Source organism: Pristiophorus japonicus, chromosome 1 (genome assembly GCF_044704955.1).
Source record: "Pristiophorus japonicus isolate sPriJap1 chromosome 1, sPriJap1.hap1, whole genome shotgun sequence".
NCBI lineage: Eukaryota > Metazoa > Chordata > Chondrichthyes > Pristiophoridae > Pristiophorus > Pristiophorus japonicus.
In genome coordinates, this window is record NC_091977.1 from 377,883,147 (window position 1) to 377,955,235 (window position 72,089).

General features: G+C 44.8%; 1 protein-coding gene across 2 annotated transcripts; it reads right to left on the minus strand.

Annotated features, from left to right (window-relative positions):
• Window positions 1–17,421: 17,421 nt before the first annotated feature.
• Window positions 17,422–37,032, minus strand: pkia (cAMP-dependent protein kinase inhibitor alpha). Of its 2 annotated transcripts, XM_070875144.1 has the most exons (4): window positions 26,375–26,495; window positions 26,003–26,217; window positions 21,681–21,858; window positions 17,422–19,992 (listed from the first exon to the last, which is right to left on the minus strand). In XM_070875144.1, the coding sequence occupies exons 2-4, from the start codon at window positions 26,084–26,086 to the stop codon at window positions 19,910–19,912; spliced, it is 345 nt and encodes a 114-aa protein (XP_070731245.1). In that variant the 5' UTR covers window positions 26,087–26,217; window positions 26,375–26,495; the 3' UTR covers window positions 17,422–19,909. The 2 variants fall into 2 exon arrangements, with proteins under 2 accessions (XP_070731245.1, XP_070731238.1); XM_070875137.1 differs by lacking the exons at window positions 26,003–26,217; window positions 26,375–26,495 and adding an exon at window positions 36,965–37,032.
• Window positions 37,033–72,089: the final 35,057 nt, after the last annotated feature.

Consider the following 72,089-nt stretch of genomic DNA (forward strand, 5'->3'; position numbering starts at 1 on the left):
AGGGCATTCTGGGGGAAGAGGGTAAATAGCTAAAGGTCGTGGTCCATATCGGGACCAATGACATAGGTAAAATGAAGGATGAGATCCTACAGGAAGAATTCAGAGAGCTAGGAAGAAAATTAAAGGGTAGGACCTCAAAGGTAGTAATCTCCGGGTTATTACCGGTGCCATGTGCTAATGAGTACAGAATAGAAGGATAGAGAGGATGAACATGTGGCTGAAGAGTTGGTGTAGGAGGGAGGGCTTTAAATTCTTGAGGCATTGGGACCGTTTCTGGGGGGATGGGACCTGTACAGACCGGACAAGTTGCACCTCAACAGCGCCAGGACCAATATCCTCGTGGGGAGTTTTGCTAGTGCTGTTAGGGAGAGTTTAAACTAGTTTGGCAGGGGGATGGGAACCTGAGAACAATCTCAATAGGGAAGGAATTAAAGCAAAAATTGGACAGCAAGAATTTAGAAAGCGAATCTGTAAAACAGAGGAAACAAGGGTTAGTAAGTCGTAATCAAGATCTTCCTGTGCTAAATGGTATATACTTTAATGCAAGGAGTATAGCGAATAAGGTGGATGAGCTAAGAGTACAGGTAGACACTTGGGAGTATGACATTATAGCCGTTACAGAAACATGGCTGAAAGAGGGGCAGGTTTGGCAGATCAATATTCCTGGTTTACAGGATTTTTAGACAAGACAGAGAGGGGGGTAAAAGGCGGGGGGTCGAGGTACTGATTAAAGAAACTATTACAACGGTAAGGAGAGATGATATGTTAAATGGATCATCAAATGAGGCCATAGGGATCGAATTGAAAAATAAAAAAGGGGCGATCACACTGCTGGGCGTGTATTATAGACCCCCAAACAGTGGGAGGGAGATAGAGGAGCAAATATGTAGGCAAATTGCTGTGAAGTCCAAAAACCATAGGGTAGTAATAGAAGGGGATTTTAACTATCCAAATATTGATTGGGACAAATATAGCGTGAAGGGTATAGAGAGTGTGGAATTCTTGAAATGCATTCAAGAGAACTTTTTTAGTCAGTATATAGCAAGCCCAACACGAGAGGGGGTGGTTTTGGGGAATGAAGCTGGGCAGGTTGAAGGGGTATTAATGGGAGAGCATGTGTGTGCCTGTGATCATAATTCAGTCAGATTCAAGTTATTTATAGATAAGGACAAGGATAGGCCTGGAATAAAAGTCCCAAATTGGGGAAAAGCTAATTTTGCTAAGTTAAGGAGTGGTTTGGCCACAGTAGACTGGAAACATCTACTTATGGGTAAATCAGTGTCGTAACAGTGGGAGGTATTCAAGGAGGAGATCCGCAAGGCTCCGGCCAAACATGTGCCCTTAAAGAAAAAGGGTGGGAATAATAATTCTAGAGCCCCCTGGATGTCTAGGGACTTACAGGGGAGGATAAAGAAAAAAAGGGAAGCTTATGCATTATACCAATGGCTATATACTATAGAATCTTTAGAAAGTTAAGAGGCAAAATTAAAAAGGATATTAGGAATGCTAAGAGAGAGCACGAAAAAGTATTGGCTAGTAAAATCAAGGAAAACCCAAAGATGTTCCATAAATATATCACGAGCAAAAGGATAACTAAAGAAAGAGTAGGGCCTATTAGAGACCATGAGGGTAATCTTTGGTGGAGGCGGAAGATGTTGGTAAGGTTCTTAATGAATACTTTGCATCTGTTTTCACAGAGGAAAGGGGCAATGCAGATACTGCTATCGAGGAGGAGTGTGATATTCTGGATGAAATAAATATAGTGAGAGAGGAAGTATTAAGGGGTTTAGCAGCTTTGAAAGTAGATAAGTCGCCAGGCCCAGATGAAATGCATCCCAGGCTGTTGAGCAAAGTAAAAGAGGAAATAGCAGAGGCCTTGACTATCATTTTCCAGTCCTGTTTGGATTTGGGCGTGGTGCCGGAGGATTGGAGGACTACACCGACACCTGGGAGTCCCTGACCAAAGACCGCCCAAAGTGGAGGATGTGCATCCGGGAGGGCGCTGGGCGCCTCAAGTCTCATCGCTGAGTGCATGTAGAATACAAGTGCAGGCAGCGGCAAGAACGTGCGGCAAACCTGTCCCACCCTCCCTTACGCTCAACGACTGTCTGTCCCACCTGTGGCAGGGGCTGTGGCTCTCGTATTGGACTGTTCAGCCACCTGAAGACTCATTTTAAGAGTGGAAGCAAGTCTTCCTCGATTCTGATGGACTGCCTATGATGATGATGATGATGGACTGCTAATGTAGTACTCTTGTTCAAGAAGGGATAAAGGGATAGGCCGAGTAATTACAGACCTGTCAGCCTAATCTCAGTGGTGGGAAAATTATTGATAAAAATTCTGAAAGACAGGATAAATCTACATTTGGAAAGGCAAGAATTAATTAAGGACAGTTAGCATAGATTTGTTAAGGGAAGATCATGTTTGACGAACCTGATTGAATTTTTTGAGGAGGTAACCAAGATGAGGGTAGTGCGTACGTTGTAATGTATATGGACTTTAGCAAAGCTTTTGATAAGGTCCCACATGGTAGACTGGTCATGAAGGTTAAAGCCCAAGGGATCCAGGGCAAAGTGGCAAATTGGATACAAAATTGGGCTTAGAGGTAGGAAGCAAAGGGTAATAGTTGATGGTTGTTTTTGTGACTGGAAGGATGTTTCCAGTGGGGTTCCGCAGGGCTCAGTACTGGGTCCCTTGCTTTTTGTGGTATATATCAACGATTTAGATTTGAATATAGGGAATATGGTTAAGAAGTTTGCAGACAACACTAAAATTGGCTGTGTGGTTGATAATGAAGAAGAAAGTTATGGGCTGCAGGAGAATATCAATCTACTAGTCAGGTGGGCAGAGCAGTGGCAAATGCAAATTAATTCAGAGAAGTGTGATGTAATGCACCTTGGGAGGGCTAATAAGGAAAGGGTATACACATTAAGCAGTAAGCCACTTAATAATGTAGATTAGAAGAAGGGACTGAGTGTAACATAGCCAAGTTTGCTGACGATACAAAGATGGGAGGAAAAGCAATGTGTGAGGAGGACACACAAAATCTGCAAAAGGACATAGACAGGCTAAGTGAGTGGGCAAAAATTTGGCAGATGGAGTATAATGTTGGAAAGTGTGAGGTCATGCACTTTTGCAGGAAAAAAATCAAAGAGCAAGTTATTATTTAAATGGTGAAAGATTCCATGTGCCACAGTACAGCGGGACCTGGGGGCACTTGTGCATGAAACACAAAAGGATAGTGTGCAGGTACAGAAAATGATCAGGAAGGCGAATGGTATCTTGGCCTTTATTGCAAAGGGGATGGAGTATAAAAGCAGGGAAGTCTTACTACAGCTATATAAGGTATTGGTGAGGCCACACCTGGAATACTGCGTGCAGTTTTGGTTTCCATATTTACGAAAGGATATATTTGCTTTGGAGGCAGTTCAGAGAAGGTTTACTAGCTGGATTCTGGGGATGTGGGACTTGACTTATGAGGAAAGGTTGAGTAGGTTGGGCCTCTACTCATTGGAATTCAGAAGAATGAGAGATGATCTTATCGAAACGTATAAGATTATGAGGGGGCTTGACAAGGTGGATGCAGAGAGGATGTTTCCACTGATGGGGGAGACTAGAACTAGAGGGCACGATCTTAGAATAAGGGGCCGCCCATTTAAAACAGAGATGAGGAGAAATTTCTTCTCTCAAAGTGTTGCAAATCTGTGGAATTCGTTGCCTCAGAGAGCTGTGGATGCTGGGACATTGAATAAATTTAAGACAGAAATTGACAATTTCTTAAACGATAAAGGGATAAGTGGTTATGGGGAGCGGGCGGGGAAGTGAAGCTGTGTCCATGATCAGATCAGCCATGATCTTATTGAATGGCGGAGCAGGCTCGAGGTGCCGTATGGCCTACTCCTGCTCCTATTTCTTATGTTCTTATGAACAAAGGGTCCTTGGAGTGCTTCTCCACAGATCCCTGAAAGTAACAGGCCAGGTGGATAAGGTGGTTAAGAAGACATACGGAATGCTTGCCTTTATTGGCCAAGGCATAGAATATAAGAGCAGGGAGGTTATGCTTAAATTATATAATACTTTGGTTAGGCCACAGCTGGAGTACTGCGTGCATTTCTGGTCGCCGTATTATAGGAAGGATGTAATTGCACTAGAGAGGGTGCAGAGCAGATTTACTAGGATGCTGCCTGGAATGGAGAATCTTAGTTATGAGGACAGATTGGATAGGCAAGGTTTGTTTTCATTGGAACAGAGGAGGTTGAGAGGAGACTTCATTGAGCTGTACAAAATATTGAGTGGATAGTAAGAGCCTATTTCCATTGGTGGAGGGGTCTATTACAAGGGGGCATAGTTTTAAGGTGGTTGGTGAAAGGTTTAGATGGGATTTGAGGCAGGGCTTCTTTAAGCAGAGGGTTGTGGGGATCTGGAACTCACTGCCTGGAAGAGTGGTGGATGCAGAAACCCTCACCACTTTTAAGAGATGGTTGGATGGGCACTTAAAATTTCGTAACCTACAGGGTTACAGACCTAGAGCTGGTAATTAGGATTAGACTGGATAACCAACCTCTTGTTGGCCGGCGCAGATATGATGGTAAGTACTGCAGGGAATCGAATCTGGCCAGGGTGATCTCCTGGACTAGTTTCGATCGCCTCGATGGGTCGGAGAGGAATTGTCCAAGATTTTTTTCCCTAAATTGGCCTGGGTTTTTAATCTGGTTTTTGCCTCTCGCAGTAGATCACTTGGGGTGGAGTGTAGAATGTTTCAGTGTAAGGGGTGTCGCAGATGTGTGGGACGGACTGGTTAGGCTGGGCGTTCTTTACCTTTCCTCCATTGTTCAAAGGTTTATATATAACCTTCAGGGCTGCTGACCGAGGGCCGGTGCGGACATGATGGGCCGAAATGGCCTCCTTCTGCTCTGTAAATTTCTATGTTCTATGTTCTAAGGTGCTGCCGAACCGAGAGCCAATGTAGGTCAGTGAGCACAGGGATGATGGGTGGACAGGACTTGATGCGAGTTAGGATACAGGCAGCAGAGTTTTGGATGAGCTCAAATTTATGGAGGGTGATGTAATATATAGCTCCATCTAATGGACTGCTGCTCCAACTAGTGGTAATGCAATAAAGACATTCGGTGACAGGTCAACTGACAAGTTCCTGTATTACGAGCCAGTTTGTAGTCTGTGTGTTTGTGATGTCATAGAGAATATACCACAGATGGGAAGTTGGGAGGCCGGCCAGGAGAGAATTGGAATAGCCAAGTCTAGAGGTATCAAAGCCATCAACAATTAGAACATGAATTAGAAAAAAATCATTGCTGTATGGCCACCTTCAAATGGAATGAACGGATTAATAGAATAAGGTTCGTGCTCTAAAAACCCTGTGAATTCTGTAGTATGTTATCTCTTTGATACTGTACCTTGTGTTGTGTAAGCTCTGGTGTGCTGTCAGGTAGAAGCTCTAACAAAGGAATGGGGGTATGGTAGCATAGTTGTTATGATACTGGACTAGTAATCGAGAGGCCTGGATTAATGATTCAGTGACATGAGTTCAAATGCCAGCACCACAGCTGGGGAATTTAAGTTCAGCTAATTGAATAAATCTGGAGAAGCTATCGGATTGTTGTAAAATCCCTTCTGGTTCACTAATATTCTTTGGGGAAGGAAATATGCCGTCCTTACTTAGTTTGGTCTGTAAGTGACTCCAGATCCACAGCAATGTGTTTGATCCTTTTCTGTCCTCTGAAATGGCCTAGCAAGCTATTCAGTTGTACCAAACTGCTACAAACAAATATACTAAGAATAAAACCGGAAGGACCATATGGTATCGACCTCGGCATCAGAAATGAGAAAGGCACACCCACAGCGCAGTCGACACTGTAATGTCCTCCTCACTAACATCTGGGGACTTATGCCAAAATTGGGAGAGCTGTCCCACAGACTAGTCAAGCAACAGCCTAACATTGTCATACTCACAGAATCATACCTTCCAGCCAACGTCCCAGACTCCTCCATCACCATCCCTGGGTATGTCCTGTCCCACCAGCAGGACAGAACAAATAAGAGGTCATGGCACAGTGGTATACAGTCTGGAGGGAGTGGCCCTGGGAGTCCTCAACATTGACTCTGGACCACATCAAGTCTCAAGGCATCAGGTCAAACATGGGCAAGGAAACCTCCTACTGATTACCACCTACCGCCCTCCCTCAACAGATGAATCATGTTGAACACCACTTGGAAAAGGGCACAGAACATACTCTGGTGGGGAACTTCAATGTCTATCACCAAGAGTGGCTCAGTAGCACCACTATTGGCCGAGCCCTGAAGGACATAGCTGCCAGACTGGGCCTGCGGCAGGTGGTGAGAGAACCAACACGATGGAAAAACCTACTTTAACTCGTTCTCATCAACCTACCTGTCGCAGATGCATCTGTCCATGACAGTATTGGTAGGAGTGACCACCGCACAGTCCATTTCGAGATGAAGTCCTGTCTTCAAACTGAGGACACCCTCCATCATGCTGTCTGGCACTACCACCATGCTAAATGGGATAGATTCACAACAGATCTGGCAGCTTAAAACTGGGCATCCACGAGGCGCTGTGTACTCGACCACAATCTGTCACCTCATGGACCAGCATATCCCTCACTCTACCATGACCATCAAACCAGGAGACCAAACGCGGTTCAATGATGAGTGTAGAAGAGAATGTCAGGAGCAGCAACAGGCATACCTAAAAATTTAGTGCCAACCTGGTGAAGGTAAAACACAGGACTACATACATGCTAAACGGCAGAAGCAGCACGCTATAGACAGAGCTAAGCGATCCCACAGCCAGGACCACTCAGCTCCAAACCTCATTACAGCCTTGGTCCAAACATGGCCAAAAGAGCTGAATTTCAGAGGTGAGGTGAGAATAACTGTCCTTGACATCAAGGCAGCATTTGACCAAGTGTGGCATCAAGGAGCTGTTGTAAGATTGAAATCCTTCATCTGGGTCAAAATACTGGAACTCCCTTCCTAACAACACTTTGGTTCTCCCTCCCTAACAGTACTGTGGGAGTACCTTGACCTTATGGACAGCAGCGGTTCAAGAAGGCTGCTCAGCACCACGTTCTTAAGGGCAATTAAGGATGGGGAATAAATGTTGGCCTTGCCAATGAAGCCCATATCCCATGAACAAATTAAAAAAATGAAGTGCAACCATTTTCAATCAGAAGTGCCGAGTGGATGATCCATCTCGGTCTCCTCCTAAGGTCCCTGATACGTCCTTACTACAGAGTATAAATGCACACGAGGCCCATGCTTGAGAGGTCAGTCTGTGACCTGTCCTTTATTCCTTAGCCCTCAAGTGATGAAGGTGGGTGGAGCTTCCCCTTTTATACCTGAAGGTCCAGGTTAGGAGTGTCTCCCACCTAGTGGTCAGTGTTCTCACGGTGTACAACTTAGGTCAGTTTATACATGGGTAACAATGCTGGTTGAATACATGACATCACCTCCCCCCCCAAAGTCTTATTGGGATCACAGGTTGAGTCTCTCTGGTGGTTTACGCTCCCTTGTAGAGCGCCTGAGTTGGGGCTCCGGTTGTTGGGCGCTGGCCTGAATGTCTGCTGTTTGCAGTGCCTCAGGCCTGTCCGGACTGCCCACAGTGACTGGGCTCTCCTCCCTTTGGTTCCGGTGTTCGGTCACCTGTGGTGGAGTGAACTCTATATCGTGTTCTTCCTCTGCTTCTTCTATGGGGTTGCTGAACCTCCTTTTTGTTTGATCCACATGTTTGCGGCAGATAAGTCCATTGGTAAGTTTAACTACCAGAATCCTATTTCCCTCTTTGGCAACCACAGTGCCTGCGAGCCATTTGGGCCCTGCAGCGTAGTTGAGGACAAAAACAGGATAATTTACATCAATACATCGCGCCCTCGCATTCCTGTCATGGTAGTGATATTGTGACTGGCGCCTGCTCTTGACAATTTCTTTCATGGTGGGGTGTATGAGGGATAATCGGGTTTTGAGCGTCCTTTTCATTAGTAGCTCTGCGGGTGGAACCCCTGTGAGCGAGTGTGGTCGGGATCTATAGGCCAACAGGAGGCGTGATAAGCGGGTTTGTAGCGAACCCCCTTGGAATCTGAGCATCCCCTGTTTGATTATCTGCACTGCTCGTTCTGCCTGGCCGTTTGAGGCCGGCTTGAACGGTGCCGTTCTAACATGGTTAATTCCATTGCCTGCCATGAAGTCCTGGAATTCAGTGCTTGTGAAGCACGGGCCATTGTCGCTGACAAACATTGCCCGTAGACTTTCTACCGTGGCAGAGGATGTGCTTGAATTTAAAATGTCACACTCGATCCATTTGGAGTAGGCGTCTACTACAACCAAAAACATTTTCCCCATGAAAGGACCTGCGTAGTCCACATGGATGCGTAACCAAGGCTTGGCGGGCCATGGCCAGGGGCTAAGGGGGGGTTCCCTGGGCGCATGGCCCAGCTGGGCACATGTGTTGCACCTGCGAACACAAAGTTCCAGATCTGCGTCTATCCCTGGCCACCAAACGTGTGACCTGGCAATTGCCTTCATTGTGACAATGCCCGGGTGCCATTGTGGAGTTCTCTGATGAACACCTCTCTGCCCATCTGGGGCATGACTACGCGGTTTCCCCACAGTAGGCAATCGGCCTGAATCGAGAGTTCATCCTTGCCTGTGCAATGGTTTAAATTTCTCAGGGCATGCCCTGTACGTGGCTGCCCAGTCCCCATTCAGGACACATTTCTTGACTGGAGACAATAGCGGGTCTCTGTTTGTCCAGACTTTAATCTGGCGGGCTGTCACGGGTGAGCCTTCGCTTCTGAAAGCTTCAACAGCCATAACCATCTCAGCACCATGTTCGGTATCCCCCTCAGTGGTGGCTAGTGGGAGCCTGCTGAGTGCATCGGCGCAGTTTTCGGTGCCCGATCTGTGCCGAATTGTGTAGTCATAGGCAGCTAACGTGAGTGCCCACCTCTGTATGCGGGCCGATGCGTTTGCATTTATGGCCTTGTTGTCGGCCAAAAGGGACGTTAGGGATTTGTGATCCGTCTCCAGCTCAAATTTCCTGCCAAACAGGAACTGGTGCATTTTCTTTACCGAATATACACATGCGAGCGCCTCCTTTTCTACCACCCGTAGCCCCTTTCTGCCTGGGACAGACTCCTGGAGGCATAAGCTACCGGCTGTAACTGACCCTTGGCATTGACATGCTGCAACACACACCCGACACCATAGGACGACGCATCGCATGTTAACACAAGTTTCTTACATGGGTCATATAGCGTTAACAGATTGTTGGAACATAACAAATTGTGTGCTCTATTAAAAGCCCTTTCCTGGCTGTCCCCCCCAGACCCATTCGCGACCTTTGCATAGGAGCATGTGTAGCGGCTCTAGCAGCGTGCTCAATTTGGGAAGAAAGTTACCAAAATAGTTCAGGAGCCCCAGGAACGAACGCAGCTCCATCATGTTACGGGGTCTGGGTGCTCTCTGGATCGCTTCCGTCTTGGATGCAGTAGGGCTGATCCCGTCTGCTGCTACCCTCATCCCCAGGAATTCTACCTCTGGAGCTAGGAAGACGCACTTCGCCTTTTTCAGTCGCAGACCTACCCGGTCCAGTCTGCGTAGCACCTCCTCCAGGTTGTGGAGGTGTTTTTCAGTATCGTAACCCGTAATAAGGATGTCGTCCTGAAAAACCACCGTCCCTGAAATCGACTTGAGGAGGCTTTCCATATTTCGTTGGAAGATTGCGGCGGCCGAGCGAATCCCGAACGGACATCTGTTGTACTCAAACAACCCCTTGTGTGTCGTGATGGTGGTCAGCTTCTTCGACTCACTCGCCAGCTCCTGGGTCATGTAAGCTGAGGTCAGGTCCAATTTTGAAAAAAGTTTGCCACCGGATAGCGTCGCAAAGAGGTCCTCCGCTCTCGGTAGCGGGTACTGGTCTTGGAGTGACACCCGATTGATGGTGGCCTTGTAATCGCCACATATCCTGACTGACCCATCCGCCTTGAGCACCGGCACAATCGGGCTCGCCCAGTCACTGAATTCGACTGGCGAGATGATGCCTTCCCTCAACAGGCGGTCCAATTCGCCTTCTATCTTTTCCCGCATCACGTACAGCACCGCTCTGGCCTTGTGGTGTTCTGGTCTGGCGTTTGGGTTTATGTGAATCACTACCTTGGCCCCCATGAAAGTGCCAATGCCGGGTTGAAATAATGAGTCAAATTTGTCCAGTACCTGTGAGCATGATACTCGCTCCACAGAGGAAATTGCATTGACATCGCCCCATTTCCAGTTCATGACAGCAAGCCAACTCCTCCCCAGTAGTGCGGGACCGTCCCCTGGGACAATCCAGAGTGGCAACCTGTTCTCCGAATCTTTGTGGGTCACAACTACCGTGGCGCTGCCTAGCACCGGGATGATCTGCTTTGTGTAAATCCGTAGCTGTGCGTCAATCGGCGATAATTTTGGCCTCCTGGTCTTGGATGCCCACAACTTTTCGAACTGTTTGATACCCATCAGGGACTGGCTGGCACCCGTGTCTAACTCCATTGATACTGGGATGCCATTGAGGAGCACTTTCATCATTATCGGTGGCGTCCTGGTGTATGAACTGTATACGTGCTCCACATGAACTCGCTGAACTTCAGCTTCCAGCAATTTCCCCCAGTGTCCATTTCTGCAATTTCTGCAGGTATTTTGCTCATCTCTGCAAACTCCGGCTGAATGTATGCCTCCACGCCTCCAGCATGAGTTGCGGTTTGAAACAAAAGGTCCCTTGCCAGTCGATCATCCCTGACTGCCCCTGTTATTGTCCTTGAGTGCACCATTAACAGGTGTTGATGGCCCCATTACTGGCCGCATTGTCCCTTGCAATGGCGTGAATCGCTGTTCAGCTTGCCATTGTCTCTGTCGAACTCCCCCTCTGGGTTCGACTACATGTTGGGGCATGTCTGACTGCCCTTGTCTGCCTGGAGAACTGTGTGCTGCTTTAACAATGTTGAATCTCTGTCCCAACCATTCCTTAACACAGTACGCGTGGTTTAAATCCCAGTTTCTTGTCGCCATTGATACGTCCTTACTACACAGTATAAATGCACACGAGGCCCATGCTTGAGAGAAGGTCAGTCTGTGACCTGTCCTTTATTCCATAGCACTCAAGTGATGAAGGTGGGTGGAACTTCCCCTTTTATACCTGAAGGTCCAGGTTAGGAGTGTCTCCCACCTAGTGGTCAGTGTTCTCATGGTGTACAACTTAGGTCAGTTTATACATGGGTTACAATGCTGGTTGAATACATGACAGTCCCCACCATCACAGAAGCCAGACTTCAGCCAATTCGATTCACTTTACATGATAACAAGAAATGGCTGAGCGCACAAAGGCGAGAGACCCCGACAACATCCCAGCTGTCGTGCTGAAGATCTGTGCTCCAGAACTAGCTGTGCCTCTAGCCAAGCTGTTCCAGTACAGCTACAACACTGGCATCTACCCAACAATGTGAAAAACTGCCTAAGTAGGTCTTGGAGAGTCAGCTGTGGCTCAGTGGGTAGCACACTCGCCATTAAGTCAGAAGGCTGTGGGTTCAAGTCCCATTCCAGGGACTTAAGCACATACATCTAGGTTGACAAACCAGTATAGTGCTACACTGTTGGAGGTGCTGTCTTTTGGATGAAACATTAAACTGAGGCCCCGTCTGCTCTCTCAGGTAGATGTAAAAGATCCTATGGCACTATTTCGAAGAAGAACAGGGGAGCTATCTCCAGTATCCTGGCCAATATTTATTCCTCAATCAACATAGCAAAAACAGATTATCTGGTCATTCTAATGTCACTAATTCTGGCTGCACCACATCCAGCACTATAGGGCCTCACTCCTCTTTGCTCCAGGATGATCCTGGAGTAGAGGGCAGTTTTGGCAGTGAAAAGTTTTTTTCACTACCAACCAGATCCTTAACCTCTTTCTTCTGCTCTCTCCATCCTCACCTCCAACAAATACAAGGAGCCCATGAACTTCTTTGTCACTATGATTTATAGTGTCTGTTCAGCTTTCTCTGCTGTCTCCCCCCCTTTTACCTTGCAATTCAAGCTTTCCCCAGGCCTTAGCCCAGGTGTCTCTCTGATCTCCACCATGCCCTCTCCTAGCTCAACTCACCCATGAAACTCACCTCCTGCTCCCTTGACCCCCCTTCCATCCCACTACGTTGCTGATCATCCAACTTCCATTCCTGGTCATCATGCCAGCTGATATTGTAAATGATTCCCTCGCCTCAGGTACTGACCCCTCCCTTTCAAAACTACCATCATTATCCACTCCTCAAAATAATCATCCTCAACCTTTCTATCCTTGCAAATATTTGCCCCATTTCCAATCTTCCTTTCCTCTCCAAAGTCCTTGAATGTGTTGTCACCTCTCTCAACTCCTCCACTGCCTCAGTGTTGTCAGAATGCTGGTCCGACATCCGATCTTAGATGAGCCGCAGTCTCCTCCTGTTATATGTTGGAAAGATAAAAGCTATCATCTTGGCTCCTGCCACAAATTCCATACACTTGTCAACTATTCAACCTCTTTCCTCACTCACAGTCTAAGGCCGAACTAGACTGACTGTAACCTTAATGTCCTATTCAACCCAAACTGAGCTTCTGTCATCATGCCCTCTCCATCATAAGGGCCGCCTACATTCACCTGCATAATATCACCTACTTCTGCCCCTACTCAGTTCATCTGCCACTGAAACCCTCCTCCATGCCTTTGTCACCTCCAGCCTCGACTATTCCAATGCTCTTCTGGCTGACCTCCCATCCTCCACCCTCGGTTTATTTGAGATGATCTAAAATGTATCCTATCCTGCACCATCCTTATTGTTTCTAAAAGCTTCCCCACGACCAACATTAAACTGATTGGCCTGTAATTGGCAGGTTTATCCTTCAACCCTTTTTGGAACAAGGGTGTAACATTTTCAATCCTCCAATACTCTGGCACCACCCTGTATCTAAGGAGGATTGGAAGATTGTAGTCAGCACCTCTGCAATTTCTACCCTTACTTCCCTCAGCAATCTAGGATGCATCATATCTGGACCGGGTGACTTATCCACTTTAAGTACAGCCAGCCTCTTCATCTATTTTCATCTCAGCTAGTATCCCGACAACCTCCTTGTTTACCATAGCTTTGGAAAAGTCATTTTCCTTGATAAACGATCTGTGGAATACCACCTTCAGTTCTCTCCATTGTGCTCTGTGCTCTCTTCTCCTGCAACAAGAGAAAGAACAGATCTATGAATGAGTGTAATGGCATGTGTTCATCCAATGGATGGAGAGCATTTGGTGAGGGTAACTATAAGGGAAATTGCATAAGGATGAGGGTGAGTGGGAGTGGTGGATGGATAGATGGGGATGTGAGGAAGAGAACGATGGGTGGGGGTGCAAAGTAAGTGGGTGTGAGGAGTAATTTGATGGAATAGACTTGAGAAGGCAGAGTGATGAGTTGGGGAGATGCGCACAGCAGGATGTAAGTGAATGTGCAACTGTACTCACTTTTCCTGACCTGCTTAGGTCATTAAAGCACTTTCTGCACTGAATCCAGGAGCGTGACACAATAATGTTCCTGCTGCTGACCTCCTGGGCCACATTCAGCCATGCCTTCTTGGTGTCAGCAACATGTTTCTTCCTCCTGTTGCTGGGAAATATTATCCCTCTCCGACTCCTCACTGGCTCCAGCAGCACATCAAGCGAGGAGTCGTTGAACCAGGGCAAAGCCTTTGAACGTCTCGAATCCATTGTTGAAGTTGCTCCTCTCTTCTTCCTAATTCCGACTCCACCAAAGTCCATCTTTGGATTGACCTTTTAAATGCTGGAGTTGAGATTGCATTATGTGGATTGCCATGAATTGGACGGCAAATCCAGAGGTAAAATGATAAAGTGACTGAGTTAAAATGCCACAGACAGACACGCTGAACTTGCTACCAGGTTTCCCATGCGATATTAGAATTCCCCACCCCCCCACTCCCAATGCATCTTTGAGTAAATACCCAGGCCATTGGCTCAGAATTTGCAGAAAGATTGCAGCGTGTGAACGACACATGCTGTTATATTGAGCAAATCGCCCAGCAATTTGTGGCGAGGAAGAGATACCCATGAATTACAAAGCGGCCCACGTTGCTGGCCGATTTGCACTGCTCTGCCATTAGCTACACGAAAATGGCACCCTGCCGTTAACTTCATAAAGTTGCTGCATTTGCATATCAATTGACCATTAAACTCACCACAGAAAGTTAAATCTAGTAATTAATACCATAAAAACCATTTTAACAAAGTGATATTTGCTAATGACTGCCAAATAACCTCAGGCTCAGAAAGTAAACATTAAAAACATTCCTGCATGTAGTGAATTGTTGTTGGAGGTTTTAAAAACACCAATTTAAATATTTTTCTTACTTTTCCTTTCTGTATCCTTTTCCTCTCTCTCGCATTTAAATCTTTCTTTCCCTCTCTTTATTTCTCTCTCTCTAACTAATTTGACATTGAATTCACACACTCAAATTCACTCTCCTTCTCAGTCCTTCCTCTGTTTATTTCTCAATCTTAAATCTCATTGGTTAAGGAGATAGACTGTTGGTCCCACAGTCCTCCAAGGTTCAAGATGCCCTGTGACTCTTGCTGTACCGTTATTAGCTGGCAATTCCAAATATATTGTGGGAAATGTTTTTGCCACTGAAGGGTGCAGGAACAAGTCTAACTAATGGGGCATGCTATAAGATGTCCCTCTCGAGCAAATTCTGGGCCATTCTCTCAGGGTTCCGATAACAAATGGTTCAAGATTCGTGTTTATGTTTTAATGCATTCTTGAAATCCCTTGGATGAGTTTACTTTCTTGTAAATTTGTCCAATATTCTCTGCATATTTCACTGTTCCTATAATTTTGAGTGAGTTTGACAATTTCCCCAACCATCTCCATCTACACAGATAAAATGAGAAGTATTCGCCCTTATATTTCCTCTCTGCACTAATGATAGCAGGGCTCAGAGATGGTGTTAACAATAGAGGAGCACTTGAAATGGTGTGAAATGATCTGATGAAAAGAATTCAGGTCACAAAATGTTGACAAGTTTCTTCATGTGTGTAGTTTGGCTGTCACTGTGTATTTCACCAATGTCATTTTAGCTGTTACTTTGAATACAAATCCACTGCAACTGCCGGAACTGTGGAGAATTACCTCCCATAGTAGAGCAGAATTCTGTACATATTTTTTGAGAGTGAGAAGATTAAAAAATAAATAAATCTTGCCCTCCCTTTATAGGTTGCCCACATCCCTGACTGAGAGGGCAGGTGAGTGATCTGCTTCTCAGTTTCTGTCAGTGTTGCTGATACTATCAGTGATGGTATGCGAGTGTATTTCAGAATCACTTTCCCTCCTCGTGGAGAACTTATCATTTCCAGTTTGTGATTTCTCATGCCAGCACTGCTGAGATAGGTAATTCACCGTGTGAAGGATCTGGGACAGAAACTGCATCCGACTATTCTGTGGTGTGTTCTAATGTGCTACACCACTGTAGTTCCTCCCCCAGTAGACCAGAGCTGTAACATCCCCATTATCTATAATGCCCTCCTTTATATTGCTAATTCACCCTGCTGAATGTGTCAAACCTTTAATATAAATAGGGCATCACTACTCTCAAAAAAAGCATATAGAGTCAATTCAAGAAATTGTTTTCCAATAGGCAGGTACAGCAAGTAATCAGGAAGGTAAATGGAATATTGGCCTTTATTGCAAGGGGTATAGAGTATAAAAGCAGAGAAGTCCTGCTACAACTGTACAGGGTATTGGTGAGTACGGTTTTGGTCTCCGTATTTAAGAAAGGATATACTTGCATTGGAGGCAGTTTAGAGAAGGTTCACTAGGTTGATTCCGGAGATGAGGGGTTTGACTTATGAAGATAGGTTGAGCCTATACACATTGGAGTTCAGAAGAATGAGAGGTGATCTTGATCTTATCGAAACATATAAGATAATGAGGGGGCTCGCCAAGGTGGATGCAGAGAGGATATTTCCACTCACAGGGGAAACTAAAACTAGGGGACATCGGGCCGGAATTAGTGAAGGGCAAGAGCCACCCAAGTGCCAGCCAAAGGACCGCCGATGGCTGCCGAGACACCTGACGGAACTCTGGATGGGGTTTTCGGCAAAAAGGTCCTTGAAAGGGCAGCCGGTGGCAAAAGAGGGTCTTACGCCATCAATCTGGGCGGCAGTGGGAGGGAGCTCTCATTCTCGGTGGTCCAAGTGCCACTGAGGATGGAGTCGGGCCAACGGAGGGTCGAAGAGCTGAAAATAAAAAGCATCCAAAAAAAACATCGGAAGACCTTCAGGGGACCCCATCAAGGTAAGTCACTGTAAAGAAAATGTTTTTAACATTGTTTACTTAGCTTTTTTTTCAGCTCTTCATACTCACCGTTGCGGATAGACCAGCCTCCTCGCAGTGGTCCACCCCTGTTCTGGCGCCGACTCCCGCCCGAACCAATCTGGCATCTCGGCGGGCGGGAGGTCAGTTGTGCCACTCGGCCATCCGCTGACGTCAGCCGGCAGTTCTCCCCTCCCGCCCGCTCCAGACCAAATTGAAACTGGCACTGGGCGCAACTCGAGGAGGAACGTCGGCGGCAGTGGGCGGTAAGGCCTCAATTTCGGCCCCATAGTCTCAGAACAAGGGGCCGCCCAATTTAAAACTGAGAGGAGGAGGAATTTCTCCTCTCAGAGGGTTGTAAATCTATGGAATTCTCTGTTCCAGAGAGCTGCGGAGGCTGGGTCATTGGATATATTTAAGGTGGAGATGGACAGATTTTTGAATGATAAGGGAGCCAAGGGAGCGGGCGGGGAAGTGGAGCAGGGTCCACGATTATATCAGCTATGATCTTATTAAATGGCGGAGCAGGCTCGAGGGGCCAAATGGCTCCTATTTCTTATGTTCTTATTCCTCCAGAGGCAGCAGAGGAATTAGTATTAAGTGTTGGCACTTACTGCTATTTTTCTGCCTCTGTGCATATAGAGTGCGCAGTCTGTCCAAACAGGTCAGTGGCACAGTTTTTGTATTGCGGGGCTGTGCTGGCCTTCACCAACCTATGTGAAAATTTCACAGCGAGAAAATGAAGGACGCAATTATGATTTTTAAATTATGTTGGTGCTGTGGAATCTATACCACAATGTAAGATGGATTGCACAGCACTGGGAACCCGAGCATGTTGCAGTGGCAAATTACATTTTTCTTATTCTTTGTATTTTCATCACTTGTGCAATACAATGCTTGCTGAAGAATAGATAGGTTTATGACATCAAATTAGAAGCCTGCCATTATGCAGATATCTCATTTGGAGGCCGAGATTTAGGTCAGCCACAAGAAGGTGCAAATTCTTTCACATTTACAAGCACAAGGTGCAAATTTATTTCATGAAAATACGTACAGAATTTCGAACACATACTCACCAACAGCAGATCACTGCTGTTTCAAATCACATACTAGCCATCACTGCCTTTTCCATGGCTCCTTTTTCTCATTTCATATGAACTGAATTCATTGAATTATGCAAAACACACACAGGATAATTTGACTTTGGGAATTATGTAATATGGGCAATATCAGATCAGCTGCCCTTGATGCAGTTCTCCTGATTTTCATTTCTATTGACTTCAGTATAAATGAAAATTGTGGGGAGATGTATAACTGGCAGCTGATCCAATATCGCCTATTTTACACTATCTCCCCCCCCCAGTCAACATTACCCCCACTGACTAATTCCAATCCTGTTCCTTGAAAGACTACTAAAAAATATTTTCCCTCTTCTCTGGATCACAATTACATAAGGATTGTTTTTAATTATTTCAAATAAAAGATGAACATTTCAAAATATGAAGGGACACTAAAAAGACATGCAAAAATGAACAGAATATTGGATATTCAACTTGTTCAAAATTGAACAGAGCAACAAAACATTACATGAGAGAAATCATAAAAATGCAAGATTCATTATTGATAAACAATGCACTTCAAGATATTTTGAGACTTCAACTGGTTCTCAACTAATCTAGGAGTGCATTATTCCAGCAAATTGTATCCTTTCATTCATCACCTCCTAACCAAGCATGTATTAAGAAAGGTCCAGTATGAAGTTTCCTCCCAATAGTTTAACAATGGTTATTTAGATAATAGTGCAAAGCTTTATTTATTCCACGGATATTAGCATATTTGACGACGGGATTTTGAAAATGATCAACAATTAGAAATGTTATTAGAACAATTAATACTGTACATCATACCCATACATTTCACAATAAAACTGTCAATGCAAGATTAACTGACACACTTAAATTGGAAACAGTAAATGTGGTTAATCTTTACCAATAATCTAGTAAAACTATGTTTCAGAATCGAGAATGGTTGGCTGATATAAAAGAAATACATAAAATGTATCAAAGGTTATAAAGTTCTAAAAGTTCTAAAAGTTCATAATGTTTGCTTAGTTCCAGGAAAAAGGTCATGATCATTTAAGTCTGGAAAAGTGATGTACTTTTTCATGGTAATTTTGCTGAGAGAGCAACATATTTACTTTACCCTTCACTGACTACTGATTCAGTGAAAAACTCACAATTTTGCAGCAAGATTATTTGAATAGAAATAATGGAATTTGGTTAAAATGCTCCGTTCAATAGATTTATCTATTCACTGTCAGGGTGTGACTAGGATGGCAATTTATATTGATAGGACAAAGATGAAAATAGCACAATTCAAATGTAGGATTATATTGTTTGGAAGCATTCCACTAAAAGCACATATAGATTTATGTCAATAAAAAGGGTTAATTCTGTGAAATTAAAGTAATTATAAATACACATGCAATGTTTCTGATTACAAGATCATATTTTTAATATTTGAACCAGTTATGACCAGAAAATTGTCATGGACAATGGTCAGTTCTTTCAGTACAACTTTCTTCTTTCCACAAACTCTGGTGCTGATAAAGAAGAATGAATATTTTACAGAATAATAAAGTAAACATTTATACTTGAGTTGAATAAACCATGCCTGGTTATCTGCATCTCTGGGAATTCTGAGCTTTTAATAGTGACAGCTACAGTGAATCCAAATTATAAATATGGTAAACTACAGGGATATGTGCATGCCTAGAGGCTGACTTTTCATGGAATTCAATGCAAATGCTTGGTGAATTTCATATTTCAGTAATCCAATGAAACTTCTTTACAACACCAACTATTTTAAAGGAAATCTTTACAAACAACTACTGCAAGCACCTAGCAGGTCAGTTATACTACAAAGGTTCTATCCTTTCAACTACATTTGACCAAAGACACTCTCTAGTTGACACGCATTCAGGTAAACAGTGTTGAGTACACACAGGCATCAGTAAAGCACTGTTTCTGGTCACTTCCAAAAATCAAATGAAAACCATTTCAGGATTGCCGACTATAGGGTTTTGGTCAGGGCACCTATTGTCCTCTATGGATCACTGAATCTTTTTAAAAAATGTGATAGGATCCTCTATCTTGGATATTGACACATATTGACACACTGTAAAAACTGACAACTAGAGCATACTGGATCTGTTCTATCATCCTCTTAAAGCTAATTGTGGATATAACTGACCCATATATCACATTTTCTTTAATTGTTCAATTCAGTAACTCTTCAACCATTGAGAAAGAGGAAGGCAGAATCCATTTTGTGTGTTGTGATATATTCAGTCCACAAAATAAAGAGTCCATTTGCTGAGTGCCAATCTTCTAAGGTACTCATTTTCCAATTTCTTAACTTTCCTCTGTGTACAACCTCTGATGACTTTAGGAAATAAAAGAACTGTTAAGCAGTACCAGCAAGTTCAAGATGTTTCTGACAGATTAACTTTCTCTCTTTTCTTGTGCCTCCTGAGATCCAGAAGATTGGTTTGTTGAAGTCTGTGTTTCTTTTTCAGCATCCCCTTCTAATAAAAAGAAAAGTCAATTTAGAAATCTTTAAAAGTGTTGTTGAAAGGAATGGTATTTGACATGTTTTCAGCATTTTCTGTTTTTATTCCATATTTTCACCACCCCACTATTTTGCTTTTGTGCAATTCTTATTTACTTTACTGCAAATTATGATCAATGTTGCAGTGAATTAATTAACTGAAACAACATGGTTGAGGTCCTAGCCAAATAATGGTGTATACCAGCAATTAATGTTTTTTAAAAATCTGGGTAGCAAAGTGCATCATAGGAACAGGAGCAGGTCTGCTATTCTATTAGATTATGGCTGATCTGTATCTTTACGCCCTCTACCTGTCTTGGTTCCGTAGTCCTTAATACTCTTGCCATACAAAAATCTATCAATCTCAGTTTTGACATTTTCAATTGACCTAACCTCAACAGCTTTTTAGGGGAGAGTTTTCCAGATTTCCACAACTCTTTGTGTGAAGAGATGCTTCCCGACATCACTGCTGAACATTTAATTTTAAAGTTATGCCCTTTTGTTCTGAACTCCCCCACTGGAGGAAATAGTTTCTCACTATCTACCCTATCAAATCCTTTAATCAACTTAAACACCTCAATTACATCACCACTTAATCTTTTATACACAAGGAAATAGAAGCCTAGTCTATGCAAACTGTCCTCATAATTTAACCCTGTTAGCACAGGTATCATTCTAGTGAATTTGTGCTGCACCCCCTCTAATGTTAATATATCCTTACTGAGGTGCAGTGTCCAGAACTGAACGAATACACAAAATGGGGTCTAACCAGAGCTTTATTTAATTTTATTAGAACTTCCATCCCTTTATTGTAGCCCCCTTGAGATAAAGGGCAACATTCCATTCGTCTTTTTAATTATTTTTTGTACTTGTCCACTATCTTTTATTGATTTCTGTACTTGTACTCCTAAATCTCCCTGGTCCTCCACAGTTCCTATCTTCTCACCATTTAGAAAATACCCTAATTTATTTTTCCTAGGACCAAAGTGGATGACCTCACACTTCCCCACATTGAACTTCATCTGCCACAGTTTTGCCAACTCACTTAATCCATCAACCTCCCTTTGCAACTTTCTGCTCTTATCGACACTATTTACTGTGCCACCTAACTTAGTGTCATCAGCGCAACATCCTTTCATGGTTGCAATCAAATTCAACCCGGAACGATGGTATGAAAGTCCCCTCTTTCTATTGAGTGTACAAAATGAATTTGGGTAGTCTTGAGCCAGTTCCTTCTGCATATTTGTTCACATTACAAAATAACCCATATCCTGTGAGGTCATCGGTCTCAGGCCTAATACATTAGACCCCATAACATCAAAGTTATACCTTGTTAAAAAAATAGTTATCAAATAAAACTTTATTGATCTCCCTAGAATATACACACTCCCATGTATTGTCAATGATACTGGATGGTGGTCAATAAGTAATGGGCAGTAGCCCAAATGTGGGATTAAAAAACAGGGATAGAACATCATCTGAACCCCTTAACTGGTGTATTGTTATGTTAACCACTGACTGCAATTTAGCAACTTCTATCATATAAATGATGTATAACAATAGAGATCATCTTTCTTTCATAACTGAGTTACAATGACCACAAAGCTGATATTCTAAGACCATAAATAACTAGTTAAAAGAACTTATAGTGTGAATGACCCTCACCTTTTTTGTCAATGTTCAGCTCTGCAAATGTAAGGCTTAAGTCGCTTGTGTTTACACCTGATGGAGAACCCAGGATGTCGTGCAGTGCATTTCTCCGGCCTGTCCGTCCTGAAGCAATGAAGTCTGCATACGAGGTTTCAACATCAGTCATTGCTGACAGGTTTCCACATAGCAATATCTGCAAGTCAGGTGCAGTAACAATTAAGAAATCACAGCTTATATATGGAAAGTAGCAGCATTGGACTAACAATCCTGAAATAGAGCTGTAAAGTTATAAATCACATGTTCGTGGGAGCCATATTGTAAACTTTGTGACCCAGAGACTTGTTCCAATGCTGCTTATATGTAGTGTATTCATTTTATATATATCATTTTATCACAAAATATAATTTTATGTTTTTTATTTTAGATAACAACATTTGAAGAATAAAATTAATATGGTCTATTTCAATGCTTTTAGTACATCTGTTAATCTTTTCAGGACTTAAATTTAAAAAAAAAAAATTATTTGAGATTATGGGTTTTCACACTCCTAAGATTCCCCTTGTAATGTATCACTACCAATATGATCATCATCATAGCCCTGAAAAGATGAACAGATAATATAAAAGCATTGAAATAGGCCATATTAATTTTATTCTGCAAATGTTATGTTATATAAAATAAATATAATATTTTATAAATAACCAAAAAGTAAAACAATTCAGAAAGTCATTTTTGGACCTGAAATTACACTCGAATGCCTCCAAACCACAAATAAAATCCATACTTACCCGATGGCCCCGGATCTACGAAGACTCGCGCTCCTGGGCTGCAGGCATACGCCTGTGTAAAGGCCCACGTATCCCAGGAGCGCATGCGTTTTACAAGCGTCCCTGGGATCATGTGGGCCGGCCCAACCTATCAAAAAAGGGGATTCCCATTATGTTTATGAGGATTCCATTTACATACGGAATCTCCATAAGCATAACAGGAATGACATAAAAAACACACGTTCACACAACCTAAATAAAAATAAATCATCACGTTTAATATTAATTAAAATACAATTTAATTAAACATTTAAAACAAAAATATAATGTTTTGAAAAATAAATGTAAGCACTTTTAAAGGGACCAAAAACAACCTAAACTAATTTTAAAGGTTTTTGAATGATTAAATGATTTAAAAAATGTTTTAATATTTATTTAAACCCTTATATGCAGGTAAAAGAAGGCCTTACCCCTGCTTTTACCAGGCATAAGAGTTTTGTGGGCATTTGCTGGGCAGTAGTTGGGTAAATAAGCCAAACCTGCACCAGCGAATGTCCATTTCCTTTGGATTCATACGATTTGTCAAGCTGAAACTTGACAGATTGCAAGTTCCGGGTTTTCGCGCATCCGCATTGCATGCGGAAATGCAAAACTTGTGGGGCACTTACGACCACGTACACACAGGCCCCGGAAAATCCAAGCCATTATCTTCCAACTCACTATACATAAGCATGAGGATTTGCTCTCCTTCTGCTTGTTAATTGTTCTCGAGACATCCCTAGAACTCCATGCAAAATACTTATTCCTGTGTAACACTAGTTTTATTTTCACCACTGTGTAATGTTACAAGGTAAACAATACTGATGTTGGCAGAATAAAGCAATTATTTTTTCTTCCTTCTTTAATTAAATCACAGTCATCAACTGGAAATAATTAGAATGATAGGGCTAGAAGTTCAATGCATTAGCGCCACCTGTCAGCGCCCACGCAGGGCGATACCGGATGGTGAGGGCGTTTCGCCCGAGCGCAGCCACTTTAGCGCCGCTTGCGAACTTGATTATGTTTTTACCAGAGGCAGGCACTGTAGCGCCAATGAGACTGCGACATCAATGAGTGTGCAACATCCCTGCTGGCGCCCCGATCGCAATACTGATTTGCTTCGCTTGGCACTAATCATGCCAGAAAAAAACAAGTGTTCAGACATGGGATTGGCGTTACCGCCACGATATTTAAAGGGATGAGCAACCGGATCATTGGGAGTTCAGATTGATTGCTTCCTTTTCAGATAGCTTTTTGACTGCTTTTATAGTGTGCACATCGTTGCTTTGTTGCTGCTCTTAGAGTTTGTTCATTAGCATTTCTCAGAACTTTTGGACCTGCTGCTTTGACTCATTCATGGGTGCTGTGCCGGCAATGCACCTTGACATCCGGCAACTACTTTTGAGGCAGCGGCTGCAGAGACAGATCATGCCAAATGTGGCCAGAGGCAGGGGGGAGGGCTTGTAGATGTTGCAACAGGTGGTTTTATCCTCCCAGGGTTTTCCAGGAGCAGTTCTCCTACATTCATATGTCACAGGAGCAGTGCCTTAGAAGGCTACTCTTCAGCAAAGAGGTGGTCACAGAGCTGTGCCACCTGCTGCAGCAAGACCTCCACAGCCTCATATCAGCAGGACTTCACACTCAGTGGCAGTTAAGGTCACAGCAGCTCTCAATTTCTATGCTGGCAGCTCCTTCCAAGCTACAGCAGGGAATAGAGCAAACATTTCCCAGTTTGCCATCCATTGCTGCATCTGGGATGTAACAAACACCCTGTACAGAAGGAGAAGGGAGTACATCTCATTCAGCATGACCAGAGAGAAGCAGCAGGAATGCTCATGTGGATTTGCAAGGATAGCGGGCTTCCACATGGTTCAAGGCACCATTGACAGCACTCACGGGGCATTGCAGGCATCTCATCAGAATGCAGAGGTGTTTTGTAACCGCAAAGGCTACCACTCTCTGAACAGGCAGCTCATCCTCGCCGTGAATGTCCGCTATCCTGGCAGAACCCAGGATTCATTAATCCTGCAACAGACCACTGTCCCAGCATTATTTCAACCACCACATGGAGCTCGTGGCTGGCTGCTCAGGGACAAGGGTTATGCGCTCGCCACCTGGTTGATGACACACCGCCGAAATTCCAACACTCAGCATGTATATAATGAGAGCCATGCCGCCACCAGGAACCTCATCGAGCAGACTATTAGGGTGCTGAAACAATGGTTTGCAACTGCTCTGGAAGAGCCCCGTTGTACTCCTCTGATCAAGTCTCCCTTATCGTCATTGTGTGCTGCATGCTGCACAACCTAGCCATTCAGAGCGTCCAGCCATCGCCAACGGGGATTACAGGTCCACCTCAGGAGGACAAAGAGGGAGCGGAACAGCAGCAGGAGGAGGAGGATGAGGAAGATGAAGATGAGGAGGAGGGTGAAGAGGAGGAGGAGGTGCAGCAGCAACGGAGGAGGAAGCTTGCCAATGTTGCTTCTGCAAGAGCCGTGCGTGACCACCTCATTATGCAGAGGTTCCACTAAAGCAGAGATCACATAGCGATTGCGTAGCACACACATGGCTATATGCACAATGCAGCCCCTATCACCCTGCACATGCCAAATAAAAAATACCACAAAAACTGAAATTTCAATTACCCATTTATTGCAACCCCCAACATCAACCATAACCTTTTTTTAAATATTTCCCTTCCGGGACTTTCTCCCCCCTTCCAGCCCTGCTGCTCCTCCTCAATGGAGCCCTAGTGGTTGCAGCAAGGCTGGTTGAAGGCTGCTCACTCCACGACACACTGACTGCAGATGTCATACCAGCATGTCCTCGACCAGCTCTGGGCCTGGAAGGCCGGCTGCAGACTTTACCACCTCAGCATGGGTGACAGCAGTCTCGGATGGCTGGGGTGCAGACAGTGCCAAGTGCAATGGAAAAGTATCAATGATGGAGCCGTAATGCAACACCCTCCATTTCCACTGCCATACTGTCATTCCCTCGGGGCAACGCCTCAGCAACCAGAGCAATCTGCTGGAGTACAGTTTGCTGGCCTGCTTTGGCACCGTGACTTCCCTGTTGGACTGCAGGGAACCCAGAAATTAAGGCACCGGTCAGTGCTTGCATGGCATCAATCTTAATCTGCATGAGACCAGACTGAGTCTGCATGCCACCAAGCACTGACTCCATTAGAGCACTAAGCCTTTGCGTTGCTTCGGCCTGTGCTGCAACAGCTGCTGCCACCTCACCCATGACACATGGCATGAGGTCTGAGTCCTCACGGTCTCTCTGTGATTCCACCATCCTTTGCAAGCTGCCAAGGATGGGCTCGAAGATGTGCTGGGAGACACGTGCAATGCTTGAGGCGGATTACTCCAAACTACTAGCCAATGTGTCCATTCTCACGGGCACCTTTGCCATTGCACCCAGAAGATTGCTGTGCATGTCCGCTGACCATCTGGCCAAAGCCTCTACATCGTGGTCCTCATCTGAGTCCTGCTGAGCAGAAGTCACACGCGAACCTCGAGGTTCCCTTACCCCGTGGCGTGGCGGCATGATGCAGGGTCCCGGAGCATCACCCTCCTCGAACCCCAGGAACATTTCCTCCTCCAGCGACGTCATCTCGCCAGAGTCGGGGGGAGCTTGCTGAGGTGGCTGATGCAGCGATGGGGTCTCCTCTCCTTCCACCTCATCTCCATCATCGCTGTCAGTGGGAGGCTGAGGGACAGGCTGCTGGGATGCTGGATCATCATCTGAAAGCATAAAGTCACAAGAGTGTGGTTAAGTTCAGGGGAGGGGGGGCAGGAAGGGAGCAAGGAATGGAGGCAGTATACTTCAATGCAAAATGGCAAAGGCTTGTGGTTTGAGGGGGAAGTGGCATGAGAGAAGAGGGAGCGGTGAGGGTCATACCATTTTTGGCCCCAGGGGGGTCCGGCTCGCCGCGTGCTGCAGCTTCCACAGCGAGAGGCCTCAGTTCAGCCTCATCTCCTCCTGTTCTTTCCTGCTCACATGTGTTGTGAGCCAGTTTGGCCTGCAAGAGAAAATAAAACATGTAAGTGAGTGTGGAGCGATGTGTTTGTCACATGTGCCGACCATAGTTGATTAGCTGTTAATGTATGGAAGTGGTGAGATGTGGATGTAACTTTCATTAGGTGGGCACAGTTTGTGGGAGAGTGCTGGGATGTGGCGGTTTCTACAGTGTGTACAAATAATGAGGTTGGCATTGTGGCATGCAGATATTTTGGAAGAATGTACTCACCCTGCCCGCCCGAATGAGATAATGAGCTTTTTCCGACATTGCATGCCAGTCCTGCTGACCACGCTTCTGGCGGAGAAATACTGGGCAACCGCCCTCTAAACTCTCTTAAAAGTCTTTGGCAAGGGTCTCCTGCCAGTATCTGGGAACATGGAGGCCCACCGCCTCTACCAGAGCCTCCAGGGCATGGTCACTAAATCTCACAGCACGCTGGTGTGGCCTCTGAGCAGCCATCATGCTCCTTCCACACCTACAGCACAGGCTGGAATGGTAAGTTTGAGGCTGTGCTGCTTCATTGTCCACCCCCTTTAAGAAGCAATTGGAGCTAGCATGTCTGATGAGTCTCCAGATGACCCCAGTTAAAATTGATTTGTGCTATGAGGGTAGCGCCTCACTTGTCGATAGTATCGCCTTAAGAGAAGTGTGCACCGCTTGATTTAGCACTTATCTTCCCTCTTAGAGCACTAAAAATCAATTTCCCAATCGCCGACGCGAATTATAGCCAGGCACTAAACTTACTGACCAAGCGATGTTAGCGCCTCAAATTGCGATAATCAATTTTCCCCCCATCGAATCATAGAATAGTACAGCACAGAAGGAGGTCATTTGGCCCATCAAGTCCGGCTCTTTTGAAGAGCAATCCAATCAGTCCCACTCCCCCACTTTTTCCCCATATCCTTGCAATTTTTTCTCCTTCAAGTATTTATCCAATTCTCTTTTGGATGCTACTATTGAATCTGTATCCACCACCCTATCAGGCAGTACATCCCAAAGCCTAACCACGCATTGCATTAAAAAGTTTTTCCTCATGTCACCTCTGGTTCTTTTGCTGATCACCTTAATTCTGTGCCCTCATGTTATTGACACTTCAGCCATTGGAAACAGTTTCTCTTAATTTACTCCATGATTTTAAACCTCTATCAAATCTCCTCTTGGTCTTCTCTGCTCCAAGGAGAATAACCCCAGCTTCTCTAGTCTACCCACGTAACTCTATTTCCTCATCCCTGGAATCATATTGTAAATCTCTTATGTACTCTCTCCAAAGCTTTCATGTCCTTCCTAATGTGTAGTGCCCAGAATTGGACACAATACTCCAGCTAGGGCAAAACTAATGTTTTATATAGGTTTAGCAAAACGTCCTGGCTTTTGTACTCGATGCCTCTATTTCTAAAGCCCAGGATTCCATATGCTTTATTAATTGCTTTGTTAACCTGCTCTGCCACATTCAAATATTTGTGCACAAGCACCTTCAGGTCTCTCTGTCCTTGCATCCCCTTTAAAATTGTACCTTTTTGTGTGTATGGTCTCTCCTCATTCTTCGTAACAACATGCATCACCTCACACTTCTCTGCATTGAATTTCAGCTGCCATGTGTCTGCCCATTCCACCAGCCATTCTATATTATCGTGGTCCATTACTATCTTCCTCACTGTTTACTGCAGTTCGAAGTTTTGTTTGGTCTGCAAATTTTGAAATTGTGCTCTGTACCCCCAAATCCAAGTCATTAATGTATATCAAAAACAGCAGTGGTCCAAGTAGTGAAGCCTGGGAACACCACTGTACAGTGTTGTGTATCTGTAAAGCATGCATTCCCATGTTCTGCCACCAGGGAGTGCATCCCCTGAAGTCCAAAGGGATCCCAGCAACCCTTGGGAGCACTGTATATAAGCCAGCCCCTAAGGCCTGTTCCTCACTCTGGAGTGTCTTAATAAAGACTGAGGTCACTGTTACTTTAACCTCCCTGTGTGCAGTCTCATCTGTGTTAGGAACACAATAACTGGCGATGAGTATACGAATCCAACGCAAAGATGCAGCAAACTGTGGACATCCTGGAGAAGTTCTTGGAGGGTGAGGACTGGGAAGCCTATGTCAAACGGCTAGACCAGTATTTGTAGCCAACGAGCTGAATGGAGAAGGAAGCGCTGCAAAAAGGAGAGCAGTCCTCCTCACGGTCTGCGGGGCACCGAACTACAACCTCATGAAGAATCTTCTAGCTCTGGTGAAACCCACAGATAAGTCGTATGAGGAGCTGTCTACACTGGTTCGGGAGCATCTTAACCCGAGGGAGAGCATGCTGATAGCAAGGTATCGGTTCTACACATGCCAGCGATCTGAAGGTCAGGAAGTGGCGAGCTACGTCGCCGAGCTAAGGCGACTTGCAGGACAATGTGAGTTTGATGGCTACCTGAAGCAAATGCTCAGAGACTTTTTTGTGCTGGGCATTGGCCATGAGACCATTCTACGAAAACTTTTGACTGTAGAGACACCGACCCTCAGTAAGGCCATTGCAATAGCACAGACGTTTATGTCCATCAGTGATATCACCAAACAAATCTCTCAGCACACAAGTGCTAGCAATGTTCATAAATTAACTGGAACTGTGTTTGCAAGCAGAAATATACAGGGCAGAAACCAAGAGTCTGCAACTGCCAGCAGGCCTCAGGTGGCCCAGATGACTCAGAGTCCGCAACAAAAGATGAATGCAAGGCAATTCACACAGTGTTGGCGTTGTGGAGGCTTCCTTTCAGCCTATTCATAGAAACATAGAAACATCGAAGATAGATGCAGGATAGGCCATTCAGCCCTTCGAGCCTGCACCACCATTTAAAAAGATCATGGCTGATCCTTCACCTCAGTACAGCTTTCCCGCTTTCTCGCCATACCCCTTGGTCCCTTTAGCCGTAAGGGCCATATCTAACTCCCTCTTGAATACATCCAATGAACTGGCATCAACAACTCTCTGCGGCAGGGAATTCCACAGGTTAACAACTCTCTGAGTGAAGAAGTTTCTCCTCATCTCAGTCCTAAATGGCCGACCCCTTATCTTAAGACTGTGTCCCCTGGTTCTGGACTGCCCCAACATCGGGAACATTCTTCCCGCAGCTAACCTGTCCCGTCCCGTCAGAATCTTGTACGTTTCTATGAGATCCCCTCTCATCCTTCTAAACTCCAGTGTATAAAGGCCCAGTTGATCCAGTCTCTCCTCATATGTCAGTCCAGTCATCCGTGGAATCAGTCTGGTGAACCTTCGCTGCACTCCCTCAATAGCAGGAACGTCCTTCCTCAGATTAGGAGACCAAAACTGAACACAATATTCCAGGTGAGGCCTCACCAAGGCCCTGTACAATTGCAGTAAGACCTCCCTGCTCCTAAACTCAAATCCCCTAGCTATGAAGGCCAACATGCCATTTGCCTTCTTCACCGCCTGCTGTACCTGCATGCCAACTTTCAATGACTGATGAACCATGACACCCAGGTCTCGTTGCACCTCTCCTTTTCCTAATCTGCCGACATTCAGATAATATTCTGCCTTCGTGTTTTTGCCACCAGAGTGGATAACCTCACATTTATCCACATTATACTGCATCTGCCATGCATTTGCCCACTCACCAAACCTGTCCAAGTCACCCTGCAGCCTCTTAGCATCCTCCTCACAACTCACACCGCCACCCAGCTTAGTGTCATCTGCAAACTTGGAGATATTACACTCAATTCCTTCATCCAAATCATTGATGTATATTGTAAAGAGCTGGGGTCCCAGCACCAAGCCCTGCGGCACTCCACGAGTCACTGCCTCCCATTCCAAAAAAGACCCGTTTATCCCGACTCTCTGCTTCCTGTCTGCCAACCAATTCTCTATCCACGGCAGTATATTACCCCCTATACCATGTGCTTTAATTTTGCACACCAATCTCTTATGTGGGACCTTGTCAAAAGCCTTTTGAAAGTCCAAATACACCACATCCACTGATTCTCCCTTGTCCACTCTACAAGTTACATCCTCAAAAAATTCCAGAAGATTTGTCAAGCATGATTTCCCTTTCATAAATCCATGCTGACTTGGACCGATCCTGTCACTGCTTTCCAAATGCGCTTCTATTTCATCTTTAATAATTGATTCCAACATTTTCCCCACTACTGATGTCAGGCTAACCGGTCTATAATTACACGTTTTCTCTCTCCCTCCTTTTTTTATAAAGTGGTGTTACATTAGCTACCCTCCAGTCCATAGGAACTGATCCAGAGTCGATAGACTGTTGGAAAATGATCACCAATGCATCCACTATTTTGAGGGCCACTTCCTTATGTACTCTGGGATGCAGACAATCAAGCCCCAGGGATTTATAGGCCTTCAATCCCATCAATTTCCCCAACACAATTTCCCGCCTAATTAGGATATCCTTCAATTCCTCCTTCTCACTAGACCCTCGGTCCCCTAGTACATCCGGAAGGTTATTTGTGTCTTCCTCCGTGAAGACAGACCAAAGTATTTGTTCAATTGGTCTGCCATTTCTTTGTTCCCCATTATAAATTCACCCGAGTCCGACTGCAAGGGACCTACGTTTGTCTTCACTACCCTTTTTCTCTTCACATATCTATAGAAGCTTTTGCTGTGAGTTTTTATGTTCCCGGCAAGCTTCCTCTCGTACTCTATTGTCCCCCTCCTAATTAAACCCTTTGTCCTCCTCTGCTGAATTCTAAATTTCTCCCAGTCCTCTGGTTTGCTGCTTTTTCTGGCCAATTTATATGCCTCTTCCTTGGATCTAACACTACCCTTAATTTCCCTTGTTAGCCATGGTTGGGCCACCTTCCCCGTTTTATTTTTACTCCAGACAGGGATGTACAATTGTTGAAGTTCATCAAATGTAATCTATAAATGTTTGCCATTGCCTATCCACCATCAACCCTTAAAGTATCACTCGCTATTCTATTCTATTCTAGCTAATGCACGCCTCATGCCGTCGAAGTTAGCTTTCCTTAAGTTCCGGACCCTAGTTTCTGATTTAACTGTGTCACTCTCCACCTTATTGAAGAATTCTACCATATTATGGTCACTCGTCCCCAAGGGGCTTCGCACAACAAGATTGCTAATTAGTCCCTTCTCATTACCCATCACCCAGTCTCGGATGGCCAGCTCTCTAGTTGGTTCCTCGACATATTGGTCAAGAAAATCATCCCTAATACACTCCAGGAAATCCTCCTCCACCGCATTGCTACCAGTTTGGTTCGTCCAATCTATATGTAAATTAAAGTCGCCCGTGATAACTGCGGTACCTTTATTGCACACATTCCTTATTTCTTGTTTGTTGCTGTCCCCAACCTCACTACTAATTCTTGCCGCTTCAAAGGGTATGTTTGCAAGAGCTGTGGAACAATGGGGCACCTCCAACGAGCTTGCAGATGAGCTGCAACCTCTGCAAAACCTGCTAACCACCACGCGGCAGAGGAAGATCGATCCATGGTGGATCAAAGGAATTGAGCCTCAGAGAGAGGAGGACAGATGCTGAAGTACACGGGGTGGACACATTTTCGACAAAATGTCCACCTATAATGCTAAATGTAAAATTGAATGTCTTACCCGTAGCCATGGAACTGGACACTGGCGCTAGCCAATCCATCATGAGTAAAAATATGTTTGAGAGATTGTGGTGCAACAAGGCACTCAGACCAGGCCTGAGCCCCATCCCCACGAAATTGAGAACGTACACCAAAGAGTTCATCACTGTCCTGGGCAGCACCATGGTCAAGGTCACCTACGAGGGCACGGTGCACGAACTGCCACTCTGGATTGTCCCAGGCAATGGTCCCACACTGCTTGGAAGGAGCAGGCTGGGCAAAAACCACTGGAACTGGGATGACATCCCAGCGCTATCACATGTCGATGAGGCCTTATGTACTCAGGTTCTTAACAAATTTCCTTCCCTTTTTGAGCCAGGCATTGGAAATCTTTCCGGGGCGAAGGTGCGGATCCACTTAGTCCCACAGGCATGACCCATTCACCACAAGACGCGAGCGGTACCTCACATGATGAGGGAGAGAGTGGAAATCGAGCTGGACAGGCTGCAACGCGAGGGCATCATCTCCCCAGTGGAATTCAGCGAGTGGATCAGCCCGATTGTTCCAGTACTCAAATGTGATGGCACAGTCAGGATTTGCGGCAATTATAAAGTAACTATTAATTGTTTCTCGCTACAGGACCAATATCCACTACCTAAGGCAGATGACCTATTTGCGACGCTGGCAGGAGGCAAGATGTTCACCAAGCTCGATCTGACTTCGGCCTACATGACGCAGGAGCTGGAGGAGTCTTCGAAGGGCCTCACCTGCATCAACACGCACAAGGGACTGTTCATCTACAACAGATGCCCATTTGGAATTCGGTCAGCTGCAGCGATCTTCCAGAGAAACATGGAGAGCCTACTCAAGTCGGTACCACGCACGGTGGTTTTTCAGGACGACATATTGGTCATGGGTTGGGACACCATCGAGCACCTACAAAACGTGGAGGAGGTCCTCCAGCGACTGGATCGCGTAGGGCTGCGGCTGAAGAGGTCGAAATGAGTCTTCATGGCAACAGAAGTGGAGTTTTTGGGGAGAAAGATCACGGCAGATGGCATTCGGCCCACAGACGCTAAGACAGAGGCTATCAGGAACGTGCCCAGGCCACAGAACATCACGGAGCTGCGGTCGTTCCTGGTACTCCTCAACTATTTTGGTAACTTCCTACCGGGGTTAAGCACCCTCTTAGAACCCCTACATGTGTTATTGCGTAAAGGTGAGAGCTGGATATGGGGAAAAAAAACAAGTAACTGCTTTTGAGAAAGCCAGAAACATTTTATGCTCCAACAAGCTGCTTGTATTCTATAAACCCATGTAAAAGACTTGTGCTAGCATGTGATGCGTCTTCGTATGGAGTCAGGTGTGTATTACAACAAGGTAACGTTGCGGGGAAGTTGCAACCTGTCGCTATGCCTCCAGGAGCTTGTCTTGAGAATGTGTGGGAGGGTTGCGAGGGTGGTAGATGGCTAGAGAAGGTGGCAAAAGGATGGAGATAGGGAATCATGGGAAAATAGCTAAAGAAATGGTCAAGATGCAGACAACTGCAGAATCAACAGAAAAAAAAGGGGTTACCAAGAGTTGAAGTTGAGGTTAGACACGGGTCATGAGAAAGCCCAAGGCAGCACAAAGAAAGAAAGCAATCCTAGATAGGAAGGGAAAAGTAATAGCTTTTACTGATAAGGAGGAAGAGAAACTAATTGGGTTCTTTACTGATAAGGGAAGACAGTGTAGCAAAGCTATAACTAACCTACCTGACACCAGCCCTAATTGGGAGACTTTCTTGCCTGCCATTGGACGTACTCGGGGGTGGGGGGCGTGAGGCAGAAAGGGATTGGATAGACCAAGTGCTAATCAAATGTGTTCTGTTTTGAAAGTGTATATCTACTGTGCTTTTCGCGCTGAAAAGGGACTTGTCCAGGGGAAGGTGAACAGGTTCTGATTGAGAGTGTCCCTTTGTCTTGACAAGTCCCGGCCGGAGAATCTTCAATAAAGGTCTTTTACAGAAAAGGCAAGAGGTGTTCGCGTGTCAGTGTATTCGCTAAAACAGATTGAGGGAAAAAGAATCTGTATTAACATTTGGTGTCAGAAGTGAGATCTCAACGGACGGCTGCCGAAAGCTTGCGAATTAAGAGCCAGACTAGCCTTGGACGAGACGGGAGGAAAGTGGCCACTGGAGTGAGTACTCTTTAAAATACCACTTCAGTTTCCTTCAGTTCCAAAAGTCTGAGGAAAGTTTGGCCACTCGCTGGTTCTCAGGTAGCGTCTGAACGAGATCCAGGTCAATCTGGCGAACACCTTGGAAATAAGTGTCCAAGTCAGGTATGACGTCGACTTTGTATAATCACTTAGTCCGTCTAGGCGCTGATTGGACTTAAATCGCGCGGCGACGTGAACCGCGCGGCGACACAAAGGGATAGGGAAATAGACAATCGCGCGGCGCCGTGAATAGGAAAACCGCGCGGTGACACGGAGGATAGGGAAATAGACAATCGTGCGGCGACGCAAATAAGAAAACCGCGGGGCGACGCGGAAGAAAAGGGAAATTGTGTAAAACTAAATCGCGGGGCGACGCGAGGAATTGTGTAAGGATAAAAGGAATTGTGTAAGGATAAAATTGGGCAATCATAGATCCAAAAATAGAGCCGGCCAAAGAAAAAATTTTAATTAATAAGCTTTGTTGAATGAAGAGAGACTTTTGTGAATGTCTGTTTTTGAATGAGAGTACTTGTGTGATTTTTTTGACTGTGGAATGAATTTTCATGTTTTTTTTTAAAAGCCTGTTTGGAGGAATGAAGCAGCTGTTTGCTTATTTTAGCTCCACCCACTTCTCCAAACAGAGTGAAAGTTTTTTCAACCCTTTGTAGTGTTGTCCTGTATGTGGGAAGTTTTAAGACATTTTAAGTTAGAAACGCAGGTGTGGATTTATTCGGATGATAAGTTACGGAGCTAGGAAATGCACAAAGGATAGGTTTGTTGAGTAAAAGATAAAAAATACGTGGTCCCGGTGGTTGAAAAAAAAATAATTTATTTGACACCCTCACTTACTTGTCGAAAGAAAACATGCAATGATTGATTACATTGGGTTGAAAGACATAAATTTAGTCTCGGAATGAGATAAAGAATGCCTTTTAAAAAGAGCTTCTAGCTCAAAAAAAAGGTTTTAAATAAAGATTGAAATTACAAAGTTTGAATTGGGATTTTGAGATATTCGGAGAAGGCACAGCAAAATACTGAGGTGGATTCAAAAAAAAATTATTAAATTAAATCTGATCTCTTAAAGAAAAAGGAGATATTAAACTAAAAGGTTTGGAAACAATCTCGAAATACTTTCAGGGATCAGGTCAAACTCCTGGACGAGTGGCGAGCTATCCGCGAAGGTGTAAAAGGGACTTTTGAAAAATGTTAAAAACAGCAAGCTTTAGCAGTTTAGAAGAGACATTTTAACGACTTTGAAACTGGAGCATTTTGAGATAATGAAAAGCAACCCTCAAAGCCTAATTGCTGGACTCCATTCAAGTTATGGAGAAAAGAAAAAGATAAAGACGCTACTTTGAAAGAAAAAGATAAAGACGCTACTTTGAAAAATGATTTTAAATTAATTTATGGAGTCACGAGCCCTCCGTGTAAAATACAAAACCTAATTTGAAGGAGATCTGAAAAAAAGATGTAACGTAATAAATAAGTGCTGAAAAAAATGTGTTTGTGATGGAAAAAGACATAACTTACTAAATACTAGTTGATGTTTGCTGTGAAAAAGATATTGGTTTAATTCGGAAAAGGAAAAAAAAATTGGAAGAGGTAAAAGACACTATACAGTGATAATGATTTTAAATTATGAGAAAGTTTCACTCCAGTTTGAAAGATTTCCAAAATGGACATTGTTTATCAAAAAAAGTCCCGAACAGTCTAAACAAGCAGGAGGGTTTTGAAAATAACGAGGAGAAAAGATCTTAGCTATGCGAACTCAGCACAGAAAAAAAAATGGGAATTAGAGAATCTTACTGAATTTTAAAATTCTTATAGAAAATGGAACTGGCACGGATGTTTAGATTTTGTGCCGAGAGAGGAATAAAACACAAGATTTGCCCAGTGAACGGGACCGTAAAATAAAACAAAATGTTAGAATGTACACAGCGTGTGAAAATTGGATTTCAGTAAACAAAATAGCTATTAAAAATGTGTGGTCTCGTTTTAAATCAATCAAAAAAAAATCTTTGGCGATTAGAAGTTAAGAAAACATTGGAGTTTACTCTAAAATGCCGTCGTCCCTGATGAGAAGACTTTTATTATGAAGGCTTTACTAATGATTTCTGCTTTTTTTAAACGGATTCCTAATTTCTAAGCAAGTTTTGAAGGCACAAAGACTTAAAAAAAGAATTTTTCGGATGATTACGTGAAGTCATGTAATGACAACAGGCTTTCTTACAAACCTGTAAAGGAGTTAACCCTTTCCATTGACAGCTGTTTTATACTGGACATTATTAATTTGGATTTCTTAATACAATAAAAAAAAGACTCACCTAACAGAGGAAATGGTGCGATAGTCAGAATAAAAATAAAAACAGAACTAGCCTATGTAATAATACTCGCCTGATACAAATAAAAGAAAGATACTCAAACAAAACAAATTCAAGAGTTAAAAGCTAAGATAAATAAGCTGGAAGAGATTTTTTTTTAAAACGGGGCCAGACGGATAATGCAGTGCGCAGCCATAGCACCATCACCTATGGCAATAGAGCCAATGTACCCCACGGTGGGTAAGTGTAGTCTACAAACCCAACCTAACTTTACCTCCGATTTCACAGAGTGACCTCGTCATGCATGGATAAAAGATGAGTAGACCAGAACCTAACACCTGGTGACGACCAGGCTATCTGTTTAAAATTTGCAGATAAAACACTCACCGAGATGGGACCGCAGCGGCTACTTCGACTCTGGAGACTCAGGATACTGGGGACCTTGAGGCCCATGCAGGCACTGGATAATACAGATGGACTATGAGAGATATAGCACACGCAGGAAAGACACAACTACATGAACTAGCTTTGTTTAATTTGACTGCCGAAATATGCAACCCAGCTAGCCAAGGACTGGAGCAAGGACAGAACTTATTTTAACGCATGGCTATGTATAGTGTATTAAGTAAGGTTGTAATGCAGCAGGCTGCCGATGCCATGGGCGACAGTAGATTACGAGGATAGGAGCAAGTTCATAGGACCAAAAGGGGAAGGGCGCAGAAATCCAACTGGATGGAATTTCAGTTCTAGAAGCTCATGCCTGGGCGGACGAAGCTGCAAAACAAGCCGCCAAATCCACCCCGCAAGAAACAGAAGGGTGGGAAGAGAACGGAGCAAGGGGGGGGGGTGCTAGTAATAAAAGAATCTAAAGAAAGGATATAATTTGGGGTGCGTCAGCGACTACTTATCCTAAACCTAATGGATATCATTTTTCCTAGCTTCTGTGGGAATGAAACTATAAGTCTATACCAGAACCTGGCACAACGGATCCTCGAAGGCCCGGAACCCACTACCCTGAAATTTAATGTCAGAAATGGAACAGGGCAAGGTCGAAAAAAAAGGGGAATACTGGAAACACTAGGCACGGGTTATGCGGCAGGGGTTATGACGATTAATTCCATCGGCCTGTAGGCAATATACGCAACCGGGTTAACAACTTAATGGCGTAGTCCTGAGTGGTTTAGTGGGAAGGGACTTGGATAAACAAGCCCTACATGCGCGGTGGGGAGATGGCGTGGAAGGGGAACTGTTACAAGTGGCCCATACATTGCCGAAATGCCAAGACAATAAAATTGATCCATGTAATGGGGAAAGATATAAGTAAACGATTACAGGCTGAGATAGTTTGCTTCGGGTATGGGGCCTGGATATTAATTGAGGTACAACATAATTTGGAGCAACTCCAGAATGGAGACATACCAGATTGGATTCCGAACAGCATACTTAACAATTGGACTCTAGATAAAAAAATGAATAACACATGTGAGGTACGAAGGAATAGTCACGCATGGGTGCCAAAATTCAGATGTATTACTGGGCGGGTGAATATGATCGGATTTGTGTTGTCCATACCACAGTATGATGTAACAAAGGGAGACCCCTTATATCAGATCGATAATATTGGTGAAGTGAGAAACCAAACTCGGTTACGTTACCATCAGCCTGCCAGACGGGTGATTAAAATTAACAATAGTACCAAAGGCATTGATATAACTGACTGCTATAAAATTAACCAAGTGGTTTTATGTCGAGGTACGTCATGAATGACGAATGATGATTGCAGATTCCACCAAACAAACGGATGCATGCTGAGTATCACTCCTCTCGAACACGATCTTGAGACCATCGCTGCTCCGCAAGGGAACGGAGAGCGATGCGTAAGCACGGGGGCAGCCAACTTAACCATTAAGACCAGGGGAGGAGTCACCCCGTGTCCTCATTACTCCTAACTTCTGCTTCAGACCCAAGGGAGAAATAGACATAGACGGATATCATATACATCCCGAGACAACGGAAATCATCGACGGAACAATCACGGATACCCTCTGAGAAGGGTACGAAGAGGCGGTATGGGAACCGCAAGGCAAACAGATACTGGAACTAAATGAGGAACAATTACGTTTGGTGCAAGGAATCCAGAATCAAAGACGACAGTATGTCCGGCTGATGGAAGAAATAGACAACTTACAGAGAGACACTAACACAATGCTGGCTGATCAGCCCTGGTACTCAAAGCTGTGGGACATTGGACTTAATATTCAAATTCACCCATGGATAAGAATAATATCACACGTACTTGTAGTAATACAGTGTCTGGTTCTGATGGTCATGATGGGATTAACATGTGCACGAATTAAACAGGCCAAACGATAAGTCAGGGCACGCACTATGATTAAGGCCATAAGGGATGAAAATTTAAGCAGTCCGACAGGAAGGACTTATCTTATATAACTCTGTGGGAAGGTTTCAGGAGGTCCCGAAGCTTGGGAGATGGCCACCCAGGTGAACGAACCTATCTGGAACTTGCCTACAGGGAGATAGTTATTGGGAAATATGGCCAGCTTGGCGTATAGCCAAGGGCCAAAAGGGGGGAAATGTAAGAGAAAAATTTGGCATTAGGGGTACCAGTGGGACAAGGGTTAAAGTGCTGGTTCCTGCACCGGCCCATAAGGAGGTAAAAGGCTTCTCTTCGGCCTTGTACCAAGGCTCCAGAAGTTATCAATTCAAAAATATTCCGACAGGATACGATGTGAGAACCTAAACAGACATTGATAAGACCTTGCGAAGAGGCTCGAGGCGGACTCACAGACAACAAGGAGGATCAGGAAAGAGAATGCGCATGGCTGAACGCGATACTCCTGGAATAAGCACCAGGGTTATCATGGAATGATAAAAGGGGGGAATGAGAATGTGTGGGAGGGTTGCGAGGGTGGTAGATGGCTAGAGAAGGTGGCAAAAGGATGGAGATAGGGAATCATGGGAAAATAGCTAAAGAAATGGTCAAGATGCAGACAACTGCAGAATCAACAGAAAAAAAAGGGGTTACCAAGAGTTGAAGTTGAGGTTAGACACGGGTCATGAGAAAGCCCAAGGCAGCACAAAGAAAGAAAGCAATCCTAGATAGGAAGGGAAAAGTAATAGCTTCTACTGATAAGGAGGAAGAGAAACTAATTGGGTTCTTTACTGATAAGGGAAGACAGTGTAGCAAAGCTATAACTAACCTACCTGACACCATCCCTAATTGGGAGACTTTCTTGCCTGCCATTGGACGTACTCGGGGGGGTGGGGGGGGGGAGGCTGAAAGGGATTGGATAGACCAAGTGCTAATCAAATGTGTTCTGTTTTGAAAGTGTATATCTACTGTGCTTTTCGCGCTGAAAAGGGACTTGTCCAGGGGAAGGTGAACAGGCTCTGATTAAGAGTGTCCCTTTGTCTTGACAAGTCCCGGCCGGAGAATCTTCAATAAAGGTCTTTTACAGAAAAGGCAAGAGGTGTTCGCGTGTCAGTGTATTCGCTGAAACAGATTGAGGGAAAAAGAATCTGTATTAACATTTGGTGTCAGAAGTGGGATCTCAACGGACGGCTGCTGAAAGCTTGCGAATTAAGAGCCAGACTAGCCTTGGATGAGACGGGAGGAAAGTGGCCACTGGAGTGAGTAGCCTTTAAAATACCACTTCAGTTTCCTTCAGTTCCAAAAGTCTGAGGAAAGTTTGGCCACTCGCTGGTTCTCAGGTAGCGTCTGAACGAGATCCAGGTCAATCTGGCGAACACCTCTTAACTTAGGAAATAAGTGTCCAAGTCAGGTACGACGTCGACTTTGTATATCATTTAGTCCGTCTAGGCGCTGATTGGACTTAAATCGCACGGCGACGTGAACCACGCGGCGACACAGAGGGATAGGGAAATAGATAACCGCGCGGCGACACGGAGGGATAGGGAAATAGACAATCGTGCGGCGACGCAAACCGCGCGGCGAAATGGAGGGATAGGGAAATAGACAATCGCGCGGCGACGTGAATAGGAGAACCGCGCGGTGACATGGAGGATAGGGAAATAGACAATCGTGCGGTGACGCGAATAAGAAAACCGCGGGGCGACGCAGAAGAAAAGGGAAATTGTGTAAAACTAAATCGCGGGGCGACGCGAGGAATTGTGTAAGGATAAAAGGAATTGTGTAAGGATAAAATTGGGCAATCATGGATCCAAAAATAGAGCCGGCCAAAGAAAACATTTTAATTAATAAGCTTTGTTGAATGAAGAGAGACTTTTGTGAATGTCTTTTTTGAATGAGAGTACTTGTGTGATTTTTTTGACTGTGGAATGAATTTTCATGTTTTTTTTAAAAAGCCTGTTTGGAGGAATGAAGCAGCTGTTTGCTTATTTTAGCTCCACCCACTTCTCCAAACAGAGTGAAAGTTTTTTCAACCCTTTGTAGTGTTGTCCTGTATGTGGGAAGTTTTAAGACATTTTAAGTTAGAAACGCAGGTGTGGATTTATTCGGATGATAAGTTACGGAACTAGGAAATGCACAAAGGATAAGTTTGTTGAGTAAAAGATAAAAAATACATGGTCCCGGTGGTTGAAAAAAAAATAATTTATTTGACACGCTCACTTACTTGTCGAAAGAAAACATGCAATGATTGATTACATTGGGTTGAAAGACATAAATTTAGTCTCGGAATGAGATAAAGAATGCCTTTTAAAAAAAGCTTCTAGCTCAAAAAAAAGGTTTTAAATAAAGATTGAAATTACAAAGTTTGAATTGGGATTTTGAGATATTCGGAGAAGGCACAGCAAAATACTGAGGTGGATTCAAAAAAAATTATTAAATTAAATCTGATCTCTTAAAGAAAAAGGAGATATAAAACTAAAAGGTTTGGAAACAATCTAGAAATACCTTCAGGGATCAGGTCAAACTCCTGGGCGAGTGGCGAGCTATCCGCGAAGGTGTAAAAGGGACTTTTGAAAATTTTTTAAAACAGCAAGCTTTAGCAGTTTAGAAGAGACATTTTAACGACTTTGAAACTGGAGCATTTTGAAATAATGCAAAGCAACCCTCAAAGCCTAATTGCTGGACTCCATTCAAGTTATGGAGAAAAGAAAAAGATAAAGACGCCACTTTGAAAGTAAACAAATGATTTTAAATTAATTTATGGAGTCACGAGCCCTCCGTGTAAAATACAAAACCTAATTTGAAGAAAGGAGATCTGAAAAAAAGATGTAACGTAATAAATAAGTGCTGAAAAAAATGTGTTTGTGATGGAAAAAGACATAACTTACTAAATACTAGTTGATGTTTGCTGTGAAAAATATATTGGTTTAATTAGGAAAAGGAAAAAAAAATTGGATTGAGAGTGTCCCTTTGTCTTGACAAGTCCCGGCCGGAGAATCTTCAATAAAGGTCTTTTACAGAAAAGGCAAGAGGTGTTCGCGTGTCAGTGTATTCGCTGAAACAGATTGAGGGAAAAAGAATCCGTATTAACAGTCTAAGGCCAAGAAGGCCTACAGCATGATTGAGAAAGAGGCATTAGCATGTGTGTTCGGGGTAAAGAAAATGCATCAGTACCTGTTTGGCCTCAAATTTGAGCTGGAAACCGATCACAAGCCCCTCATATCCCTGTTCGCTGAAAACAAGGGGATAAATTCTAATGCCTCAGCCTGCATACAAAAGTGGGCACTCGCGCTATCAGCGTATAACAATACCATCCGCCACAGGCCAGGCACCGAGAACTGTGCGGATACTCTCAGTCGGCTACCATTGCCCACCACGGGGGTGGAAATGGCGCAGCCTGCAAACTTGTTTATGATGGCGCAGCCCGCAGACTTGTTGATGGTCATGGAAGCATTTGAAAATGATAAATCACCTGTCACGGCCCGCTAGATTAGGACTTGGACCAACCAAGATCCTCTGCTGTCCCGAGTAAAAAACTGTATGGGATCTTATTGAATGGTGGTGCAGGCTCGAAGGGCCGAATGGCCTACTTCTGCACCTATTTTTTATGTTTCTAATGCTGTCTTGCGCTGGAACTTGCAGATATTGACGGGCGGCTTCTTGATCCAATGGGATTGGAGACAGAGAGGCTGAGGTCCTTGGGTTGTACAGGGGGCCTGTCTGTTGGATATGGTTTATCGACTAGCAGGGGTCCCGTATTTGACTGTGGCCACTCAGCACAGGTTCTGTAGGCTTGTGCATTAATGCGACCCTGTGATCCTTGCTTGGAGCTCATGGTCATAAAATTGTCCCTCATACCCAGGGCTTCATGCTTAGCACCCAAGTGACCCACAAAGGCAAAAGATTGGCTTCTCCCCCTTTAAAGCAACTGGACATTATATATTTTTCTGGCAGTTGGAAGAATGCGCCTAAGCAGGAATTTCCTAGGACTAACAAGAAGTTTGTGATTATTAATATTGTCTGATTAAAAAAAACTGGTTATAAACATTCAGATGGAGTATGCACAGGAGGTCTGTTTTGACAATGTATTTTCAAGACTCCCACTCACAACATAGGACTATTGTATAAGGCATGCAAGTGGGAGGGAGCCTCAAGAATGCATCTTTTAAATGAAGATTAGTACCTCCTACGAACATTAGCGACAGAATCAAATGGAGATAGAAAAGAGAAAACAAATGTGATTCTGAAGAATACTTCTTAGAAAAAATCCAAATAGTCAGAAGTAACATATTTATCATATAAAAGAAAGAAAATTTGATGCTTTTGGAGAGTTTATACTAACTTACACTGTTGATACTGTTCTCACAGTATCACTTCCCTGCTGTTCACTTCGTCAGCTCTTAGAAATCAGGTGGCCTGAGGCGCTGAGTTACCTACCAGCTATTGCCGGCATGGACTGGTGGGGCCAAATGCCCCACTGTGCTGTATATCTGATGTAATCCTATTCAGTGTGGCATTGTTCCAAGCAGGATGAGATAAAGAGGTATCGGAAAGCAAATACTGTACCCTCTCTGCTCCTGTCCTGAATGTTATGACCAATTCTGGGATATCACAACTACATCTGGTCCTATCCTGCCCCGGTAACCACACAATGCTCACTCTCCAGCAAGGCTTTCCAAATAGCAATCAGAAACATGGACCTCGGCTATTTTATTTCCTTTTCTCAGCCTGGGGATACCAGCCTGGATTTTCTGCTGTCTGCCCCACCTCGTTTTTTCACTGCAAAACCCAATTCCTTATCATCATCATAGGTAGCCCCTTCGAAGCGAGGATGACTTGCTTCTAGGCCAAAAAGGGATGAGTTCACAGGTGTTTCAATGAAGGACCTAATATTCCAGATCCCAAACTACATCCTGAAGGTTGGAAGATGCCTGTGCTTGTATTTTTTTGACATGTGGTGGCCGTTGCACACCAGCCACCACACATAGAAACATAGAAACTAGGTGCAGGAGTAGGCCATTCGGCCCTTCGAGCCCTCACCACCATTCAATGAGTTCATGGCTGAACATGCAACTTCAGTACCCCATTCCTGCTTTCTTGCCATACCCCTTGATCCCCCTTGTAGTAAGGACTACATCTAACTCCTTTTTGAATATATTTATTGAATTGGCCTCAACAACTTTCTGTGGTAGAGAATTCCACAGGTTCACCACTCTCTGGGTGAAGAAGTTTCTCCTCATCTCGGTCCTAAATGGCTTGCCCCTTATCCTTAGACTGTGACCCCTGGTTCTGGACTTCCCCAACATTGGGAACATTCTTCCTGCATCTAACGGGCTTGACAGAGGTAGGTCTTGGTCCAGTGGCAAGGATTACCCAAGACTAACTTCTAATATAAAAGGATCAATTTCCTAAATGGCCTCCACATTAACTGTCCTTCTTCACGACTTCCAAATAATCTAAAACTCTGTGGTGAAAATAGCTTCATTCTTCTCAATATTCTACTGGAGGAAGTTAAGGGTTATCCAAGACTCGATGTCACCCAGTCTGATAGTAAACGACAGTGGAGCGATCAAAGATGTGATGGAGCTGGATGTTATCAGCATGTAAGTGGAAACTAACCAATGTCAGAATTATGGGACTCAATTTTCTCCAGTATTTGCTCTGTTTTTTTTGGAGTAAGCTGCTTTTTCTGGCCTAGCTTAACAATCCCCAGTTTCCAGTTTCCCTAATCAATTTGCACCAGCATTCTACACTGTTCAACTTAGTTACATTTTCTTTAGGTAAGTTGTTTTTTGTACAAAAGGGGGCGTTACCAGCCACTTACGCCAGCTCTGGCCATTTAGGCAACTTTGGCCAGCTAATAGTTACTCCTGTTCTACTTAGGCCAGCATATGTGGCCACTCGAGAAAACCCTTGTGGATAGTTAAAGAAATCGGTGCAGGTAAGAAAATCAGCACAGGTAAGTGCAGCAGATGCCTGGACAGCAGCAGCAGGAGAGGTAAGAGAGAGGTGGGGGAGGAAGAGAGAGATGGGGGGAGGGAGAGGATGGGGGGAGGGAGAGGAGGTGGGGAGGAAGCCTTTGGCCAGGAGGGAGGAGACCACTCGGCCTGGGCTAGGGGCGGGAGAACGCACAGGCAAGCCCTTCGGCCAAGGCTAGGGGCGGGGGAGCAGACCAGGAGGCTGAAGACAGAAGGCTACAAAATAATTACAAAAAGAACAAAATAATTACAAAAAGAACAAAATTGAACAGTCCACCATATAAAGGGAAACCATTAGATTATGCATCAAGCAAAACGTGTAGGGAAAAACATATGCAGCTTAACAAGAGACCTTTCAAAAGGTCGGGATTCCAGTTCAAACGAGACATCGCAGCCCAGCTGGAAAAAAACAGGAACTCTGAAACTATGTAGCACTCTACAAACTAAACTAACACATATTATTATAAACCAACCAAGCCTTTAGCAATGTTAAATAAATCAATGCAGAGTTCTTTAGCAAACAAAAACTACTAACGAGACATTTGAAAAATAAAATCCATTCAATAGAAACACCATTTCTCGGAGGGAACAGACTTGCAAAACCATCCTTCGAACAATTGAAATAATCAAGAAATAATCATTACCGCAATTCTATAAGAAATAAAACATTGAAGTCGTACCTTCAGCATCAAACTCCAATTTACCTTTCTGCACTCGGGCCGGGAAGGCAGCAGGCCAGTGCGTGAGGCCACTCGGTCTGGGCCTAGGGGCGGGAGAACGCACCGGGAGGCCACTCGGCCTGGGCCTAGGGGCGGGAGGGAGCGAACTGGCCACATCGGGGGCCACAGAGCGGCTGCAATTCAACGGAGAGGCTGACGGGGGGAGGGGGGGGTAACTCACCGCAGTGGACCAGGAAGGCAGCACTACTGAGCATGCACGGCCATTTCAGAGACATCAGAAATGTCACTTTTTTCTACCGCGTATGCACAGACGTTCTGGCACATTTTTCCAGCGCAGATCGCAGGCTCCACCCCCCCGAGGCGACTGGCCATGCTGCACGGCTGCAGAGTAGAGGCCAAACATCAGCGAAAGTGGGAAGATTATTTTCTGGAGCATCTACTGAAGCAATGAAGCGGCGCAACTTGGGCAAGTACGCTAAAAAATGGGCTCGGCGAAAATTGAACACATATCACCAAGGAACAGTATATAGATTAGGAAAAGACGAGGCAAAGGATGGATCCTAGAAGGACGCCAGAGGTGATAGAGCAAGGATGGAAATCGAAGCCACTGCTAAAGATGCTCTGGCTAGGATCAGATAAATAAGGACATAGCCAAGCAGGGACAGTTCCACTGAGGCAGACAACCGAGGAAACATATTGAAGGAGGATAGTATGGTCAACCTCTCAAAGGCTGCAGAGGAGCTAAGCAGGACCAGGAGAATAATCTACCCTGGGCACCGTCACGAGGATGTAATTTAAGATTGATAGGCTGCTTCAGTGCTATGGTAGGAATGGAAACTAGATTGAGAGATTCAAACAGGGAGTTGTGGGAAATATGGGTATGGACATGAGAGGTGACAGCTCATTCAAGAATGTTGGATAGAAAAAGGTTGATAATCGGGTGATAATTAGCAACAGAGAACGCAAGGCTGGGGTTTTTCAGATGGGAACAGATTTGAAAGGAGAACAATGCCAGGTGAGAGGGAATAGCTTGCTGAGCATATTTATAGCAGCTGAGGTGGACAGAGAGGCAAGGATTGGGGGTTAAGAGTGTGCATGAAAAGAAGTTGTGGAATTTTTTCCATTGTCAGACACTGAAGGAGGTAGGGTTGAAGGAGGATAGAGGGAAAAAAGGGGCGAAGGATACAGGGACATGGTTGGAAATGGCTTTGTTGGTGATTGAGACCAGAGGAATAGAAAGGCTGTTGGAGCTGGAGAGACTGAGGGGATGGCTGTGAATATGGGTAAGGGAGTTTATGTGGAAGGAAAGGTTTGGAGAAGACAGGAAAGGCAGTGAATTCACAGAAAAGCTATGACGAAGATTGAAATCTTGAAAAATACATGTGCAGGTTGTTCCATTTGAAACATATACAAGAGCTCCAATGGCATACTAGGTAAAAGAACTACCTGGCAAAACCTGGGCAACACAGACCAGGAAGATCCCACGTTTAATTCCTTGTCTGTGATGAGTTAGTTCATCTCAGACAGAATAGCTGGATGATGTAATTGGGTTCTGTAATACTGGACTATGGGGAGTTGAAAGAAAATCAGTCAAGGCTCCTGCCTTTCCATTGGAAAGTGTATATGTGAAGGATAGAACTGAGCTATGTTGTAATGCCATAATTGTTGAATAATGTGCTGCCATTCACTGTCTAACCTCACACATGAAGAGTATTCACTTGAGTGCTGTACTGAAGGACATCTATTACTTACTATTTATATTGATTACAACTTAGTTATATATGTAGAGTATATAGAAATAATTTTTCATGCCAACATCTATTAAGTACATAGCACAGTTTCTTTCCAGCATTGCATGGATGAAACTTGCAGCAAACAACATTAGAATTTTGTGGAAATACCATTCTTCTGTGGGGAGAGCCTGCTGAAAATATGAAAGTGCTATAACAGCTTTTTACCAGTAGAGGGAGGTCTTCATTGGTTATTGAGGAGCTCCAGTGCCAATAACAGTGGCAGTGAAGTTCGATTTTGGTGTTAACATAGGAATCGGCAGCTCGCTTTACCTCTGCCCGATTTCCTGAAACCAACAGAAAAGAAAATCGAGCGGATGTAAAATGGGTGGTGATTCGCCAGTCGATTTTCACCCCAGTATTCCTTTGTACAGATTAAAAGTTTTAACACTGTAAAACCTGGATTAATACTTACAACAAACACATTTTATATGCAATCAACAACAACATGGAAGAATTCTATCAATATTTTAAGCTAAGTCAAAGAAGAAAAATAAAAAGTACTTAGCTTCATCTCGTGCATGCATATATCTGGGTACCCATAGCCTATCATTCATTATCGCACCCCATTTTTATTAAATCATCCAGCAATAATTTTTTTTGGATACAAATTTTAAATCCTAAATAGTTTATCCATTTCAGTGGAGACATTGCATGCCCTAAATTCCTGGCTCCAGTCTGGCGTGGGGAATTATAACCCTACACACCCGGTGGGAATTGGGCGGATGGACAGTTAAAATGGCACCTGGGTGACTTACCCACCGAGTTTCTGCCTGGATCCTAACAGGCTTGAATTTAAGCTGCTTTTCTGAGCAGGCGACAAAGGCACAAAGGCTGCAGAATCCTTCTTTAAATATGCAGATCGGACCCCGATGACCTGATCGGAACCCGACTGTGATTTTATCTCAGGACTGAGCGGGATGCTAATGTGGCTTTCCTGCCAGGCTGAAGCAACTCAGAAGAAGACTGGGATGTGAAGAGGCCGTGATATTTTCCTTTGTGGGGCCAGCAGGAACACGAGCTCCTCCGGCCGGGATGTGGGCCTACGGTAGTCTCATGCTGTCACTAGATGGGTAAGAACCAAACTGGTTTCTCGCTGGGAATCCACTGGGAGTTAAAATCAATCCCCTTAATCTACAATCATTGTGAGGATCCTGGTTGCAAACACGCATCCTCCGAGCTGTCACCAGATCAGCAGTTAAGACTTCCTTTATGGTACCACCTATGCTATTAAAGTGTAAGGTAAGGTAAGAAGTATAACATAAGAACATAAGAATTAGGAGCAGGAGTAGGCCATATGGCCCCTTGAGCCTGCTCTGCCATTCAATATCATGGCTGATCTTTGACCTCAACTCCACTTTCCTGTCCTATCTCCATATCTCTTGATTCCCTTAGAGTCCAAAAATCTATTTGTCTCAGCCTCGAATATACTCAACGATTCAGCATCCCTTAGGGATCGAGAATTCCAAAGATTCACAACCCTCTGAGTGAAGAAATTCCTCCTCATCTCAGTCTTAAATGTCCGACCCCTTATCCTGAGACTATGCCCTCTAGTTCTAGACTCTCCAGCCACGGGAAACAACCTCTCAGCATCTACCCTGCCAATTCCCTCAATATCTTATATGTTTCAATGAGATCACCTCTCATTCTTCTAAACTCCAGAGAGTATCGGTCCATTCTACTCAATTTCTCCTCATAGGACAACCCTCTCATCCCTTTGTTAAAAGCTCCTATTATTTGTTGATTAATACACTGTCCAACGGTATAACTACTCCCACAGTTTTTTCTGCCCCTTGGTATTTCTTTCCACTCAAACTGATTCTGCTTCCTGATCTTTCGAGCCAAGATCCTTTCTCACGACTGTACTTATGCCATCCTTTATTATCAGGGATACTTCCCCCTTCCTCCCCCAGCCCTTTTCCAGTCTGCCTTTCTTCAAAACATTGAGTACCCTGGAATATTTAGTTCCCAACCTTGGTCACCTTGCAACCACATCTCTGTAATGGATATTAGATCAATCCCATTTATCTCTATTTGTACCACAAATTCATCTATCTTAGAACATAAGAAATAGGAGCAGGAGTAGGCCATTTGGCCCCTCGAGCCTGCTCCGCCATTCAATAAGATAACGGCTGATCTGGTCAAGGACTCATCTCCACTTCCCTGCCCGCTCCCCATAACCCTTTACTCCCTTATTGCTCAGAAATCTGTCTATCTCCGCCTAAAATATATTCAATGACCCAGCCTCCACAGCTCTCTGCGGCAGATAATTCCATAGATTTACAACCCTCAGAGATGAAATTTCGCCTCCTCTCAGTTTTAAATGGGCAGCCCCTTATTCTAAGACTATGTCCCCTAGTTTTAGTTTCCTTTATAAGTGGAAATATCCTCGCCGCATCCACCTTGTCGAGCCCCCTCATTATCTTATGTTTCAATAAGATCACCTCTCATTCTTCTGAACTCTAATGTGTATAGACCAAACCTATCCTCATAAGTCAACCCCCTCATCTCTGGAATCAACCTAGTGAACCTTCTCTAAACAGCCTCCAATGTAAGTATATCCTTCCTTAAATACGGAGACCAAAACTGTACGTAGTACTCCAGGTGTGGCCTCACAAATACCCTGTACAGTTGTAGCAGGACTTCTCTGCTTTTATACTCTATCCCCCTTTCAATAAAGGCCAACATTCCATTTGCCTTCCTGATTAATTGCTGTACCTGCTTACTAACTTTGTGTGTTTCATGCACAAGGACCCCCAGGTCTCTCTGTACTGCAGCACTTTGTAAGTTTTCTCCATTTAAATTATAATTTGATTTTCTATTATTTCTGCCAAAGTGCATGACCTCACATTTTCCCACATTATACTCCATCTGCCAGATTTTTGCCCACTTACTTAGCCTGTCTATATCCCTTTGCAGATTTTGTGTGTCCTCCTCACAATTTGCTTTCCCACCCATCTTTGTATCATCAACAAACTTGGCTACATTACACTTGGTCCCTTCATCCAAGTCATTAATATAGATTTGTAAATAGTTGAGAACCCAGCACCGATTCCTGCGGCACCCCACTTGTCACTATTTGCCAACCGGAAAATGATCCATTTATCCAGACTTTCTGTTTTCTGATAGCCTGCCAATCCTCTATCCATGCTAATATATTACCCCCAATCCCGTGAACTTTTATCTTGTGCAGTAACCTCTTATGTGACACCTTATCGAATGCCTTCTGGAAATTCAATTACACCATATCCACTGGTTCGCCCTTATCCAGCCTGCTCATTACATCTTGTTACGAATGCTCCCTGCATTCAGATAAGGAGCCCTTAATTTTAGCTTTTTACCATTATTCCCTGCTTTCACCTTATTCGCTGATGTATTATTACCAATAAACTCTCTGTCCCTTCCTGTCACACTCTGCTTATCATTACAAAAATCGCTACACTGCTCCATTGCCTTGACTTTTCTCATTAGATTTTGAAATTTACTCTCACCTGACCCCTCCACCCTTTTAATTTAAAGCCCTATCTACTACCCTAGTTATTCGATTCGCCAGGACACTAGTCCCACCCCAGCGTAAGTGGAGCCCGTCCCAATGGAATAGCTCCTTCTTTCCCTAGTACTAGTGCCAATGCCCCATGAATCGAAACCCCCTCCTCTCACACCTCTCTTTGAGTCACGCATTTAACTCTCTGATCTGCTTGTCCCTATGCCAAATTGCATGTGGCTCAGGTAAATTTCCAGAGATTATTACCTTTGAGGTACTGTTTTTTAATTTGAACCCTCACTCCTCAAACTCTCAGCAGAACCTCATTCCTAGTTCTACCTATGTCATTGGATTCTATGTGTACCATGACAACTGGATCCTCCCACTCCCACTCCAAATTTTTCTCCAGCCATGAGGAGATATCCTTAACCCTGTCACTGGGGAGGCAACACAGCCTTCGAAACACCCAGCCATGGCTGCAGAGAAAAGTATTTATCTCCCTGACTACACTGTCCCCTACCACTACAACATTCCTTTCACTCCCCTCACTTGAATGACTTCCTGTACCACAGTGCCGTGGTCAGTTTGCTCCTCCAGCCTGCAGAATCTGCTCTCATTCAAACAGGCAGCAAGAACCTCATACCTGTTGGATAAGGGAAAAGGCTGAAACTCCTCCAGCACTGCACCTGGTGTCTCCTTACCTACCCTAAGTCGCAGTCACACCCTCCTGACCCTGACCACTGACCAGACCTGTACCACTACCTAACCTAAGGAATGTGACTGCCTCCTGGATCAAAGTTTCCAGGTAACTCTCCCTTTCCCTGATGCCCCGCAATGTTTGCACCTTGTACTCCAGCTCAACAACTCTGAGCTGAAGTTCTTTGAGATGCACAAACTTACTGCAGGCAGTCTGGGATCGCAATGCTCTCCACAAACTCCCACATGCTGCAGTTGTGACACACCACCTACACTGCTTCATCCCGATATAACCATGCTTCATTTATTTAATTAATTAATTGGAGTTCATTTATTTAAGTAACTTAGCTAATAGTTTAGTTGTTAACTAATTACTTGATCTAGTTAAGTTCTAGGTAGATTAAATTAAATATTTATCTGTAACACAAAGCACTGGAGGCAAAAATCAACACCTCCTTCCCCCTCTGCTCCAAATTCCCAACTTTAACACTCGGTTTAGAAGCACCCTCTGCAGACTACAGATTGCTGGAAGAAAGCTTTCTAGATATTTCCAAATGTCAGGCTTTCAGTTCTGAACCATACATTATTCTCACACTTCAGAATACAGAAAATACTTCAAGTAAAGTCAAATGATAAAAAAAATTCCATTGGCTATAAGTATATCTACTCTGAGTCATGCTTCAGCTTTAGAATCAGATTCTGCCAATATTCTCCTTTCATAATGAGGACTGCTGTATGTTGAAGATGGTGCAGTATTCATGACTGTCACAGGGATCTATGGTGCATATTGATTCTTGCCTAGCCTCCTTGAAATTTAACTCCACACTTCATAGAATCATAGAATAGTGCCACAAACAAGGAGGCCATTTGGCCCATCGAGTCTACAACGGTTCTTTCGAAGAGCAATCCAGTTAGTCCCACTCCCACACTCTTTCCCCATGTACCTGCAATTTCTCACCTTCAAGTATTTATCTAATTCCCTTTTTAAGGTTACTATTGAATCTGTATCCACCATCCTATCAAGCAACACATTCCAAATCCTAACCACTCATTGCGTAACAAATTTTTTCCTCATGTCGCCTCTGGTTCTTTTGCCAATCATCTTAAATCTGTGCCCTCTGGTTATCGGCCTTTCAGCCATTGGAAACAATTTCCCTTTATTTATTCTATCTAAACTGTTCATGATTTTAAACACCGCTATCAAATCTACTCTTAGTCTTCTCTGCTACAAGGGGAACAACCCCAGCTTTTCCAGTCTGTCTGCATAAATGTAATTCCTCATCCCTGGAAGCATTCTAGTAAATCTCTTCTGTACCCTCTCCAAAGCCTTCACATCCTTCTTAAAGTGTGGTGCCCAGAATTGGATACAATACTCCAGCTGGGGCCAAACTAGTGTTTTATATAGGTTTGGCATAACTTCCTGGCTTTTGTACTCTCTGCCTCTATTTATAAAGCCCAGGATCCCATATTCTTTATTAATTGCTTTGTTAACCTGTCCTGCTTCCTTCAAAGATTTATGCACAAACACCCCCAGGGTCTCTTTCTTCCTGAATCCCCTTTAAAATTAGACCATTTAGCATTGTCTCTCCTCATTCTTCCTCATACCAAAATGTATCACCTCACACTTTTCTACATTGCATTTCATCTGCCAAGTGTCCACCCATTCCATCAGCCTGTCTATGTCCTCTTGAAGTCTTCCTCACTGTTTACTGTACTTCCAAGTTCCGTGTCATTTGCAAATTTCACCATTGTGCCATACACTTTCTTGTTTGAGGGTGCAATAGTACAGCATGCAGATTTCTCCAGAGAATATTAATCCTGACATGTCAGAATGATACAAGAAATTTCCTTTCCGAACATTTCCCTGCTCTCCTTACCAAAAGTGTCCCAGCGAGAAAGACAAATTGTCCAAACAAATAGGTGACTAAACCAAAGCTGGAATCTGCTGCTCAAGTTTGTAACTGCCAGGGCGCTGACAACAATTGCATTAATTAACTCGGAGGTATTGCTCCCCTGCTAATCCTCTACTGTGCACTCCATTTTGCTGCTTCAACTGCTTTATGCAGGAAAATCAATAGATTGTGGGGGTGAATGTTTATGGGGGCTCTCCTAATCATCCGCTGTAACTTTGGCAGAAAAAATTGGAAAATCTGGATAAACAGCGATAATGTTTCCAGGTTTTCCAAGGTTCTTCGGCCAAAGTTACAGCGCACAATCAGGAAACCCCTTGTGGAAATTCAACCCGTAAAACTATGGCTAGGGGCTATAATTGGCCTCAGTGAATCTGTGTTAGAGGGGGAAAATTGGGCAGGGCCTAGTGTTATCTAGTGCCTCTCGGTTTGAGAGGACTGCCAAAAATCACTGTTAATTGACATGCATGAAGATTAACCACTTTGGTATGGTAGCAGAGGAGATGGAAAGAGGGCAGGAAGCTGCCAGAAAAAGGCACGGAAAGGCAGAAAAAAAGTGAGGAACATGAGACAATAAAGCGGTACCTGAATAATATCACCCTCAAAATTCTCAGAGGAATGTGTGTGCACAAGAGTAATTACTGCAACTCTGAGCTTTTCAATTGCACACGAAGCCAGATCAGATATTGGGCAAGTTTGTTATTAGTGCTTTGTTATAGTTGCTAGGCAACACCATAGCAACTTACAGTTGCATCTGCACAAGCACGAAGATGGCATGTTACTTCATAATGTTGGCTGGCACAGCAGTTGACTACACTGAGACAAGGGGGGAGAAATTGGTATGCGTGTGGCTGTTTGTCGGGTGTAAAATGGTGAAAAACATATCAATTTAGCAGTGAAGCAGCCTGCAGTTAATTTGCGAGATCCTGCTGTTAAATTTGTGGGTCCCATCATTCCTGGTGCAGCCGGAGGAGCAGGCCTGCTCTGTCAACTCCACAGGAGTGAAGATCGCCCTCCCTTCCAACAACCTGCTTTAAACGTCCCCCTCCCTGCCCCCAGTACTGACCTGAGGACCACTGCTGGGGAGGCAGGCTTCACGGGGGCGAGCTGCCTGTGGTGATCCCTATACCGGCAGCTTGTGCTGAGTAAGCTGATGAGGCCAAAGGAGCGATCATCATTGTTCTTCGTGCCTCTTAGTTCCAGTCGTGCTGGGGGCGCAGCGCCAGATCTGCACATGAAAACAGGCTCAGACCAAAATCTAGCCCGAGTAGTACAATCCAAGTCAACTGGAATCTACACTAAGGGAATGAATTCCCAGGGGGTTCTCCCACTCGTCCGATGCAACCTTTGCGGAAGGGCCATGGAAACTCCAGAAAAATGGCGTCAACTGCGCTCATGCCATTTTCCGGGGATTTTGCAGCTCTTCCTTCGAAGTTACAGTGGACGAGTGGAGAACACCCCTGGAAATTCACACCCTCCCTCATGGATCCCCAATTTCACTTGATTAACAGGACTCAAAAAATGGGACCACAAATCTACCAGTAATGCAACTCTAGATATCTGCAGTAAATATAGTATCAATCGAAATACTGCCCTGGAATATGCAAAAAAAGATGATTTACAACAGACCAACTGTTGAGGCAACAGCTGCCGGAGGTTGTGTGATGAAAAGAGAGAATAAAAGAGGAATTAAAATTTGAAGCAAGAGTGAAGCGTGCTCCCAATGACTCCCTGGCTAAATGTACCTCCTGCACCTGAAATTCCTCAGAAGCTTTTCTGGAGGGCACAGCCTGCAAATTTACACTTAGTGCCAAAACCTCAACACTTCCTTTGTGATGTGGCTTATTTGGATGAGATTCTTAACTGAGCACCAGCAAAACAAAGGATACAACACCACACAACAAGAGTGCTGAGGGTGAAAGGTTACAGAAATCACCTTTGTGCTTTGGTTTCTGAATCAATGAGCTTCAAAATAGCAACTGCAGTTTCACTTCCAGATAACCTTGAGGTGTAAACCATGTGGGATCACAAAACCCCCCACAAAAACCTGTATGTTCATTGGATGTCACAGCTCGAAGTAAACAGCCACAGCCCAGCCATTTTCCACATTGCAGTCAGTCCTTGGTTTACAAAGTGGCCAATTTTTGTATTCTGGAATTAGAGTTTTCTAATCATATCCTATATAGAAAGCTGCTCATAACCTGAGCAATAATCTCTTTGGGGGAGAAATTTGTGGCCTTAGTGCCACTCCATAGTGCTGCTAAATGGCAGCCACCGCTCTTTTACCAGCTGGTGGTGGGTTCTGTGGTGGCCACAGTTTTCATCCTTACCTTTGCGCTGCTGGTAACTGGCAGCGCCATCTCAAACAAAATGGTGGCATTGTGACTTCAATCAGTGTGCAACGTTGACTTAACGTCACAAACTCGAACTTCAACCCTAGTGCTGAACACTGGATCCTAACCTGGCGTGCAGGCAGGCTGACAGTGGTGAGGTCAGCACCTCTTAAAGGGACATTTTCCTCTCTGCTCAGGTAAGTATGTATTTAGGCTTTTGGACTGGGATTTTTGAATTTATTGAAGTAGTGGCTAACTGCAATAGATGTGAATAGTTTTTTAAGTGTGTAGCGCAGATTGTTGGTAGGTGAGTGATTGGGGGTTGTGCATTAAGCAGTGTGTGAGGCTAGTGGTGCAGCTGGTAGGAGACAGTTTTTGAAGATGCATTCACTGACCTTGACCAGTGGTCTGAGGCCATTTAGCTTCTTTGTGCACTGGAGCCAGGTGGTGGGGGAAACACTGCTGGCAGTGACGGCCTTGCTGATGTAGTCCCACTTCGTTCTTTCTGGAGGGCCTCCTGGCCCCTTGTGGGGAGAGGGCCGCTCTTGCAGTGTTGACCCCCTGCACAAAGCTGGAGTGCTGCATGTGAGACCCTGGGTGACCCTTCTCTGTCTTGCTGAGCCATTTGTGTTAGTGCTGAGGCCGCTTTCCAAATTTCTGAGATTAGGAAGGTAATTTAGCTTTAAGAGCTGAATATTCACTTTTGGGACTTTTTAATATTAAATTTTTTTTTTTAAAGGCAGAAAGGGCTCAATACTGCAATTTTTTAATTGTTTTTTTAATTTGTATTGCTACAGTGTGCATGACCCCTTCAATTCACAGGCCTTTTCATTGCCCAGAATTCCTTGTGAGCTCCACAGCCTCGCTTCCAGAGGGTGTGCGAAGCTCGAGCCTCTCCTGGACATCACCTCTGACGCCTCCAGCAATGCCACCAGGTGGCGTTGCACAGAATTTAAGTGCTGTACCAACAATCTCAAGTTCCCCAGACCAATTTTACTGTTTGCGTTGCACCCATTTTCAGCAGCCGTGAACACCAGTTGCTGGTAATACTTTACTGGCTAACACAAATTTCTCCCCCCCCTTCTAAAAAACATGGTTACTTTGATCACAATCTCCAAACACCACATGGGGCTCATTTTAACCCCGATTCTGTTTCAGGCAAATCGAAGGTGAAATGCATTCATTAGCCTGAGTTTCAGGCCTGGGCATTTTAACTCCTGGGCCTCATTTAAATGATGTCAATGGGAAGAGGGTGCAGACCAGATGTAGGCTGGTAAAGCTTGGGCCACCACTGGCCATACCCCGGACTCCAGATAAGAGGCTGTTCTGGAAGGTCCTGGAGGAGAGAGGGGCAGTCGGAGGCTGTGATGTTCCTTGTGGGGTTCAGAAGAGCACCCCGGCTACTCCTGCCCCAGAAATGACATTATTTGACCTAGGGAGCCACATTGTACTTCCCACCAGCTGCCGACCTGTTTCAGTCCAACAGGAAAATCACAGTGGCTTCCCCGCTCAGCCCCTCACTCAGTAAAGTAGCTCCTCCTCCATAGAACCCGTCACTCAGTGTAGTACATCCTCCATAGAATCTTTCACTCAGTTTACAGTACGTCCTCACTTATTTCCTCCTCCACCACCCCACCCCCAACAGACCCTTTCTGTTACATCCACCTGAGAGAGCAGACGGGGCCTCGGTTTAATGTCGCATCCGAAAGATGGCACCTTGGACAGTGCAGCACTTCCTCAGCACTGCATTGGAGTGTCAGCTTAGATTTATGTGTGCAAGTTCCTGGTATGGAACTTGAACCCACAACCTTTTGACTCAGAGGCGAGTGTGCTACCCACTGAGCCACAGCTGACACTTGCATTTATCTAGTGCCTTATTACATCCAAACATCCAAAAGAGCTCACATATAATAAATTGCTTTGAAGTACAATTACTGTTATGTAGGCAAACGTGGCAGTGATTTTGCACAAAGATCATGCAAATATCAATGAGATGCATGACCAGTTCATTTGTTTTGAGGCAGTGTTGCTTAAAGGAGGAAAGTTGGCCAGAACACCGAGAACTCCCTACTGTTCTTCAAAATAGTGCCACTGAATTTTTAACACCCACTTGAATAGACAGATAGTGCTTAGTTTAGCATTTGATCTGAAGGAGGGCACTTCCAACAATTCAATACTCCCTCAGTATTGCACTGTGTTATCAACCTAGCTTATGTGCTTAAGGGCATGGAGGATATCAAGGTACAATTATACAGACATTGCAATATGAGAGGACTGCAGGTTGTGTTCACGAGGTTCTGTTCACGAGGTTCTAAAGGACTTTAATGAACAAAGAGTGGAATCATCAGCAAAGGAGTGGATGCAATTGCATGATGAGCATAGATCATGATTATGACAAAAGAAAGAACTTGCATTTATATCGGGGAGCAGTGACCATGTGGTATTAGTAAAGCAAAACAGAGGAATACTGCACTATTGGAGGTGGGGTTTTTTGTAAGACATTAGGCAGACGACCTCAGTTTATCAGGTAGACGTACAAGATCACATGGCACACTGCAAAGAGCAACAAACATCCTGCGCATTGAGGGTTCAATGTTGGTAATCCTCTCCCTCCTCCACCCCGGCTAGATGGCGAGGTTTATGGTGTGTGTCTCCAATCTCGTTGTTGTGAGAAAATCTAGACCAATATTCCAGGCCTGTTGGTGGCATAGAGATTTGCACCATATGAGGTTGTGCATGCCATGATGATGAGAGGTGAAGCTGTCTTGTCCTTTTAAAAAAAGTGTTTTTTTAAACAGAGACTAGGAGAAGCCCTGTGGCAGGAAAAGTGATTTGAGAAAATGGTTTTGAGTTTTTTTTTTAAAAAGTGCTCGAGTGTTTGGAGAGGCTGCCCTTGGAATAAGTGAGTTTCTCCAACATCCAGGTGCTGAGTGAAAGATTATGATAGTTAAACAGGTAAGTGAAGCTGTATCGGTGATGGAGGATGTGTATAGGCATCAGAGCCTTGGCTTACCTTGGCAATCCTATTGAGGTTATTGAATCACTTTCTGCATGGTGTGGCAGTTCTTGAGGTGATCGGAGGTTCTACTGATTGCCTCTTCAACCTCCCTCTCAACACCACACCCTACATAACTTTCCAATGAGACCTCCTGTCCTCAGTGCCCATCAGATGGCCCCTGCTGATCCTCACCTCTGCCAGTAGCACCTCCAATAATGTATTTGAAAAACTGGGGCTCTTACAGCTGCTGACACCTTGAAGCTGCTGCTTTTAAAGGCTGCACCAGAACTGTATTTCATAGAATGACATAGATTACACAGCATAGAAAGAGACCATTCGGCCCAACCAGTTCATGTCGGCATTTATGCTCCACTCGAGCCTCCTCCCATCTTTGCTCTCTGGATAAAAGAAGTTTCAACGACATGGCGCTTCACAGGAGTGTTATAAGACAAAACAAATAAATTTGACACTGAGCCACATAAGAAGAAATGGCAGCAGATCACAAATAATTTAGTCAAAGAGGTATATTTTAAGGAGCATCTTAAAGAAGTAAAAAGAGGTAGAGAGGCAGAGAGATTTAGGCAGGGAGTTCCAGAGCTTAGGGCCCAGGCAGCTAAAAGCACGGCTACCAATGGTTCAGCAGTTATAATCAGGGATACTCAAGAGGGCAGAATTTGAGGAGCGCAAATATCTTGGGGGGTTGTGAGGTTGAAGGAGATTACAGAGATAGGGAGGGGTGAGGCCATGGAGGGATTTGTAAATAAGGATGAGGATTTGAAATCGAGGCTGTTGTATAAAGCATGCACTCCCATGTTCCGTCAACAGGGAGCGCATCCCCTGAAGTCCCAAGGGATCCCAGCATCCCTTGGGAACACTGTATACAAGCCAGCCCCTAAGGCTTGATCCTCACTCTGAAGTGTCGTAATAAGGACTGAGGTCACTGTTACTTTAACCTCTCTGTGTGCAGTCTCATCTGTGTTAGGAACACAATAACTGACGACGAGTATACGAATCCAATGCAAAGATGCAGCAAACTGTGGGCATCCTGGAGAAGTTCTCGGAGGGTGAGGACTGGGAAGCCTATGTCGAATGGCTAGACCAGTACTTTGTGGCCAACAAGCTGGACGGAGAAGGAAGTGCTGCAAAAAGGAGAGCGGTCCTCCTCACGGTCTGCGGGGCACCAACCTACAACCTCATGAAGAATCTTCTAGCTCCGGTCAAACCCCACAGACAAGTCGTATGAGGAGCTGTGTACACTGGTTCGGGAGCATCTTAACCCGAGGGAGAGCGTGCTGATGGCGAGGTATCAGTTCTACATGTGCCAGCAATCTGAAGGTCAGGACGTGGTGAGCTACGTCGCCGAGCTAAGGCGACTTGCAGGACAATGTGAGTTTGATGGCTACCTGGAGAAAATGCTCAGAGACTTTTTTGCACTGGGCATTGGCCACGAGACCATCCTACAAAAACTTTTGACTGTAGAGTCACCGACCCTCAGTAAGGGTATTGCGATAGCACAGGCGTTTATTTCCACCAGTGATAACACCAAACAAATCTCTCAGCACACAAGTGCTAGCAACGTTCATAAATTAACTGGAACTGTGTTTGCAAGCAGCAATGTACAAGGCAGAAACCACGAGTCTGCAACTGCCAGCAGGCCTCAGGTGACCCAGATGACTCAGAATCCGCAACAAAGGATGAATGCAAGGCAAGTCACACCTTGTTGGCATTGTGGAGGCTTCCATGCAGCCTATTCATGCCGCTTCAAAGGGTATGTTTGCAAGAGCTGTGGAACAATGGGGCACCTCCAACATGCTTGCAGACGAGCTGCAAGCTCTGCAAAACCTGCTAACCACCACGTGGAAGTTCGGTCCATGGTGGATCAAAGCAATTGAGAGCCTCAGAGAGGAGGCAGATGCTGAAGTACACGGGGTGCTCACATTTTCGACGAAATGTCCACCTATAATGCTAAATGTAAAATTGAATTGCTTACCCGTAGCCATGGAACTTTACACTGGCGCTAGCCAATCCATCATGAGTAAAAAGATGTTTGAGAGACTGTGGTGCAACAAGGCAGCCTGAGCCCCATCCACACGAAACTGAGAACGTACACCAAAGAGCTTATCACTGTCCTGGGCAGCGCCGTGGTCAAGGTCACCTATGAGGGCACTGTGCATGAACTGCCACTCTGGATTGTCCTGGGCGATGGCCCCACACTGCTTGGAAGGAGCTGGCTGGGCAAAATCTGCTGGAACTGGGATGATATCCGAGCGCCATAATATATCGATGAGTCCTCATGTACCCAGGTTCTTAGCCAGGCATTGGAAACTTTTCCGGGGCAAAGGTACGGATCCACTTGGTCCCAGAGGCACGACCCATTCAGCACAAGGCACGAGCAGTACTTCACATGATGAGTGAGAGAGTGGAAATCGAGCTGGACAGGCTGCAACTCGGGGGCATCATCTCCCCAGTGGAATTCAGCGAGTTCCAGTACTCAAAAGTGATGGCACGGTCAGGATTTGCGGCGATTATAAAGTAACTATGAATCGTTTCTTGCTACAGGACCAATACCCGCTACCTAAGGCAGATGACCTATTTGCGACGCTAGCAGGAGGCAAGATGTTCACCAAGCTCCACCTGACTTCAGCCTACATGACGCAGGAACTGGAGGAGTCTTCGAAGGGCCTCACCTGCATCAACACGCAAAAGGGACTGTTCATCTGCAAGATACCTATTTGGAATTCGGTCGGCTGCAGCAATCTTCCAGAGAAACATGGAGAGCCTACTTAAGTCGGTACCATGCACGGTGGTTTTTCAGGACAACATATTGGTCACGGGTCAGGACGCCATCGAGCACCTACAAAACCTGGAGGAGGCCCTCCAGCGACTGGATCGTGTAGGGCTGCGGCTGAAGAGGTCGAAATGCATCTTCATGGCAACAGAAGGGGAGTTTTTGGGGAGAAAGATCGCGGCAGACGGCATTCGGTCCACAGACACCAAGACAGAGGCTATCAGGAATGCTCCCAGGCCACAGAACATCACAGAGCTGCGGTCATTCCTAGGACCCCTCAACTATTTTGGTAACTTCCTACCGGGGTTAAGCATCCTCTTAGAGCTCCTACATTTGTTATTGCGTAAAGGTGAGAACTGGGTATGGAGGAAAAAAACAAGTAATTGCTTTTGAGAAAGCCCAAAACATTTTATGCTCCAACCGTCTGCTTTTAATGTATAACCTGTGTAAAAGACTTGTGCTAGCAAGTGATGCGTTGTCGTACGGAGTCGGGTGTTACAACAAGCTAACGTTGAGGGAAGTTGCAACCTGTCGCCTATGCCTCCAGGAGCTTGTCGAAGGCTGAGAGGGCCGACAGCATAATTGAGAAAGAGGCATTAGCGTGTGTGTTCGGGGTAAAGAAAATGCATCAGTACCTGTTTGGCCTCAAATTTGAGCTGGAAACCGATCACAAGCCCCTCATATCCCTGTTCGCTGAAAACAAGGGGATAAATACTAATGCCTCAGCCCGCATAAAAAGATGAGCACTTGCGCTATCAGCGTATAACAATACCATCCACCACAGGCCAGGCACCGAGAACTGTGCGGATGCTCTCAGTCGGCTACCATTACCCACCACGGGGGTGGAAATGGCGCGGCCTGCAAACTTGATGATGGCGCAACCCGCAGAATTGTTGATGGTCATGGAAGCATTTAAAAATGATAAATCACCTGTCACGGCCCGCCAAATTAGGACTTGGACCAGCCAAGATCCTCTGCTGTCCCTAGTAAAAAACTGTAAGGGAGCTGGGCCAGCATCCCTGTTGAAATGCAAGAGCTAATCAAGCCGTCCAGCTGCGAAAGGACGAGCTGTCCATTCAGGCAGACTGCCTGTTGTGGGGTAACTGCGTAGTGCTATCCAAAAAGGGCAGGGAGATGTTCATCTCGCATCTCCACAGCACATACCCGGTATAGTAATGATGAAAGCTATAGCCAGATCCCACATGTGGTGGCCAGGTATCGACTCTGACTTAGAGTCCTGTGTACGGCAATGCAGTGTGTGTGCTCAGCTGAGCAACGCGCCCAGAGAGGCACCACTAAGTTTGTGGTCCTGGCCCTCCAGACCATGGTCAAGGATCCATGTCGACTGTGCGGGCCCGTTTCTCGGTAAAATGTTCCTGGTGGTGGTGGTGGATTTTTTTTCAAAGTGGATTGAATGTGAAATAATGTCGGGAAGCACCGCTACCGTCACCATTGAAAGCCTGAGGGCCATGTTTGCTACCCACAGCCTGCCTGACATACTGGTCAGTGACAACGGGCCATGTTTCACCAGTGCCGAATTTAAAGAATTCATGACCCGCAATGGGATCAAACATGTCACCTTGACCCCGTTTAAACCAGCCTCCAATGGGCAGGCAGAGCAGGCAGTACAAACAATCAAACAGAGCCTTAAACGAGTCACAGAAGGCTCACTCCAAACCCGCCTGTCCCGAGTACTGCTCAGCTACCGCACGAGACCCCACTCACTCACAGGGGTGCCCCTGGCTGAGCTACTCATGAAAAGGACACGTAAAACCAGACTCTCACTGGTTCACCCCAACCTGCATGATCAGGTAGAGAGCAGGCGGCAGCAACAAAATGATGGTCGCACCACTGTGTCACGGGAAATTGATCTGAATGACCCTGTGTATGTGCTAAACTATGGACATGGTCCCAAGTGGATCGCGGGCACGGTGATAGCTAAAGAAGGGAGTAGGGTGTTTGTAGTCAAACTAGACAATGGACAAATTTGCAGAAAGCACCTGAACCAAACGAGGCTGCGGTTCACAGACTGCCCTGAACAACCCACAGCAGACACCACCTTTTGAGAGCCCACAACACACACCCAAAGGATCAACGACATCACGCCGAACCAGGAAATCGAACCCATCATACCCAACAGCCCAGCAAGGCCAGGCTCACCCAGCAGCCCTGCAGGGTCAACAACACGCCAGCCCAGCGAGGGCACAGCCATCACACCAGAACAGACATTTGTACCGAGGCGGTCCACCAGGGAAAGAAAGGCTCCCGACCACCTCACCCTGTAAATAGTTTTCACTTTGACTTTGGCAGGGGGACTGATGTTGTGTATCTGTAAACCATGTTCTGCCACCAGGGAGCTCATCCCCTGAAGTCCCAAGGCATCCCAGCATCCCTTGGGAGCACTGTATATAAGACAGCCCCCTAAGGCCTATTCCTCACTCTGGAGTGTCGTAATAAAGACTGAGGTCACTGTTACTTTAACCTCCCTGTGTGCAGTCTCATCTGTGTTAGGAACACAATAGAGGCGTTGCTTTACCGAGAGCCAATGTAGGTCAGCGAGCACAGGGGTGATGGATTTCTTCTGAATTCCCAATTGTTTTCCTGGTGAGCAGCTTATATTGATGGCCTCGAATTTAGCTCTTCCCCACAAGTGGAAGCACTCTCTCTGCGTCGACTCTTTCAAAACCTTTCATAATTTAAGGTCACTTCTCAGCCTTCATTTTTCAAGAGAAAAGAGACCCAGCCTGTTCATCCTTTCGTGATAGGTATAACCTCGCATTTCTGGGATCATCCTTGTAAATCTTTTTTGCACCCTCTCCAGTGCCCTCTTAGGTGGTCGTAAAAGATCCCATGGCACTTTCCCTCCCTTCCAATGACATTAATCCAATGAAGGGTTGTTTTCTGACCTGCAAACTATCCTGCTGTCTAATGAGGATTCAGGAAGGAACCTGCAGCAAGTTAGTAGCAGGTATTTTTTTTTCTTTATTCATTGGATGTAGGTGTTGCTGGCAAGGCAAGCATTTATTGCCCATCCCTAATTGCCCTTGAGAAGGTGGTGGTGAGCTGCCTTCTTGAACCACTGTCGTGTATGAGATGATACAACTGGCTTGCGAGGCCATTTCAGAGAGAAATTAAGAGTCAACCACAGTGCTGTGGTCCGGAGTCACATGTAGGCCAAACTGGGTGAGGGTGGCAGATTTCCTTCCTTGAAGGACATTAGTAAACCAGATGGGTTTTACGACAATCCGGTAGTTTAATGATACTATTTTTTTAATTAACTGAATTTTTAAAAATTCCACAGCTGCCGTGTGAGATTTTAACTTATGTCTCAGATCATTAGTCCAGGCTTCTGGATTACTAGTCCAGTAACATAACCACTAATAATGCAGGTACGGTAGCATAGAGTTGCCACAACCTGCCAAAGGGAGGAAAATTTTGATCACTATGTCTCAAGAAGTATTTTCTATGTACCTACACATTGAAATAATTTATGAATCTTAATAAAGTTTAAAATATTTGGCAAGGGAAAAGGTTTATACCATAACCATATAGATTACTTATTTTAAAAACAATAGGCTATAGGCATATATGCACAGCTGCCCCACGAAAAATCATGAACCGTCACCTAGAGGATTTCAAATGTGGCTGACTGTTACTGGATCTGTTGTCAGAAATTCTGCAAGTTGCCTTAGGCAACTGTAAATATTTTTGTCTTCAGGCAAATAGTTCCCAGAATCCCAAGCTCCTATTCTATTTTGGTTTATTAAGATCTCATCACCTTCCCTCAAATTTGTTGCAGCTGTCTCCACCAGCGTGCCAGCAGACTCTGAAATAACAGCACCATCGGATCATTCACTTTATTTCATAAGGCAGCCTTCGATATTGAAAAGCCCTTTGCTGCAGGTTAATCCAGAAGATAGCTAGCTTCATGTAAATGAAATGGTGTTTAAGGACCAGTTGCAACAACTGCTAATGCACGCAAAAATATTTAATAGTGAAAAGACTAAATATACCTAATCTTGGCCTTGAACTTACTCCTCTCTGTATTTATTAATTTACTGAGCAAACACAACCAAGGGGGGAAATTTTAACACCCAAAAATGGGTAGATTGAGATTGGGTGTCAGATTAAAGTGTTAACAAACTTAACCCCGATCCCAACCCACCTCCAGCCTGCCCACTTCCGATTTTAATGGAGGTGGGACGGGGAGTAGGTAACCAACCCGCTCCCATTTAAATATTATAATGTCTGCCTACCTCAGATTTAACCACCATTTTAAATTTAACTCTGGCTGGTTGGGTTTCTCAGGCCACGGCGAACCCGCTGGCTAAAGTGAGGTGAGGACTGCAAGTGCTCTTACACTTACCTCCTGGATCTAACATCTCTGCCTCACCCACCCATCCACCGCAAGGACACCCATTCGAGGCCTCCGATCCCCCCCACCATGAGGCTTCCAATCACTCCCCGAGGCCTCCGAGCTTCCAATCACTCCCCGAGGCCTCCGAGCTTCCAATCACTCCCCGAGGCCTCCGAGCTTCCAATCACTCCCCGAGGCCTCCGAGTTTCCAATCACTCCCCGAGGCCTCCGAGCTTCCAATCACTCCCCGAGGCCTCCGAGCTTCCAATCACTCCCCGAGGCCTCCGAGCTTCCAATCACTCCCCGAGGCCTCCGAGCTTCCAATCACTCCCCGAGGCCTCCGAGCTTCCAATCACTCCCCGAGGCCTCAGAAACTCCCATGACCCCTCCGATTCCACCCCCTCCCCCCACCCAATGCTTCTGATTCCCCCTCATGAGGCCTCCGATCCCCCCTCTGGCCCTAGATTTCCTTCCTGGACTCTCCCCTCTAGCCCCAACGCTCCTCCAGCCCAGATATTCTCCCACCTGCGTAATGTTTCTCCGGCCGGCTTTAATACTCTTCCTTCCCGTCCTCCCCTCCCCGCGATGCTCTTCCAGTTGGCCCCGATTCTCCCCCCACCCCATGCTTCTTCAGTTGACACTGATCCTCGCCCCTCCCACCATGCTCCTCTAGTCGGCCCCAATCCTCTCTCCCCACTACCGCTCCCCCCACCCTGATGCTCCTCCGGCCCTGACTTGATTCCTCCCTTCCTCCTCTCTGTGGCCTAGATGGAGAGGCTGGCTAACTGCGGGCAGCTAGCCAGCTTCTCCAATATTTTTTTATGGGGCCGGGGGAATGACAGCACTTGCAATCCCAGTGAAACCCCCAGGATCACACGCCATGGATCTTTGGAATCCTTTGCTCAACAATATTTGCACAAAAATGATTTTCCAACTCAGCTGCACGTAGCAAAATTATTTCACAATAATATTGCAGGCCACTCAGTGTATAAAAACTGAAAACTTGTTTACAACTAGATATTTCTCTTTGAATTTCTGATGTTGGAACATTGGGGGAGAAATTCAGCTGCTTAGCACCTCCCGTTAGCACCTGGGGGGGGCGCTAAGGGGTAGCGACCAGGCGAGGCGATTTCAGCGACACCCGCGAACTTCAGTGCCAGCACTCTTACTGCCTGGGCCTCTAGCGCTTCGCAGATCATGATGTTATAAAATGCCCAGCACCCCGTTATCACCCTGGATGTGAAATTGTCTCCCGCCCCCCTGCTGTATCGCCGGGCGTGAACAAAGGCAGGAAAAGGAGGCATTGTCTACTCGGCTGGCCGCTTGGGGAGCACTAATTAAAGGGAATGGTTTTCAGGTCGGACAAACTTTATTATTTGCACCTGCTGACACTTTTTAATGTTTCATTGCTGCTTCTGAGAGTGTTTGGGGAGGTAATGGCAGTCGCGCAGTTCGCCTGGTAACGCAGAAATGCTGAGAAGTAGGTTGTGCACCATCATTGCTCCTTCCCTATAAGCGAGGGAAGCAGCCTCTGATGCCGTTAGCATTGTGCTCCACATTGTTCAGAGCTCTGCCGCTACCGCCCCGCTCTCGGACTTTAGCGCCCTGAGAAGTGGTTAGCGCTTGACTTAGTGCTCCACTTCCCTCTTGGAGCACTAAAGCTGAATTTCCCAGGAGAGAATCGTTAGCGCCTGGTGCTACTTTTTCTACTTTTCAAAAGTTAACACCCCAAGCGGGGCGCTATGGAATTTCTAGCCCAGTGTTCTAATTTGCAGAAATAAATACTTTTCAGCCTACAATGAAAGGCACGTGGTAATCCATCGATTCTTTCCCGAAAACCACACAAATATAATCCTTGCCGCTCTTTAGCGGGAAACCCAGCCAGCCAGGATTAAACCTGGACTGTTGCGTGCAAGAGTTAAGTGCCTTACCAACACTGCTTGTGGGCCAGTAGAAGCAGGAGTGCTTCCTCCCAGCCCCTGAAGATTACCTGCTCCCCCCCCCACCCCCGACCCACCCCCACGACCCAAGTTCAGACCTCTCCATTCCAGGATCAGAGCCCCCTAAGATTGGACTTCCCCCAAGAACCAGACCCGGCCCCCCCGCCCCTCCCCAATACCACTATCCCAGCTGCAGGCTCCCTACTTGTTCCCGGCTTGCAGCCTTCAGCCTTTTCTGGAGTGTTCCCCACCTGTCAGTCAGGTTGGCTTCTGGGCATGGAAACTACTAGAAAAAAAGAGCACACTGAGAGTCAAAATTCCACAACTTGCAGGGAAACCCAGATTTCCAGGTTTGCCGGTCACAACTTTTCCCCCGTTGCTCAGAAAACTCGCCCCAGTCAAGTTCAGGGCCCTTGTCTCGGTGTAGTTTTCTCCCCATCTCTACACAACCTTATCCAAGCTCAACTCATCAATGAGGCCTACCAATGTGGAAGGTGAATCTACCCAAGAACAGGGAAGCCAAGAGGAACAGATAGCACCTCTACAGACAGGAATTCATCACTGGATGTCTCAGAAGGCTAACACCATTGTCCTAGAGGAAAGCAAAGCAACCAGTTCAACGACAGCAGCTCAGTAAGATGTTTTACTACGTTAAAGACTCTATATAAATGCAAGAAGTTGTTGTTGTTGAGATTGTATAACTTCTGGAACATCATTAATAAGAGCACATGGACTTCGATCTACTCGATAAAGTTGCTTTCTAAAGCTGTTAACTTGTCAGTTATCCAAGATGTCTAATCCAAAATTAATTGTGCCAATTTATTGTACATCAATCTGAGACCCTGTCTGCACTGTAAGTTTATAATCAGCAAGCAGCTAGTGCTAAATTAGTGAGATATACTGAACTGCATTTCTAACTTTCACATCCATGTCATCATTTAACCCTATCTACTAGTTGTATTTTCAATGCATACGTTGAAGTGCTGATAATTATGATTCTGAGGTTAACAAACAATTGTTAATTCATGAAAGTTTTTGTCTGGATTCTTCTTTAATGATTTAGCAGGAAATGTTTAATTCATTCACTCAGTAGCTGTTGAATTCCCTAATATCGGAGGTTGGTCGTATAAATGCTGATATAATCCAAACTGGTCGCTGTAAGACAATTTGGTAAACTAAATTCAGCATTGTTCTCTCCCAAACTGGTTGATAATCCCCAAATGGTTCTTTGGTGAGTAGTTAAGGTTAAGAATTTGTCTGGTGCCCTTGATAAATATCCTTATCAGGGTATGAATCCCAGTGTTCTTACATCCTGCTCTCTCAACCCTATTCTCACTAAACTCCGAATCACCCAACTTCCCTTCCTGACCCCCGTTTTAGCCAATATTGTAAATGGTTTCCTCTCCTCTGACCTATCCCCGTGCCTTTCAAACCCACCATCATCAACCCCCTCCTCAAAAATCTACCTTCGACCCTTCTGTCCTCACCACCATCCCATCACCTATGTCCCTTGCCTCTCCAAAGTTCTTGAATAAGTGGTCAGCTCTCACTTCCATGCCCACAAATCCCACAACTTTTTGAATCCCTTCAATCAGGTTTTTACTCTTCCCACAACACAAACATGGCCCTACCCAAAAAATTATGAATGATATTCTTTATGAATGTGACCATGGTCCTGCTCCTTGACCTCTTTGCAGCCTTTAACACCGATCACTTTATCCTACTCCAATCCCTCTGCTGTGTTGACCACCTTTGTGGGAATGCCCTACCTTGATTCTATTCAATCATACCCAGAGCATCTCTAACAATTACTTTTCTTTCCATGGCTACACCCCTATACCATCACCTCCAGGGTTTCCCAGGAATCCATCATTGCCCCCTCCTCTTATCTACATGATGTTCCTTGGCATACAAAGCCCTGTAGTTACCTTTAACATGTATTGCAGTGATGCCCAGCTGTCTCTTTCCACTCCTCCACTGCCTGTTTGATATCCAGTCTTGGATGCGCCATAACTTCCTCCAGCAATGCATAGATAAAGGCAAAGCCATCAAGCTTTCGTTTCCACCGCAAATTTCAAATCTTTGCCACCAACTCCATCCCCTCCTTGGCCACTGTCTCAGACTGAAGCAGACTTCTCAAGTTCAGCACCCTCTTTGATCCCAAGCTGAGTTTCTAATCTTGTATCCTATCACAAAGACTACTTCCATCTTCATAACATTATCGACTTCTGCCGCTACCTCAGCCCATTTGCTGCTGAAATTCTCATTTATACCGTTGCCACCTCCAGACTACAGTATTCCAATCTTCTCCTGGCTGGCCTCCTATTGTCCATCCTCTCTAAACTTTCGCTTATCCAAAACTTTGCTGCCCGTTTTCTATTCCGTACAACTATTATAATTAAACGATAAAGCTGAGTGCCCCACTAGGACTGACAAATTAAGACATAAAACTGTGAACCTTAAACGGTCAAATTAAAATTTATTTTCTATTCTGTATAAGTCTAACGCACACAGCACACCTGTCCTTGATGATCTTTATTAGTTCACACTCTCCCAACACATCAAATTTAAACTTTTCAACCGTGTTAAGTCCCTCATGGTCTCAACCCTCCCTTTGTAAACTCAAGTTCTACACCCTCACCTCACTACTGTACTTTCCGTTCTTCTGAATCAGGCCTCTGATGCATCCTACTTGTTATATATGTGGACTTGTATTTACTCTGGACAGCCACCAGAGGGCTCATCCCCTGGAGTCCCAAAGGATCCCATAATCCCTTGGGAGCATAGGTATTTAAAGAGGCCTCACAGGTTGGAGGGGCACTCTGGAGACCTGCAATAAAAGACTAAGGTCACACTTTACTTTGAGCTCACAGTATTCAGTCTGACTCTTTCTCCATACACAACACTACGTTCTTCAGCTCACCATTGGTGACTATCTCTTCACCTGACTAGGTCCCAATCTCTGGCAATCCACCTCCCACTCCTATTTTAAGACCCTCTTTAAATCCCATCTCTTTGAACAAGCTTTTGTTACCCCTGTTAATATTTCCTTCTTTGGCTTGACATCCGCTTTCTTATGCCTTTGTGAAGCATCTTGTACATTTTTCTTCATTAAATGTTCTACATAACTGCAAGTTGCTGTTGGTACTACTGATATAGAGGAATGTTGATTGACTTGGCCAGAAACCCACTGATTAGTATGGTAGTAAGTAGCTATTGTGCAAGCTCCGATGTGCTAACTACTGTACTGCTGAGCAATGTTACCTGAAACAGCCGAGCAGCAAGACAGCTTACTTTGAACAGTTGCTCAGCCTCTCCTCTGCAATGTGTTGCCCAAAATATTAGTGCTATAGAAGGAATATTAGTGCTTTTATTTTGTTGCACTCATTGCTCACAAACTAGCACTCTAAGGTAGGGACCAATTTAACCTAATCAGCATTAGATTACTGGTTTTGGCTGAGATCAGTGAATGGAATAAAATAATAGGAACAGGAGTTGCCCATTTCGTCCCTTAAGCCTATTCAGCCATTCAATGAATTATGGCTGATTTGCAACCTAACTCCATATACCCACTTTTGCCCCATATCCCTTAATATCTTTGGTTAACAAAAAGCTATTAATCTCAGATTTAAAATTAACAATTGACCTCGCATCAATTGCCTTTTGCAGAAGAGAATTCTAAACTTTTACCACCCTTTGGGTCCAAGTTTCGGCCTGAGTTGCTCCTGCTTTTTTGGAGCAACTGGTTTAGAATGGAGTATCTTAGAAATTGCAATTCTCGGCATTTAGTTTGCTCCAGTTCTAGTCAGTTAGAACAGTTTCACTTTGGAACAGAATTTTTTTTTCAAAAGGGGGCGTGTCCGACCACTTACGCCTGTTTTGAAAGTTTAGGCAGTTAAAACTTACTCCAAACTAACTTAGAATGGAGTAAGTGAAGATTTTTGTTCGCTCAGAAAAACCTGTCTATACTTTACAAATCAAGCATAGGTTACAAATTAGGCATAGGGAAAGAGGGGGGGGGGGGGGTGAGGGTGAAGGGAAATAATTAAATTCTACAATCATTCAACAGTCATACTTATACAAATAAAAATCCAACCTGAATAAAAATTTATAAAGAAAGCAAAGATTAAATATTCCAAGTTCCTACCTGTGTGAAGCAGCAGTAG

What these genes read in the sequence shown, in the direction of transcription:
- pkia (XM_070875144.1), bottom strand. Translation starts at nt 26,086, where the DNA reads ATGACGTCGCTGGAGGAGGAAATGTTCCTGGGGTTCGAGGAGGGTGAT. An exon ending in TCATGCCGCCACGCCACGGG is followed by an intron (nt 21,859 to 26,002) that starts GTAAGGGAACCT and finishes CCTGACTTGCAG; the next exon opens with ATATTGCTATGTGGAAACCT. An exon ending in GCTGAACATTGACAAAAAAG is followed by an intron (nt 19,993 to 21,680) that starts GTGAGGGTCATT and finishes TCTTTTTATTAG; the next exon opens with AAGGGGATGCTGAAAAAGAA.